We start from the raw sequence: 61335 nt of genomic DNA on the forward strand, positions 1-61335 counted from the left end.
AAGAATATTAGTAAGTAGTTATCCTATCGGAATGTTAGATAGATGTATCTACTCCAAGGACTCTTTTGTAAGATATGTATTTATTAGTCAGGAACAAATTTTTATGAGAGGCAGCTGTTTTTCACAAATCAAGCTCTCAACTTTGTGCCTAATATGTGCAGTTTTAAGATTAGGTTTTGGATCCTCCTCCCTTGATACATTTAAATCCTTTCAGCGTCACAGTTAGTCCATATAATTTCCTTATCCTAAAATAAGCAGAAAATAGACTGAAGGACACCTAGATAGTTTTATTTAATCTCCAGAGCTATCATCAGTTAAAATAAAAGCCCTAATACATTTTTTGCTTAAAGAGCTGCAATTTACATGACTGATAACTAGTACATGGTATTATAGAACAGGAGTGATTTTCAGGAAGGACTATATTTATACATGAAACAGAGAAGTGTAACCATTTCAACTGCTTTTTGTACCTTCAGTCAGTTTCTGGAGCTCACAGAAATGTATCACATGGTAGAGAAGAAGACAGAACACCACAAAATCAAGACCCAGGGAAATTATCTCTTTTGCTTTTTTTTTTTTTATGACCAATTAGATTTGATATAAAACATACTATATTAATGCCATTCATTGAATTACTCAGTCCCCTAAATTTATGCTCCCTGGGGTCGACCATACACACATCACAGGGCAAAGCCTCCCAATCCTGACAACTAAGAAATAGTGAAATCCTATCAAACATCTTTGTGAAACAACAGCTTCAAACCTTCACAGCATAAATGAAAAGGGAAACAGACCTTATTTCTACCACTATCTCCACTCTCCTCTTTCTCTTGTCAGTTACATGTTTTTTTCCTACCAAGACATGCATTATATAATTAGAACAAATTATATTTGGATACGTAAATTCTAAACATGAAGTTAATACTGCAACATGTCAGAGTAATGTCTTATTTCCCTAGGAAACATATATACATACACAAACATAAATAGAGAAAGAGTTTAAAGTAGTAGTAGGAGGAGGAGTAGAAGTAGTAGTAATAATAATAAATCCCAAACCATTTAGAAAAAACATTGTGAAATTATAGTTAAGATGAAATTAATGGGAATTTAGTCACTGTCTTTTTTGGAGTTGTTTGTAGGTTTCTACATTCAATCTTGTTGAACACAGGTAAAAATAAAAATCCTTGAAATCCAGCATTTTCTCAGTAGGTGAATGCATGGCCAGACTGGATATCAACACCACTTTATGGTATCTGTGGTCCCATTTTCTGGAGAGTCTTCCAGATCCAGAAAAATTAATTTTATTTAAGATGTTTTCATATGATCATTTTGTTTATGGAGGGAAGATTAGACTCCTTCTCTTCAAGGAAGTAACATTTCCTTAAACCTGCATTTATCACCTGTTGTTCCTACTAAACCAGCGTTCAGTATTGCACAAGCACAATAAAGGAGGCATTGAGCAATCTGAATTAACGTAACTTTTTTTTTTTTTTTTTTGGTGTTTTCCCAAAAGCATGAAAAAACTAGTGGGATTGAAAAGTTCTTTGTTACTCAATTATCCATGCTTGTTCCTCAGACCTGCTCAAGTGTGTGTTTTCTTGGTAAGTGCATAGGAGTTTGCCCTTGGCTTCTATGCAAAACTGCCCAGATCCAGTGTAGTCCTAGAACTGTATAGATGGCATAGATGGCTGCTAAACAGAGCAATACAAATACACTGGGTATTAAGTTTTTTACTTAGTTTTTAGGTCATTACAAATCAGTTTGGTTTAGTTTCTCTATGTGTTACTGGACACCACCCAGTAGTATGCAGTACACAGTTTAAATAAATAGAAATATAAATTCAGTGTTTTCCTTTTGTAAATTGCACACCAAATCCTAGTAAATTAATTTGGTCTGAGTGGAAAGAGAATAAGTATGTTGAAATAAATTCCCTGCCTGTAATTACATTTCAGCGCTTGAAAATTCAGCAGCTGGCTGATTTGTACGGAAAAATCATTCATCAGAGATGTTAGATAGACAGAGGCAGCCCTCCATTTATCTGTACACCACTTTCACACAACAAGCAACACAGAAAGCTTCCTCACCCTGCACGACCAATGGGTAAGGTGTCCAGGAGTAACCTGAACTTCAGTTTCCAGCCTTGTTGAACCTTTTAGCCTTTCTGAGAAGACATCACTAAGCCACATTGGTAAAGAACAATTTCTGTGGACGTGTCAAAAGAGCACTTATACAGAGTCACTAGGTAAATAGACAAATGATATTCTTATGCATTGCACCCTTAGCACTAACTTTAGGACAATTTTTCTTTTCTTCCTCATTGACCTCAGACATCCAGATCAGAAGTGGTTTTAATTCTCACAGGTGGTTTAAACTGGGAAGAGAACAGAGTTTGTGTTAAGCCTTTGAGGAAGTGAAAGTTGTTCCACTAAGCAAGGCAGAGAAAGACAAATGCCTCCTGGCTTTTTCCTGTGTGAGGAACTGCAAAAGCACTGGCCTTGTGTCCCACTAAATGCCAGCTCCAAAGTATCCAAAGGCACCACTGATCTAAACAAAATGAAACAAGCCTCTTTATATACCCTCATTTCTTCCTTGTAAGTATTTCCCTACAAAACTGTGTGCATCATTGCATCCTCAGGAAGACCTGCTGTCTGGAGTTCCTAGAATTTGTCCCTGTCTTATCTTTTCAGTAACACTGAGAAGAGCTGTCCCCTAAAGCTCCAGCCTTCCCCTCTGGATGTGCTTTCCTCAGCTATGCCCTGGAGCCAGGCTTTTCTTCTCTTTTCAGCAGTGCCTAGGTACCAAACCTCCAGCCTACATGCAAGGAGCAGTTCCTAAGCATTTGGTATGAGTCACTGGAAATCCTGCCTTTTCAGAATATGCTTCATTCCAAGCAATTGAAAAGTGGAAGAGGAGCGCCACAGCTTCAGCTTTCTACCGTCGTGGTAGTGAAGCTCATTTACATCACCCATAATCTGAACGGACTGAAGAAATTAATCTCATTGAAATGCAATGAAGGCTGCTAAATGTGCAAAATCTGTGGTAACAGTAGGGGTTAATGAAATGAAGTCTGTTTTAAAGATAGAGTAAACTTTCCGAGAGAGAAGGCTGGTTTAACCCTGAGCACGCTGCCCACCAAGGAACGTGGAACAGTTTATTCTCAGGGGTAGCTCCGGCCCCCGAGCTGGCTGTGCGCAGCCACCCAGCGTCCCCAAGACCTGTCCCAGCGCTGTTCGCCGGGCCGGCCTCACGCCCCAGGCGCTGCCGCAGCGCCGGGACCGCGCCCGCGCCCGCGGGGCCGCGGAGCGGGAGGGGCCGGGGCCGGGGCCGCCGAGCCCGCCTTGCTGAGGGGCGGCTCAGCGGGGGCCGCTCCCGGGCGGCTCCGCCGGCCGCCGCCGCGCCGGCTTCCCTCGGCTTTTCGCAGCACCTCCCTCGGCTGCCTCCGCCCCCCGTCCAGTGGCTGTCCCAGCTGTCGGGGCCGCCGGCGCGCCTGCTGTGCACAGTGCTGAGCGAGCGGCGCGGCGGGACGGACGGGACGGGACAGCACAGCACAGCACAGCACGGGACAGCACAGCACGGACGGGACGGGACGGACGGGACAGCACGGACGCGACGGGCGGCCGCCCGGCGCCAGGTGAGCGGCTGCGGGCATGCGGGAGCAGAGGCGGCGGGGCTCCCGAGAGCGGGAGGGACGGGCAGCGCGGCGGCTGCGGGGATGGGAATCGCCCTGAGCCGGGTGGAGGTGAGCGACTCCGCGGGGCCGGGCGGCGGAGGTGCGCGGCTCCCTTGGGATGGGCTTTCCCGCCGACTCTTCCCGGAGGGACGAGCGAGCTTAGGGCGGGGAGGTCCCGCGGGGGCGGCGGTGGTGGGTGGAGGAGCGCAGGTCGGGGAGCTCCGCGGCTCCCGCTTAGTCCCAGATCCTCCCCTGTGCTGGCCCTGCGGCTCTGGCCCGGCCCGGGGGCTGAGGGGAGGCGCCGCGGGCGGGCCCGGCCCGTTGGGGCTCGCGCCGGGCCGGTGCGGGGCGAGGCCGCCCTGAGGGGCTGCGGGCAGCGCGGCCCGGCTCCGTCCTGAGCGGCGCTCACCGGGTACCGCTCTCCGGGCTGCTGGTGGAAAGCTCCCCTTCAGCTTCCCAGCATGAAGTGCTTAATCAGTCAACGGCGAGAAACATTTAGTAACGTGTTGAAATTGACCTAAAAAGTGACTGATTTTTGTGGAGGAGTCGGTGGGGTTTGGATGCGGTCTAGACTAAGAGACAGGGTAATGTCCCGTTGGGACAGCATTGCTGGACCGGGTCGGCCTTGGCTCTCACACCCGTCTTCTGTGGGAACGGGCACAGAGAATATATTCAGCTTGAAAGTTTTCCCTCTTTTGCATACAACCTGCATCAATGAAGGTGATGTCTTCACAGTCACCTTTTGTGCACGATAATTATTTCGAGCCGGGGGGGGATGGTGTCTGGGGTTTTTGTCATGTTCACTGGCTAAGTGTACTGGAAGCGTCCTTTCTTGACTGAATTTATTTTTTACTTTGGAAATGTATAGGTTTCATCATTCATGGATAGTATTTGTGGCAATTCTGAACTCTGTTGTTTTACTGTGTTATTTTCTTGAATTGATTTATGTGGAAACAGGGATAAATGTTTGTAAACTAGTTCAAGACGTGCTTCTCCAGCACATTAAACGTGTGATTGCGCAAGCTGAGGCTGGTTTTGACTTCCATGAAATCACAGAATTGGTAAGGTTGGGAGGAACCACAGTGGGTCGTTTGTACCAACCTCCCTGCTCAAATCAGTTTGAGTCACGCTGGAGGTGTGTTGGAATGGGCTTCAACATGAGCCAAAATAGAATTTACAACCTCCAGATCTAAGAGATATCAATCCCAAAGCAAATTAGTTGTGTCTTCAGTTCTGTCATTTGTACTGAAAAAGCAAATCTGGTGTTATGTGTGCCTACTCAGAACACGTTCCTCCCTGTTGTTTGCTCAGAGTACATCATCACCAGAAGGGAACTGCACAAGCTGATATTGCTGTTCTTAGGCTTTTGACCTTAAGGGTATTCCCAAGTGGAAAGCAGACTTCTGTAACTGTTTCCATGGGGGAAACAAGCAAAATTTGTTCCTCTGCTAGGTGACCAGTAGTGTGTTTATTGAATTAAACTAAAGAACAAAAAAAACATGTCTTTGCTTAGGAGGATCTCCAAGTACATGTCTTCACTGAGGTAGCACACATAAAATTTAACGATGAATCCAAATCTCTGAAGTGGAATGTTGTGAAAGAAGATACAAGAAAGAAATTGCACATAAACAAAATTTGCTCAGATACAAATTGGGGCGACAAAATTTTCTAGTTACACTGTAAGACAATATTATGTCACTTCTACTATGGTACCAAGTGAGCTTAGTGCTATTGGTATCTTTATTAATATTACTTTAGTGTCTTAAGGTAGTTCTGTAGATCAAATGGAGTTTGTTGGCATGTTCTTTTTTCTTCAGCGCCTTCCAAATTTAATGTTAAACTTCTATTTCTAATACATCAACAGAAATTGGCTCAGACTAGGGCCAGTTGGAGAGAGATGAAGGACTAGATTCCCGTTCTCAAGTTAATTATTCCATTTACAGTTTTTGTGCTGTGAGTGCTCTTAGTCAGGTCTTCCACTAGTGACTGTAGAGTGCTGGCAGATTTAGAAAGTTTGGGAGTTCATGGGAGAATAACTCTTGTTAAATTTGAACAATTTTTAGTTCTTAATATGTAACATGATCACTGGCCTTGGCAAATGCAGTTTAGCTTTAAAACTGACCACTACACTTGAGTTTTATGTTTTCAATGGAATATTAGATTAGATTATTTGAAGGCCAAAGTAAGGGTAGCTCATCAAGTAATCTCATAGACTCCAACGTAAAAAATAGCATAAATAAGTCATGTTATTTGGCCTGAAATGTTAGCTTTGTGATAAATGGTAAGTCTACTAGTGGTTTTGTATATCTAGGTTCAGTTAAAAGCTTTGCTCTTTTCCAGATACAAGGATTTAGAGAATATATTAATTTGTTGGTAGGTGCTGCTCAGGTTGTGAACATAAATGGAGTTGATATTTTTGTCTGTTAGACACATGTTCATGATTATGAAGGTCTTACTCTTTCCAGTCATAAATTCCTGGTGGAGTTACACTTGGGAAAGGTTCTATAATTGCTCTATGAAAAAGGTGGTCTTGTATAACTATATGGTAATTAATAGGACTCAATTACTTGGGAGTTTTGCATTCCTTTTGTGACAAAATACCTTTGAAACTTATTGTTCAGGAAGGACAAAGGGTCTTTTGTAACTGACATTAAATCAAAGGCAAAAAAAATCCATATCAAACTCCTCTCTTCCTGAGTCACAGGGATTTGTCTTCAGCTGTGAGCTGAATAGTTTGTATGCCACAGGTATTCAGCCTGTGAGTGCTACCTACATCAGATTGAGGACAGCTTTATTGCAGGTGCCGTGCAGTGGAACTGATACAGGATTTTAGAAGTGTGTCTGGCACTTCAAGTCCCAAACTCAGCGTTTTCTGTCTTTTATTGATGAATTCTGTAGCACAGAAATATAAATACTGTTTGGCACAGCAGCTTCTGTAAGCTAATGCCTTATAAAAATGTGATTTTGTTATTCTGCTCTAGGTCCTCTTCTGCTGGCTGCTTCAATACAGCGTTCCTAACAAGTCATAGAAAAAGTACAGTTAGCGACATAATGAGCTTATTTTTGTGTATTTTAAAAGAAAACTGTAGAATGTCAGTTACACTAGATAAGACAGTAGGTAGAAAAGAAATACTTTATAAGTTCCTCAATCTACTTAATATACTTTTTCAATCTGTAGAATTCATAGAAAATTACTAAGAATTATCACAGTATTTCTGTTTAGTGAAATTTGCATGAGTACTTCAAATGATGCCTTAGTTACCAAAAAGAAAACCCCCCACAAATTAAGCACTACTTTATCATTTATGGTGTTCCTTAAAGGAATCATTGAGGAGTTAAGGTCTAAGAGATCCATCAGAAGGTTTGCTGGAAGTTGTCATGTTTGACAAGATGTGACACTTCTAGAAATGGTAGAATTAGAAAGACAAAGAGTAATGTGATTATGATAACTGTGGAAATGTTATTGTGAACACGTAACAAAACTTTTCTTTTACTGATACTTTTACTGGTCAAAATATTCTCTTAGGAAGTCCCTTTCTTTACAAAAAAAAAGGACTGTGCCTCTTTGCCTGGATTTATTAGATATTTGGGCATGCCTGATTGTGAATGCTGCTAAATTCCCTGTTTAAGTTCCAAGTTCCCAGGCAGACTTTGAATACTTCTGTTTCTTTTGCACCAAATCAGTTATGGACATAATCTGACTGAATGGGCTTCTGATGGGCTTCATCTTTTGAAGCGATTTTGTTCCTCCATTGTTTAATCATAGCATAGTCCATGTGTTCATATAAGTTAGATTAAAAATGCTTTACTTTTTCACCCTCATCTATGTATTGGCAAGTCAGCAATGTGGTGATGGTGGTTTATTTCTGAGAAGACAAATTACTTTTTTATAGAGTTGATGATAGTGGAAAAGGCCATGTGGAGTGTAGTTGTACAAAGTAATTTTTTTGAGCTGATACATTTGTGGGGTGCACACATGAATGGTTCAGAATTAAATAAACTTTTCTGGAGCTGCTTTCAAGTCATCTACTCAGCTATGTGATGACTTTCAAGTATTTATGAATGTTTGCTATTGACTAACTTGTTTCAGTTGTAGTAGTCTAACATGGGCAATGGTACACTCCCATTGAGCCCTGAGGAGGACAAGTGCTAAAGGAGGCCAGAATGCTGTCCTGGCATAACCCTGTTTCTTAGAATGTCTTAATAGATGTTCCCTAAATATTTACCCCATGTGAGACTGAAGTGCCAACATGACTGCATTTCCTTAGGTGTAGGGTAGTGGTGCCATATTCCAAATCAGAGTTTTAGTGGGACTTAGGAAGATGCTTGCTTCAGTGCAGACATCCTTCCAAACTGATGAGCTTTATCTCTGTGGTACAAACTGTTAGTTTTGGTCATTGGGCTGGTGACTGAAAGAGTCTGAGAGGCTGCTATAAACCACCCCCACCCTCCTCCTTCAAAAAAAACCTCCACCAAATACTGCGCTTCTTAGCTAGCAGAGAAATTTTAATGGCTCCAAGTGCAGGATCCAAGAGACCTGGTAAGTCCATGAAGTGAAGCTTAGGATGAAATCACAGTATAATTTCTTTTTTAGGGTGTTGCTATTCAAGCCAAGAGAGCTTGGACAAGAGAGCAGGGAAGAAAAGTGTAAACTGAGCAGAAACAATTATTTACTTTTTATTTTCCTTTACTTACAGTAAGATGAAACCTTCAGAACTTTCTTTTTTTTTTTTTTTTTGTAAAGTAGGAAAATTGAAAGCATGAGCTGGACAGTCTTCTTTTTGGCATGCCTGGTGCTCACCTGACTCCTCACAGCCTGCTTACATTGTTCACTGATACAAATATTTGAGGTTTAGAAAAGTCTTTGTCCTTCTCTCTTTCTCTCTCAATCAAGTCCTGTAGCTGAATACAAAGGTTTTTGAAAACTTTTTGTGTACTTTTTCGTGGTTATATCTCTATATACCCTTTCTCATGCTTTTATATGGCTCAAGGTGCACACATAGTGTTCTTTTAATCTTTTCTGATGTGCCAACCTTTGTGTGGTCTTCTACTCTGCAGAACACTTCCTGTTATTTCCTCCCTCCATTAAACCACTATACTTCCATACCCCAAAGTGTTAGGGAAAATGTAAACAACCTGTCTGAAGTTGAAATCATCAGACTTGTGGCAAACACAACTACTTTTATTGCATCTCTGTTTGTTGTGCTTCACCAGTACTTTGTAAACTCTTTTAAGAGGAAACCTGCTCAGGCATTGTCAGTGAAGGGCTCTTTAGTTTGCTCTGGAATTAATAGAGGGTGTGAGTAAAGCTGTGCTCCTGAGGGAATACACCATGCAGACAAGGATTTCCTGGACAGTGTAAAACTTTTATAAGAGTTAGAGAAAGGTCTCTTGCTCATCTCCCAGGTGACAGTTGGATATGAGGAGGTGAAACATTTCCAGTCTGGGTAAGAGGGAACAAAACCTGCTTGTAATTTCCCCCTGTCCTGTTTTTGCACTATATAGAGCACAAGTTGGTATATAAGAGAATTAAGTACCAAAAGTGCAGGTTTTTTTGGCCCTGAGGTCCATAATGGAGTGCCATCCAATACCATCTTCAACTCCTGAATCCACTTACACAGGCCTAAGTGATTAAGTTTGCACTTTTACATGAATCTAAAGGAAGATCTGTTAGCAGACCTTGGCTTGCACAGCTGGGCATTTATAAAATAAAATATGTTAAAAAGTTATTCTAGTGCCAGTATCCTGCAACAGTTGAAAGGCTAAACAAAGGAATGGATTTCTCAGAGAGTTCTTTCTCCAGTTCTCTGAAGAACTCAATCAACCAACTGTGAGTTTTGCAGATGACTGATGTCTGTGCTTAAGTGGCATGTTGCTCTCTGTAAGCCAACTTGTTAAAAATAAAATATTTAATATCTTTGAAAACAGTAATGATTTATGTCTGGAGGAAGGTCCTTGAACTTGAACATATTACCACTACAGTCTTAGAAAAAACTGGTGTTTTATATAAAGTGACTAAATGAATATGGTGACTATATAGAATACAGTTTTTACAGATGTGATTAAGAAATCATGAATTAATTACTGAAATTAATGAAAACCAAATTATTATCAGACAGTAATAACCCTATTACTGTCTTCTGGAAAAACACATAAAAACCCCCATGGAACAACATTTTGAACTCAGTGGTGCTACTTCTGCTGTTAAGTCAGTAAATTCTGTATATGCCAAGATTTACAGTGACACAATAGTTTCCAACATAAGTCCTCCCTATTACATCTAAGTTGCTTCAGCCAAAATTTAAAAATAACATGAAAACTTCACTGCATTTTGGTTCCAGTCTGGAAAATATAAGGAGTTGATGGAAGAAGTCTACAATTTTACATTCTGAAAGACATCAAGAAGTTTTCATACCTGGGCAGTTTGATGTGTTTCTCTTGCTTGTTTTAGCCTTTTGTCACCTGGTGTAGACTTGAATAAGGCAGAATATCACAGAAGAGCAGCCAGAAGCTTGCCATTCATTATTATCTTCCTCCTAAGCCGCAGCTTCTATAAATTTGGGCAATATTGTTATTGAAATCTACAGTCTTAGTAGGGGATGAATACAGAAGATTGAATGAGACCCAAAGACCATGGATGAAATAAGTGTGGCTTAAACAAAGCGGTTTGAGGTGCAGCAGCAGACAGCGTGCTTGGAATTAAATGAATGATGTTTTGGGCCATGATTTCCAACATAAGTTTCTGTAACCAGCTGTTTATGCATTGGCAGTGAGAACCTGCTCTGGCTCAACCCTAGCATAAAAGAACTAATTGTTTATTAAATGTTAAAGATTGCCAGTAAATATGTATTTTCAACAGGAATTATGAAATTTGGATGTGAAATTTTTCCAAAAGTGATGTAACAAAATATGTTACAGAACACAACTGCTGTATTTATGTTTTGCACTTTATTTGGCTTTAATCCTATGAAAATATATCTGCTGTACTGTAAGGCAAGCAGTTGTTGAAGGTAAGTGCTAAATGTCTTCATATGTCACCTATGGGTGCACACTTAGAAAGTAGTAAAGTGAAATAGCAGGGCATGAGCTAATTACTATTAATGACTGGAATTCAAACTCCTTTTTTATACCAACTTCCTGTCTTTGTTTCCACTAACCTCTGTAATTTGCAAAGAGTATGATATTAGTTCAGACCTGTGACATGTATAACACAACAGACAAACAAAAAAATTCCAGTTTTTCTAAGTATATTTGTTCATTTGTTTTAAGAAAAGCACTCTCAATTATAGTTTGACTTTCAAATTAATAAGATGGTGTGAAATGTTGTAAGACCTGGGTGCAAGGTTGTCATTGGTCAAAATAAGACACTCTTCATGGAGAGCAAACAGGACATAACTGATTTATGCCTGAGCCTTTAATTTCTATTTTCTGAATTTTCTTTTTTTTCTGCTGACCATAAAGGAATGTTTTATATTGTCATCTATTTCAGACACTTCGCTCTTTGTAAATAAAAACCACTTAGTTGTAACTGAGAAAGGGAAGCCAGCTGGTTACATCTTTACCTGAAGTCTGTGCACAGAATTCTTTCCCACACTTGGGTGGCTCAGTAACTGTTGTACTTAATTAGACTTGTTTGATATACATGTGAAAATTTTTCATCCTGCTGCAAAAACTATGCATAATTATGCTGGGCTCCCTGAGTCACACTATATTCATCTGTTATGAAGAAGAATACAAATATTCATTTGAACACATGAGCAAATTAATCACAAATGAAAAGAATCCCTTATGCCTAATTCTGTAATGTTCACAACTATAAATCTGCAATTACATTACTGTTCAGGATCATTAAGAATGAAGATTTAGGATTCTAATACAGAAAAGGGCTTAAATAATATTGAGAAGAACATAATGACCAAATATTTTGGAATGTGTCATATGATATTTATTTGAATAGATATGGTGAAATTGTATTTTATATCTTGCTTTTTTAATTAAAAAAGTAGCAAAGATAGCAGCGTATTTTTCTTTAGTAGTGTCTAAACAACTTTGTTGCAAAAATAAAGGAACACAAATGTTACTTTCCCAACTCTTTTAATTGTATATTTTATCTGAGCATTGGAACAAGTCTTGATCTAGTGTAGCTGTTCAAAGTCTTGCAAAAAGTCAGTTGAGCTGACCGTGTTAGTATTTCACTTTATATTCCTGTTATCTGGATTTTATTGCTTTGCCTGGGATCATTAATTTTCCTTCATAGCTTTGAAGAGTTTTGGAGTTCTTGATGTGACTGTGTTCAGTCAGCAAGAAGCTCTGACTCTGTCCCTACTTGTCTTTGCCAGGCCCATCTCTTGGAGTGAGTACAATGTCAAAAAACCCCACATGAGACAAAAACCTAAATGTACAGAAAGTGTTTATTACAGCCTTTTGTTTAAACACTGGGCAAATATTAGCAAAGCTCCCTCTGAAATGCCAGAGTTAAAGGAAGGTCCATTCAAACTCCTCAGGGCTACAGAGTGCTCAGGCAGGGCTGGAGTCAGTACCAGGAATTTCTTGGCTCCTGTACTCAAATTTAGGCTTTTGTAATGCACTTTTTATTTCTGGGGGTGGGACACTAACATCATTGTCTAATGAGCTCTGCCAAACAAAACAAAGGCATGCCTGGTGGTTCAGGAGTAAACCTCTGTCCTAGTCAGCTCATTTCGTGTGCATCTGTTTGCAGGGCTGAGGCTTGAGGAGAAAACAAAAGCCGGGAATGTGGGAGTGTTCTCAGTCAGTGTCACATGTGGCACAAAGCACGCAGCTTGCCTCAGTGCTCACCCGCATCAGTGGCTGCACTTGTGGGGGCACTGAGTACTTTTGGGCTCCATCCATTCACATTTCAACTCTTGGTGTCTAGGTGATAGAGAAAAGAGATGCTGGAAATTTTGTTTGTTTTGTTGTCTAAATACATCACTATGGATGGGTGGTTTAGTGTACAAAAGATTTCCCCATAAAATGTGTGAACAAATATGCAGCTTGGTTTTGCTTGGAAGTGACCTAATTTGAGACTAGACTGCAAAATGCAAGTAACTAAAGAAAGGAAACAGTTTTTGGATGAGCATCTCTTTAACCCTAGGAAAATTGCATTGTAAATGCACAGTCCTTGAAATTGTCAGATATATTTAAGCACAATGATTTTCATTATCAGGTTCTTAGGATAATTAATTTAATTCTGCTACTCAGGTTGCTGATGGAACAACTTTATTTATACACAATTTTTAGGCATTCAGAGAAGCAAGCTGAGGACAGGTTTGAACATGTTTCCTGGGGATCTTTAGAAAGCTAGCCCATCATTGACATTTCTGGCCTTTTTTTACTTGTTTTTGTTTGCACAGAAATGTGTATATTAGGTATGACTATTGTTTTAGCATATGATTTATTTTGTCAGCTTTTTTTATTTCTTAGAAGTATTGCATGTTGCAATTCTTGAAAACACTGGCAACAATGTTGCAGTGCTCTATTTTTAAAAAAAGCCATTGCTTTAGGTTTCTATGTTATGTTATTATATATTTATAATTTATTTGCACATATGTTTAATCAATTTTTAAAGTTTCAATTACCTAGCAACTTCACTGTTTCTTCGTTTAGTCCTGTGGCACTTTGCTGGCTGAGTTCAGCCCATAATAACCATTGTAAATTAATAAATGTTTACTATTTGTGTGAATCTTTCAAAAACATTACATTTTAACCCCAACCTTAAAAAAAATATAAAACTTCTGAAAGACACTTAGCAGTGCCTGAAAAGAAGGGAAGCTACTGCAATCTGACACAGCATGAGCAGAAGTGCAATGCAGTTTGTGAGCAGCGTGAGTGCTAACCAACGCACTTGCACATGCACCCAACTTGTGATGGCCAAGTTAAACTTCTGGTGTCAGACAGAATGCTCTGATCCACCCTAAAGCTGATACATGGAAAATATTCAATATGTAAACTTTACTGCTTTGCATGTCTCAATAATCAGCTACAGAATCACTTGCCACTATGTATCTAAACTTTTTTTGTATAAGAAAAAACTCTTGAATGTTTCTTCCAGCATGTAAAATATTCAGATGCACCTTTTTTAAAAAAGATCTTAAAAAATATTTCATAGAAGGGTATGTCTTATAACAGAAAGGTGGACAAACCAGGTTTTCATGATATTGTTCATGATCTTGCTGCCCACAGTGATTTATGGCTGTTAAAGTGTCACATGAGAGAATGTGTGGGTCGAGGACTGAAGAGATGCTTTCTTACATACTGAGATTAATAAAGCTTTTGGACAACCTTTCTATGATTGCTCTGTCAGCTTTTGTTTGGGTTTTATGTTGTGTACAAATCTTTTGGAGGGGTTTTGTTAATTTGTTTTTCAAATGCTGAAAGTCTTATTTGTGCAAGGAGTCATGGCTATGTTCTGATGTGTTTGTAGTCTTTGGAGAATTAGAGCTTGGATGGGTTTTCTTTGGTTTTTTTTTTTTTTCCCTCTCATCAAACATCTTTTTCTCTCTTAGTGTCTTGGCAATATACAGAGTATCTGGGTATTTCTGTGCAATATATACCCAATAGTATAACAGGGCTGAGAAGGTTTATGCTCATGTTGGAAACATGTTTTGTCATAATGTCCATACACCTACATGTTTTCTAGTCATTGTGGTTTATTTATTTATCTGTTTTTTCTAGAATGGTTGCCTGGGAAAAACAGCACTGCTGTGTTGGCAGAATACAGGATATTTTCTTGAGATTCAGGATTGTTCAAGCAGTCCTTTTACTTCAGTTGTTCTTGGCTACAGCAAGCAAAGGTAAGAGAATTTTTTCCTGATTGGTCTAGTGTTGGTATTCCAAATAAATACCATTAGACTTGATGAATAGGACTTTTGAATATATTCAACCAGGCAAGTTTTTGCCTCTTGAAAACAAGAGGAAAAACTGTCACTAACAAGAAATGAAACACTTGGTGCTTAGCATTTTGGATGCTTTGTATGTTTTCATAAAATATCATTGGTAGTAACTTCTTCTAGGCTGTGGATGAGGAGAGAACCAAAACACAATTTGTAATAACAAGACAAATTATTTTATTACTGGGGTTTTTTTGAGCTGGAAGTGTTGCTGTTTTCAGAACATGTTGTTAAATCTTTTACACTGCTCTTGCAAAAACACCACAAGATAATACAGAGTTGTATTGAGAGATGTTCTACACTCACACACGCCCTAAATACAGAGCTTTTCTGTATTTAGGGCGTGTGTGAGTGTAGAACATCTGCATTGATCTTCATTGTGGATCTGAATATGGCTAAGGAAAAGGTAGTAAGGCCCAAAACATGTAACAAAAATGAAGTATTTGAATGTGGCAGTTTATGCTCTTTATGTAACAGTAAATGAAAAATAAATTCATAAAGTTCTTGTGGAAAACTGACATGGTGATGCTTTTGTGTAAGGTTAAGTAGAATAAAGTGAGGTAAAATAATTTCTGTTTTTTCATGGCTGAAAAATGTCAGCTTTTTCTGTAAACTGATGGTTAGGTCTGTTACTGCTCTGGACCTCAGCTGATAAAGATAATAGTGCTTGTCATTCAAACAGCTTCCTTATGTCAATAATGTGTAGTGCATCTATCATGTTAATAATGTGCTTAGTGTATTAAAAAAATGTAACTGTTTTTCACTGTGTGCTTAATGGCTGGTTTCAGAACCTTCCTTCTGTGTCATGGCATGTTATTTTAGTCTAGGTCAGAACTTGCAGTTCTGATTTACTGCCTGATTTTTTTAAATTTAAGTGTGCCTGCTTAATGATGTTGTACAACCAATGAGGTTTTATGGTTTACAGACTAGACTCAGTTTGACTCCAATTCTCCAGATACAGTAACTTTTACAAAACATTTCTGTTGAGACAGAATCTGAGATTCAGGTGATAAACCTGCTGCTTAGATGGAGAGGTGTTAACCTCTTGTACTTCAAATAGTAAAAAGGACAGAGCTGCTCGGCAGATGGGCAGATGTCATAGAAGATTTTTTCCAGGGAAAAATTAACTGTATCTAAAGTTCTGAGGAAGTGAGCAAAGAGGGATTTCATTTTTCACCTTTGTATCACTTAAAGCTGTCACTAATGATCAAAGAAAGCTAAACTGACACAAGTGTGTTTATGTTTTCCCCTGTTTTATTGGGGTGTTTTTGTTTTAGGCTGTCAGCAGTTAGTAGTGTCAGCAGCATCTCTACTCAGTTCTTTCCTCATCTGAGATGTCAAAGTATGTTTGTGTTCTCCAAAAAATACGAAGAGGGAAGAACTTCCTGTGTTCTTTTTGATGCTCAGGATGCTGGATAAGGTGATGCTGTTTATCCCCAGCTAAACAAATAGAACTGTGAATGAAAAGCGGGGATGAAATTGATTTTGGGGAAACAGAACTTTAGCTTCAGATTTTTAAAATATTCAACAGAATCAGGTGACCCACATGTAGAAAGTTTAGTGTTTTAGGCTTTTTATAAAAAACAGTTATGAGCCCGAGATGGAACACGTGAGTACACCAGAGTCTTTTGACGTCATTTTAATGGACTGTAGCGAGCCAAACGTGTCACAGGTGGCAAACACTTGCAAGGAAGTTAATAACTACTGTTACTAGTTAAAAGCCAGATTGTGCAGACATATAAACTTGTGACTATTTTTATTCAAGAGAATGCCTGACTGTATTAATGCTCAGCTGTATACTGATCCAGAGGTTATTTGTAATAGAAGGAAAATAACACTGGTGCTCATGTACTGAGAGAATCTGCTCCTGGAGGTCTAATTCTTAATACCTACCTAATTCTTAGTACCTAATGGCTATCTCTTGTAAAGATAACAATTATCACTGTCTAAAACTGTTTAGAAAAACAGAAAGAGATGCATTTTGGGTTTATATTGTCATTCTCAGAAAATGAATTTTAAACATTTAGAAGCATGTGCATACATTTCAGGATTTCTTTTAGGGCTTAAGAGAACATGCTTGTTAAATACATGCTTTTAGCTTAAGTGAGGACAAAACCCCCAGGTTTTCTATCTCTTAGAGATAAGTATAGTAAGAAGAAAAAATTTTCATTTCTGAAAAGGCTTATGTGCCCAAATACAGCAAAAGACATTGAACAGTCAGCCCATGATTACTACTGAATGGAGTTTCCTTCACTCCAAATTGTGGTTGGGTTTTTTTTTTTTTAATTATTATCATTATTTATATTTTCCTTACTCTGGATTTTTCTTACTCTGGAGTTGTTTGAAGCATTCTTCCCATTATTCTTCCTTTTCTGTGCTGTAAAGGTGTGTTCGTGGCTACTTTTCTGAATTTGTTGCATTGTCTGCATGCAAAGAGACTCCAGGAATGCCCCTGTTAAAGCACAGGTAGTTCCAGCTCCTCGGTTCCATGGTCAAGGGTGGGTCACAGCCCACAACCACCATTGCTGGAGAAAGTCAGTGATGATTAACAGATCTTCTAAAGGCTTTACTGTAACGTCATCTCTTGCTTACAATGCATCCACCCACATGGCAAGGAGACTTATTCAAGATAATACTGATAATTAATTTCTAACATAATGCTGTACTGCACTGACTTGGAACAACAAAGTGTGTTTTCTGACTATGATTACAATTTCTTTTCTGCTTTTTCAGCATTCTTTCAGTAGATGAAGCATATCAAAATTTCCAGCCGTGCAACAATTCAGATAGTATTGGTACCCATTCTCTTAATTTTGACATCTCTATTTGGCACTTTTTTAATGACTGTTTAGAGCAAAATGGGCCAACTTTCCAGTTTCCAGAAGGGTAGACCTTTCTATGTAAACACTTTTGTTAGTTTAAATTAATTCTTCAGGCCTTGTATATTGATCAACAGCAGTCTTTTTGGATTATATAAAGCAGACCAGAAGAATCATCAGCAGATTGATGTCATTTTGCATAATTTCTCTTGGCTGTCTTACAACTGTTTTTCATCTACAAGTTTGTGTCTATTCTGGCTCCCTTGACAACTTTGAAGTCCCAATTCCCCTAAAGAATGTACTAGAAATTAGCTGCCCTTTAATCCACCATTTGCATATCAACACTGTTTTAATGCTTAACATGAAATCAAGCCTCTCTCAGAATTCATTCACTTCCCAAGCCAAGTCTGCTGATGATACTTCAAGTTTTGATTAGTGTTTTTGCTCAGGAATGGAATTCCAGTCTGTCAATTTGGATAGTTAACAGTAACATCACATTTTGAAGCTGTGTCAGGAAACTTCCCTTACCAGTCAATTTCTACTTAATAATGAAAGACTTGAGCAATTTTTTTATTTGGAAAGAATGTGTCCCCAGTATTGGCATGTAACTAGCTGGCTATTTCCTTTATAAAATCAGTTTCCTTATGACTGTCCATGCTGTCAGATGGACATCTGTTCTAATTTTACTTTAAAAAGGTAGGTATATTTGAGCCCCCATTTTGAAAAATCTCATATTCTGTGACACTTTCCCCTCCCATTCAGTCTTCCTCATTCAGCTTTTAAGTAATTTTAAAAAGTAGTTTTCCATACTGAGGTATTCTTAGCTGGGTATCCCAGATTTTGCCTTCAGACTCTGACAAGTGGCCAAACTGACTGAGTGAATTCATGCTGCAGGGTTAGGCAGGGAAGGCTTGCTGTTGGGTCAAGTGTGTCTTTCTTCTCCTTTGCCATTTAGAACAAATCTAAGTATTAACTCACCATTCAGAATCCACTGTCTGCTAGTTAGGATTTTTCATCTAATTGTGGCCTGTACCCAGAGAGTTTTTGTTTGGTCTATGGCCTTGCATAGCACTTCTGTCACATATTTGAACTTCAGGAATGATTCCAGGTTGTGAAAAATGCCTGCAAGCTTCTGCTAGTTTGCATCACAGAGAGACTCTCAGATCTATAGGATGCAACAAGAATAGGTATCAATGACTTTCCATGAAACTGGATTGACATATTTTCTATTTCAAATGTTTCCGGTAGGTTGTACCTATAAAGTTGCACTTGGAAGTTAGGAACTTTCTCCTTTTTTTTTTCCTTGTTGCTGTTGAAAAATAAATTTGAGATTTATTTTAAATATATATTAAATTTGAGAGCCTGTAGGTCGAGAGACAGAAAAGTTGTCAGAACTGGTCTGATGAAAGCTGGCACTCTGGTGCAATGAGAACATTACAGGAGAACTGGCTGTGATCCTGATGGCTAACTAGGACTATGAACATAACCTACCCTGGAAAAAAACCCTGATCCAAGTAGCCTGGAAGTTTTTCTTCTTACAGAGGAGCTAATGGAAAAGGCTTTTTCCTATGTTGGACAATCTTTTTCTGCTTTTTAACCCTGACCAACCATGATTAATCCCATACATCCTCAGGAGCGTTCATAAAAGCTCTGCATATATTGATAAATAATTACCTCCTTAAAGGTGTCAGTAGTGTGTTCTCTTGCACTGGCTGAACATCTGACAGGCTGTTTCATTTTTCTGTTGTTCCATCTCATGTTCCAAAGGAACTTTTTCTTATTTTGTTGCTGCTGTGTACACCATAAAGCAAGCAGCCATGATAATGATTATGCAATTGAAGTGTGCATCTTTCCACAAAATAAGAGTGATCTCCAAAGAGTTCACATCTACAACCACAAAAGTCTGTCCTTTCTTGTACTGGGACAATGAAAGAAATGAGGCACCTACAAGAATTGAGCAGTTACAATCAAGTTTCAGTGTTTGAGGCATTGTCTGGAACTACTCGTTTTATAGAGAAGGTGCCCGCTGGACCTGTTGTTTATGAACAGAGAGGGTTGATGGATGATGTGATGGTTGGAGGCCTCAGCAATGACAAAATTATTAGCTTTTGATTTTTGGAGACTTAAGGAGGGGACTCAGCAGAACTGCCACCTTGGACTTCTGGAAGGGAGACTTTGGCATGTTTAGGGGATTGGTTGATGGAGTCCTTTGGGAAGCAGCCCTGAAGGGCAAAGGAGTCCAGGAAGGCTGGACTTCTACTTCAGGAAGGAATTCTCCAAGGGGCAGAAACAGCTCAAAGCAGCAGAAGATAAGCCAGTGGGGAAGATGATCAGCCTAGCTGAACAGAGAGCTTTGGCTGGAACTCAGGAAAGAAGAGTTTATGACCTTTGGAAGAAGGGGCAGGAAACTCAGGAGGACTACAAGGATGCCTTAAGGTTAGGCAGTGAGAAAATCAGAAGGGCCAAAACACAAGTAAAATTGAATCTGGCTACTGCCATAAAAACAAAAAATATTTGTATAAATACTTTAACAAGAAAATGGCGAAGCAGAATCTCCAGCCTTTATTGGGTTAAAGGGGAAATGTGGTGACAAAGGGTGAGGAAAAGGCTGGTGTACTTCATGCTTTCTTTGCCTTAGTCTCAGAGTGCCCAGCCCCTTGAGCTGGAAGACAGGGATGAGGAGCAGAATGAAGCCTCAGTTGTATGAGGTTCAACAGGGCCAAGTGCCAGGTCCTGTGCTTGGGTCACAGCAACCCCCTGCAGTACTACAGGCTTGGGGAAGAGTGGCTGGAAAACTGCATTACAGAAAAGGATCTGGAGGTGTTGATCAACAGCTGCTGAACATGAGCCAGTGTGTGCCAGGTAGCCAAGAAGGCCAATGGCATCCTGGCCTGGATCAGCAATAGTGTGGCCAGCATGACCAGGGCAGTGACTGTCCCAGTACTTGGCACTGGTATCCCTGGTATCCCAAATCCTGTGTTCAGTTTTGGGCCCCTCATTTCAAGAAAGACATTGAGGTGCTGGAGCATGTTCAGAGGAGGGCAATGGAGATGGTGAAGATTCTGGAGTACAAATCCTGTGAGGAGCAACTGAGGGACTTGGGATTGCTTAGCCTGGAGAAAAGAAGGCTCATGGGAGACTCTTATTGCTCCCTACCTTAAGGGAGGTTATAGCCAAATGGGGGTCTGTCTCTTCTCTGAAGTAACCAGCAATAGGACAAGAGGAAGTGGCCTCAGGTTGTACCAGGGGAGGTTTAGATTGGATACTAGGAAACATTTCTTTATGGAAAGGGTTGCTAAGCATTGAGCCATGGTGCAGAGGGAAGATGTTGAGTCACCATCCCTGGAGGTGCTTAAAAGATGTGTAGAAGTGGCACCTGGGGACATGGTTTGGTGGTGGACATGGCAGCGCTGGGTTGACAGTTGGATTGGATGATGTTGGAAGTCTTTTCCAGCCTAAATGATTCTGTGATTCTACATGGTCATCCTTGTTCTTGTGCATAAGTTTTACTTCAAAGTTTTTGTGGGCAGCTAGGATTTATTGACTGCCTCCAAATTTGTCACTTCCCTACCACAAAAATAAATCTAAAGGAGTGGGTTACAAGATCATTTCTTAATGTGTTGTTTTGAAAAGTCCTAGGAAAATGCCTAGAAACAATACTATATGGAAGAATAACTTTTATATAAAGGATCTTTTTTAAGACCTAAAGGTTTTACAAATCGCCTTTTCTTTATTTAGATCAGGAGGATTTCCTAGGGCGGTACAAAGCCGTCTTTAAGACTGCGTGTGAAGATCCTTGGAGTATGTCACCAAGAATTTCTCTGCATTCCTTGAGAGAATTCCTTGTCTGTGTGCACCTCAAGCTGTATTCCTCTAACAATCCATGGACAGCATATGTATATGCTGAAAAAACTCTTCACACCAATCTCTCTGCAAATAAGTTTGATCTTGGACTTACAGGAGATCGTGGGAAATTGAAGATATGGTTGTTCGGAAAACAAATAAGCACATCAACAAAGCTTCATAAAAACACTTGGAACCAAATATGTATCCAGTGGAAAAGTGACAATGAGGAGGTGAAGTTATTCATAAATGGAACTGTAAAATTACACAAGAAACTAAATGGGAAATTTTCTTTGCCTGCAAGAGGCCAGTTCTTACTTGGCTGTTCAAAGCTGCAGGGTACAGCTGCAGCACCTCGCCAGGGCATGACTGGGGAGCTGTACCTGTTCAGAATGTGGGACAAGGCAAATATAACACAATCTGAGGACTGCCAGGACAGTGGTGTTATACGCTGGAGAAAGGAGGATTGGATCTATAACACAACAGTAGAAGAGGATAACTCTTTGCAATGTGGTAAGTCCCCCTGCACTGCTTTTGAAATAGTAATTCAGTCAAAAGTTGATCTAAGTGTGTCTAGCATTTCTCTTCCAGATTTTACAAAGCCTCAGTCTATTAATAATTTCTAAAATCAAAATCAAATTCTTGATGAGATCATGTGAGGACCTGCTGCTTTCACTAGTGTTTATCCAAACAAAAAAGTATGGCATCAGTCCTTTAAAGCCTTTCAACTTGCTTCAACTTTTCTGTCTATCAACCATTTGTGTAATATGAGAGCAGGATGCATGCAACTAAAACTCCTTGGAGTACTGGGGCATGTATCAATTTCATCTTAAAATAATTAATTTACACGTTTTCTGTTCAGGGAATAAATACAGAGGAAAGCATTGCTGGTTCTCATTCTACACATTTGTTAGGACAAAACTTCAATGAAGGCAACTTTTCAGTGCTTCAACTGGCACATTACACCATCTTCTGCTGGTAGGGTCTACATCTGCAAAAAATTACAGGAGGATCCAATTTCTTTATCACTATCAGTAATGTCTCCTTTATTAAAATGACCAAATGGTTTCTCACACATTTCTCAAATTTTCCTTCTTCCCTGAAAAAGAACCATAAAATCCTTTGAATCAAACCAATCCAAGATTTTATTTTCAGAGAAACTGAGTTCAAGCAGGAGAATAATCCTGTTTTTAGCTTTTGCTATCATATCTGTTGGTAAAAAACACAAACTTGAATCAAGCTTTGATGGAATACAATTTATAAATCATAGGAAATTGTATTATCCCTTAAGAGATTTTAATATAGCATCAGTGATTCAGTTTAAATGTGACACCAGTCTTAATCTTCATCACCTTTATCCTTAAAAAATGTACCTGTTTATTTCATGCAGATTCAAAAAAAGATCTTTTATCTATGTAATTTATAACCACTGCCTGATTCAAAGTGTCCTAGTAAGGACAGTAAAATAATGTGACCAGATTTCTTTTTCTGGGAGAGAAACAAATCTGTCCAACAAACCAGGACTCATGGAGAAGGCTGCTAGCAGTGGTTTGTAATGAATGAAATGCCTTTGCTAGCCTTGATGCTGTAGCTGGGAGCACATCCTCTTTGTTGAGTTGTGTGACTTGGGAAAGGAGCTGAAGAAAGGATCTTTCTTTTACTTATGTCTGGCTGTGCTTGAGGGAACACAGTCCTAAGGCTGAAAGGAGGAACATTCTGTCTACCAGGCATACAAAGGAAGTCTGAGAGAGGTTTGTCTGTCTGGACAGTGGGGAAAATCTCAGTCAGAGTGGAGCTTCTGATTGTCTTTTACCGATGCACAGAAGGGACAAACTCCTTGTTTTCTCTTCCAGCAATTTCTGCCCTGAATATTGAGCATCCTTGACCATCACAGGGCAGCTTGATGAGGCAGTGCCCATCTCCATCCCTGATTAATGATTTTAGAATTCATGATTTAGTGGTTTGTAGAAGAATCCTTTGTCTACCTGCAAGAGCTCTCCTAGTGATTGTGTAAGATACATGGTGTCCAAAGCTTTGCTGCTTAGCCAGATTTAATAACTATGCTGACAGAAGTTTGTTTCAGTATAGAGATCATCTCTACTGCCAGATGTAAGTTAACTCCTCTGGATAACTTGGGACATTAACAGCTTTTCAAAGAGATGCTTGCTGGAATTTTTTTACAGTTTATTTGCCTCCCTTCCATAATAGATGCATTTTAGCTGATTACTCCCCCAAGTCATCCTGTGAAAAACATATATTCAGCAAATACCAGTCAATAGATAACAAAGCTTTTACAGTAGAAATGTCTAAAAGTCTGTGTCAGCTGTTTTTAATTGACGCTGCTACTACTCTTACAATCTGATTTCTTTCAGTAAGTTCCTCTAAGCACCTGTGTAAAATTACTTGATTTGAGAAACTTCTCTGTTTTGTGTTAAAGCAGAAGGACTTTAAGTAGTAAGTCTGCAGAAGGATCTAATTTTACATCTGCAAGGAACGTAAGTGGCAAAGGGCTAAAGTTTAGGAAAGTCCTCTGTAGGCACAAAAGGTCAAAAGGAAGTGGTGCATTACAGTCATAATTGTGCCGCAGGACAAGTTTCACAAATTCTTTTTGTGACCTGGTTGGCATTTTGTGCCTACATAAAACAATTATTTGTAAAATGTTCTGTCAAAGGCTACTGTAATTTCCTTGATTTCTTCTTTGCTTAACCACTCAAAGCCTTTGTGCAGTGTAAGCCATTGTCTAATTGGTGTCTCATCAGCAGTGACCCATTCCATTAATAAGTCTCGATTTACTTAGCATCAATTTTCCTGCCTTTGTTTTTGTTGACTCTTCTGATTCTTTTACTTTAGGTTTTATAATTTATTTGAGTGAAAATTTTCAAATTACCAAAAATTTATTAATTTTTTTAAACTATTTGAGGTCTAATAAGGATCAAAATCCTGATTGTGGTAAGATTCACACACATGCTTAGCATTTAAGAGTATGCTTAACTTTAACCAAGTAGCTGACTGCCCAGAAGTGGCTGGGATTACCTTTGCAGTAGCTCCATATTTTATGCATCTGAAGATTTGCAAGAAAGGACATAACTGACTGCTTCCCACTTTGTGATGAGGCTGATCACATTTTTTGGACTAATGGTTCTCAATAGTGAACTTTTATATCTGAGTTCAAGATGAGATTCTGGCTCCTTCCAGTGACAGAATCTTCTGGCTCTCTGCTCGGTGTGGGCACTGCACGCTGAGCAGGTGTAAGTGCTGCAGGCAGGGCCAGAGAGGGAAGGAGGTCGTGCACTTGGTGTGTCACTGGCCTTCCACGTACATTCTTCATGTTCCTTTGATAATTCCCCTCTTGCTAAGAGTCAGAAGTACCATAACAGTTGTGATATAGAGAGAACAGTGCAGGTTGAATGTCTCTCACTTTACAGATCACCTCCTGGTATTTAAAAATGCCTAAGTGAAGAAAGATGTACTTACTATTCCATATTCTAACCTTGGAAAATTTCATATTGTTCCCTGATGAATGATTCCTCTGTAGCTACATACTTTAATGTGGACAATGATATCACTCTGTATAATCCAAGAAAAAAGTCTACTAAGTAATCTAAAGTTTGGGGTAATTTAAGAGAACAAACACACAAGAAAATAAATGAGTTTCAAGTGCTCAATCCTTGAAAATAAACTCTAATCACCTGTAAGTACCAGCTCTTCTGTTTTCATTTTTACGTATAATATTTTTAAGTTGCCTTTAATAGTAACTTCACAGTGAAATGCACTGTTTAAACATTAATCATTTCAGTTATACATTAAACAGTAACTTTCTTTATCCAAATACAAATATCCAAACTGTCATGCTGTGCATTTATGCAAGGAGCACAGGTATGATGGGCTATCTTTACCAAATTTCAATGAATAAATAAAATAGATGATCTGCGACATAACTGTAAATAGTGTCACTGCTGTCTCATTGTGATATTGGTGCTGTAACTTTTAGCCTGTTGCTTTTGGTTGCTTTTTATCCTAATTAAAAATCAGTGGGTATATTGTGGCATTTTTGATTTCTCTAAACTGTCCAAACTTCAAGATTAAGATGTTGCCTTCTCTTTTTCACATACTCTTTTGACTTTCAATATTGCTGAGCCTGCTATAGGTGTTGCTGGAGGGGGTTTCCACACTTCTGGGTACAGAGCAATTTAATGCTGATGGCAGAAATGGGAACTGACCAGTGCCCTGCCCGCTGTGACTATTTTGCTTCTGCATTCTCAAGGAAGAGAAAAACTTCAGTTTGGGCTTTTGTTCTAGTTTGCAGATGTGGAGAGTGGAAGGTAGGTATTAGGCTCATGCAATCCCATTTAAAGATTTCCCAACTGTGTGCCGATCTGATGACAGGATCACCGTTCCTGGAAGGGAGGGTGGAGTGTCAGGACTACACCCTTAGGGAAGAAGAGGAAATGCAGCTGTCCCTCATCCAGTCTGCATCCCAGTCTCTTGGGTACCAAACCTTGGGCTGTATTATCACGTTTACTGAGTGGATCATGAAAGCAGAAGATGAAAAGGCAAATTATTTGCTCCAATGCCATTTTTTCCTCCTAGAACTGTAAGGACAGAATACTAAAGAAACCTTGAAGGAAACCTAGAAGCTCTTGAAGGAAATGTGATGGGAAAAAATACCTAACTCTGGAGTGCCTTTTTGATGAGTCATGTGCCACTTTTCTTTGTACATATTAACAGAATGCATGTTTGACCTTCCCTTTCTTTGCTCTCATTCCCTCCTTCTCTTGTGATACCAAACAAAGTGATTTTTTGGAAATCAGCCTTCCAGAGAAGTGGTAAATTGATTCACCTCAGTATCTAATGTACAGCTTTCCACAAACAGATAAAAGCTTTATTTATAACTTAATTTCTTATAAGCAGTGAAACATCAAAGCTGAGTTAAAAATACTGAGCCCAAATTTTCTATTAAGGATACTAAAATGAACTGGCCCAAGTGACTGAGCCTGATGTGAAAAAGTTCTGGCATTTGTTTCTGTCTAGTGGCCAGTGATAATTCGTCCTTTCTTCCATGGTGCCACCTCAGGGGGTCAGAGCAGATACAAGGTGTCACGAAGGACACCAAAACATAAAACTAAGATTGCACTTAAGTTTTATCCTATGAATTTATATCCAATGTGCCTCAAAATCTACCTTGCATAGAAAGTCAAGTAGGCTGAAGTTTCCAGTGTACAACTAACTAACAACTGTAAACTTGTGGAGGTTTTTTATGTGTTATTGTTATTAATGCCTTGTGTGACAGAATGGTTCATTTGGCAGAACATTTATTCGGCTGAAAGACTTGTCAAATGTTAAAAGGACCCAATCTCTTCATGGAAAATATGGATTTAATTTGAACAGGAGAATTGAATGTCATATTTTCAGCGCCTGTTTCTGCAAGTAATTGGGTTTTAGAACAGCACCCTTTTGAAATTTTGCTGTTTAAGCTACCCAGTTTTGTTCATGAGCAAGTCTTGTAAAATGCATTAGTGCTGGGCATCTTCATTTCTCTGAATGCAAACAGAGTGCAGTGGCTGCTGCACAGTCCTGGTAACTGCTGTAAAAACAGGTTAACTGGTGCCTGTAAAAATGTCTAGCAGAGGATCTGTATAGACTTAGAAATTGCAATGTGGAACTGACATTTTAAGTCTTAAATGCTTGTAACTACATAACCCAGAAAGTGATACTAGATATCTATATAGATATTTGGAACTAAAAGATTGGCTTTGGCCTTTCTGGTGGGAATTCTTCATGCAAATCAATTCTGCTGACTGACTCAGTTGAATTTTTGGTGAAAAAACTTTCAGCACTGTAAGTGTGCTTTAATTTCTTATTTAGAAAATTGGCATTTATAAATTTTCTTGTATTTTTATTTTTATGTGTAAGTCAAAACTGATCTTAGCAGCAATATACAGTCATGGTTGTCTCATGTCATTCTGTGGTGACAGCCAAGTGCTGTGGCTTCAGGAGACCAAATTACATAGCCACCAAGGTGTCCCTTGGGATTCTTCCATTTGCTGTTATCTGTTTGTGAGAGGTGAACATAGTCAAGACTACTTGTTCTTTGAACAAAGAGGCCAGGGTACTAATACAAACTGTTTTCATCTCTGGCATGCTTTTCAATTAATATAAGTAAAATTTTAGTCACTCTCCTCTAGGCCCTACACATATAAGTCCGGGAATGTATGTTTCTCTGCCAGGAATGCTGTTGTGCCACTATGGATTGGCAGGGCTGTTGCTGCTCCTTAGTGTTCAGTGCCCGTTTGGTGTCTGGAGCTGCCCCTGCATTCTCTCCCACGTTTCCTGAGGCAGAGGCCAGCTGGCACAGCCTTCACTCTGCCCCTCCTCATCGGTGGCACAGGCTGGGCAGGGGGAGACTCCAGTTCACTAAATTTCAGACCCTTTCTCCTCCAAAGAAAGCCCAATAGTTGCTTGCCCAGTCTTGGGCTTGCTCAAAGGATGCTTTCTGCAAAGATTTAAAGGAGATAATGAAGTGTTAGGTGGAACAGCATTAGTCAGCAGCAGCACTATTCCCTTGAGACAGGCGGACAGGGAACTGCTGCCAGTACTGTCGTTCTTGCACCAAATTGTTATCAGCAGCCAGGTTCCAGCTGCTTCTCACTTCTCCACCCTGGAAAAACTGAACTGCTTCTTACAGACTGGGTTGCCCAAAGACAGGTGAATCAGAAACGGTGTTGCAATTCCAAAAAATTTAAGAAAGGGTATACTGCTTATAAGTTAGATTAAAGATAGATTGAAGAAAAGGACCAGTTTCGATTATCACACTTGGAGATAGAACACTGTACCCCTTTCATGCTTTAAGGGCTGTGCCCTGTGCCTGAGCTACTGAGCAAATGATACACTTTGAGTCACAGTGCTTTTGCTGTAAGCACCAGAACCATCTGTCCCATCTTGATCACTGTGTTACAGAGCCTCCTTCTGCCTTTCTTTCCCTTTCACTGAATTCATTTTTCAATGAATTCTGCTTTGCTTGGTGAAACAGCTTCAGCAGGACATGTGGAGACCATTCCACCCTAAAAGATCCAGTAGCCTGAGAATTAAAAGCTGTCATGCATAGGAATGCTGTAAGCACAAGGCTATTTTTTCAGACAGGGCCAGGTACTGATCTCTCTCAGAGCTACATCAGCTTGCACACCTAACCTTAAGTACTGGTAGTAGGTTTGGTCTCCTGCCAGTCTGGAGCTGCTGAAGTTACACTGCTTCCCACTGTCAGGTGAAGTCACTGGGAAATGAAGGTTGCCACAATTTTTGCAGCTGTGGTGAGAGCTGTTAAACCAGTTTCATACCTGTGGAACACAGATGGGATTCCCAGGTCGTGGCTTAGCTTGCTATTTGTGTCAGAACAGTACAAAGTGATATGGAGACAGTAAAGGACTTGCTGCTTTTGTTTCTAATGATGCATGTTAGTAACAGAATCGGTGCTTATCTCATTTAATCAAGTTGCCTTTTCCCTCAAAAAGAAACCAAACATTCCTTGTGGGGGCCTGTTCTATCTACCTTGCAACAAAAGCAAGGAGTAACACTGTCTATTTAATTACTGTTTGAATCTTTAGGAGTGTTTTCTATTAGGGAAAAGGTAGTTAAGTATTATTACAATGTGTAATCCTTTGTTTTGGAACAGGATATGTTAGTTATATTGATTTGGTGATCCTAAACTAACAGTGTTGCAAATAAAATCCATAAAGCAAATAAATGGAAGTTTCATATATATAAGGATTTTCATGCTCTTATCAATAGTAAACAACCTAAGGGCAATAAATTTTCTGTTAGCTTGTAACTAACACATCTTGAGTTACTTTACTTTCATTTTTACATGCCAACTTTAGGGATATTTTGGATTGAACTCTAATCCTTCTCTAAATAAATCTATTCACTTTTTTTTCTTGTTCTTAACAAAGGAGGAGGGTTAACAAATAAATTTATGTAGAAGTCTTTCCTCCTTCCTCCTTTCTGTATGCTAAGGTGATTCTGATTAAAGACTTGGTTAATGACCTTGATAAGTCCGTACCCAAGCCTTGACAAGTCTCATACTCATGGATAATTTCTGGCAACTGTAGGCATATGACTGTTGTGCTGTAAGAGAAGTCATGGTTAGACATAAAAAAGTGCCTCTCAGATGATGCATGCCATCATCAGTTGCTGCATTTGCCAGCTCTATGTTCATGGCTTGTGTTTAGCTTGTTTTACTCCCTGTGCTGCTAGATGTGCTATTAAAAAAAGCATTTGGCATTTTTACAGCTCACTGTCATTTTACTGACTTGCAAAACCAAATTGTTAATGAACAATTTTTGTACCTACCTCAGGGTACTACTTATATTCTCAAAAATTCACAAGGTGGTTGAAGGGATATGGAAGATGCAAAAGACACCTTGTATACAGCAGGACTGTCTCCACTGACTCCACAAGAGTTTGTGAGAAGTCTTAAAGTTAGATTCCTTGTACAGATTTTATTTTTTAAATGGGTAGAAGAAGCAGTGTGGTGGTGTTTGCTCTGAGGCTGCATATTCAGGTGGGTTCCTTTTGAGAATTTAATTTCCTTAAGAGCTTTTTTTGGAGATAAGGGCTTTTGCACTGATTAAGACAGGACTCATAACAGGTACTTTTGGAGATAGAATTTACTGACTTTTGGAGATAGAATTTACTTTCTGTGGTAGCAAAATCAGATTGCCCACCTGTGGAAGGATACTTGCTTCTCAAACCAGAAGTTCAGTCAATTATCTTTATTCACACAATTCTACCTGAAAAAGTTATTTACTATTTGAACAATACTGAATAGTTTTATCTGACCACTGGTTCAGTTCTGCATATTAAACTTGGTATTGTCTTGGTGTTGTGTTAGGGGTCTTCCCCAAGCCTACAGTAGGTGCTAAGAAAATAATTTTATAGAATCTGTAATTTGCAATCACTTGACAATGTTAAAGTAACAACACTTGTACATAAGAGCTCTAGAACACTTACCTTACAGGAATATGTGAATATGTTTTTTATCTGGACTTACTATATAATGAGAAGTCCTAATTTTCTGAAAAAGTACAATAAAAATTAGGGTTATATCTAGATTTTCATGAGTTATCAAGTTCACACAGTTCTAGTTGTGAAAAAGAGCAATTTTACTTCTCTGTAGGCAGAATCCTGGTTGTCTCAAAAGAGATGTTTGATGTAACTTTGTTTTATCTTTACTGAAGGAGTTTAAATTCAGTAGGTTGATATGTATAAAGGTGTGAATTTTTACTTATACTTTAACCTAATCATTATGTATTATTTTACTAAGAATTTTGCTTCTCTGTCTCTTTCTTCTGCATAAGAAAATTTCTACCCAGGATGTAAATTAACTAAAACTAAGTTTCATGGAAAACTCCTAAAAAATTGTAGTGCAATTAATTCAATTTCCATGTATTCATCCTGCCATGTTTTTTAGAGTTGCTGCTTTTAGCTTCATGCACTGTATGACATTCAACAAAATTGAACTGACTTTTTTCATCTTGTCAAGTTCTCACGTTGTCTCTGACTTCAGGCCATTGGTCCCAGTATCCCAGCACTGTGGTAGCCAGGCAGCAATCTGCTTACCTGGCTGCAGCTGTCTGCTTTGTGCATCTCACACCTTGCTCAGCAATAGGGACTGGTTAGTTTCTGTCTCATTTATGATTTCTGTCATTTGCTTCTCCTGCTCTTATGAACAGGCTGCCTCTTCTGAGTTGTCTTCCTACATCACCTCCAGAGGATCTTCTTCCTCCTTCCCTAACTGGGTCATCCTCCACTTCCATAGCTCCCCCTAGACTGTTATGGTTAGGGCTGTATCTCTGATTCTGCTGCAGCATCCATTTGTTTTTCCTTCCATCCAGAGATCCTATTGCCCCTTCCAGAGTGTGGGACACAGGCCTGGTATGTGTATGCCAGGACCCAACACAGTGCCTAAAGTCCCTGTCTTTGGTGTAAGCAAGACATCCCTCCTGCAAGTGGTCTTCCTTCTCACCAGGAATCCTTGGCTGTTTGGGTGCAAACTCCCATGCCATCAGAGGTGAATACTGCTCTAGCACCTGCCCAAATTGTCCTGCATACCTTGCTCCCTAGGAATTTGTTCCCTCGGGGCACTTTCCTGTGTGTCATCTCCAAGTGATTTGTTACTGGAGGTCCCACAGAGATTTCAGTTGCATGACTAGATTCAGAGTTTGAGGATGGTTGTGTTGACTGCAGGTGCAAGTGCACCAGCACTGACCACTGATGGCAGAAGGAAGGTGTCAGTATCTGAGGGCATTAGCAGTGGTGGAGGTAATCTACAGCAACATGGACAGCAGGGATGACTCCAAGGATCTGGGGAGTGCCAGTTGCACGTGGGCTGTGTGGCACAGTTTAGTGCCCACCAGTGTGATGGGCAGTGATGGCAGTGATGGACTTGCCAGATATCAAGGCATTACCTGTGGAGAAACTGTCCCACCTACTCCTGCAATTTGGAGAGAACCTCTCTCTTCTTCTGCTACCCTCTGTGCTTAGTGTCCCACTGAGTTCAGTGACTTGAGAGGAGCTTTTCTTCCTCCTTGCCCAGACAGGGTCTCACCTATTAAAGGTGCTGAAATAGGTAACAGTGCATTAAGTGTAGGTGATGCTGTGTTGCTACTTCTTTTTCAAGGTCCAGAATGGTGTTTTGAGCAGTGACAGGCTGCAGGGAATATTTGGAGCTGTCTGCCACTTCTCCTCCACCACAGGAATCACATAGCCCTTGCCTTGGTGGCAGGTTCCCTGCAGTGGTGTGGTTTAATTGATCTGCTCCTCACTTATAGCCCAGCCACTATCTTTATTCCAGGGAGGCTTTAGTCACTTGGCTCACTTGATGACATCATGTTTCACATTCATGAGTGTCATGGCTTCAAGTGTCACATCCACCCCTTGGATCAAACAAGAGTTGATGGATCAAGAACCCATCTGTGTGTTGCATCTCTCCCTGGGTGTCCCTGGGGACATGTTTGGTGGGCCCATTGAGCTGGAAATAGCCCACCTTTTCATCCCAGCCCCCATCCACCTGAGCTGCTTCCTTTCTGGCAGCCTGATCTTTCACTGTGTAGATGCTCTTTGGTGGTGCAACTTTGGGCACATGAGTATTTATATATGATGTGCATGCACATCATGATGTTACATTTTTAGCCGATGCTATTTTAGTCCTCTTCATCTTCACTCAAGCAAATGTGCTCAATAGGCTTCTGAAGACACTGGCAATGGAAGTGGCAAAGCTTATGGCCTGATCTGTATCTTCCATAAGTATAAAAAAAGTTGAGCTGAGGAAAAAACTGAACTCAAAAGTGTTCAACTTCCAGCTTTCAAAAAGTCTTGACACATATTTCTCAATGGATGCAAAGTAGTTTTGCAAACCATTTTGAAATGAGGTGAATACCACATCTAAAATGGTTGTGTTTTAAAAAGTTTGTGTATGCATGTGTACAAATACATACAAAATCTTCTGCTCCTAAAAAATTCTTCTTATTTTGCAGTTGAAACTACTGCTACACTGCCTAGCAGAAGAATGACAGGTATGTTGGGGTTCTGTGGGATTTTACCCCATTGTTCTTCTGTTTTGGAAAGTGTAGAGTACGATTGCTGCTGCTGATACTTTTTAATTCTTGGAAATCGTTAAGCATATGCAAACATTAGCAAATTAATATTCCATATCATCCTTGTGTCTTCTTAGCTAATTTTGTGGTGAAAATAGCATCAGTAATTTTCCAGAGAAAATGAAAATGAAGTCACTGAGATGATTCTGATTCTCCCTTCATTACAGAAATTGTATTCACATTTATCCTTTGTAAAGAAGCTATTACCAGTTTTCAGTAAGGCAAGCAAAATAGTTTTACTGGAGCAATGAATTCACGAATGTTTAGCATTTCAGAAAATTCTTGTTTTCTATTTTTAATTTTAAAAAATCTAGTTTTCTTCAGGGACTTCTGGTATCTCTGATATAAGTCTTCTGCAGCAGTAGGAAAAGCTTAACAGTAAAATTTGTGTACTGTAAGTAACATATAAGATGACTTTTGGCCTTTGAGAGATGTTGAAACACCTTAAATATATTTTTAAATAGTGCTTCATGTTTGCATCCAGCTGTTCTTTAGATTATATTTCTGTGATAACTGTGACCTGTAACTTGACTTGTCTCTGACAGTATCAAAAACCACCCAGTGACTGAAAAGGACAACTTTAAAGTTGCTATGTGAACAAGATATCAAATTTCCTAATTTCTTTTTGATCAAAATACTGACTGTAACAATATAAAAATCTGATAGCTAGTGTTTGTTATATAAATAGTTGGCTGGTTCCTGTTCAAATCAGAGATTCAAACTTGAAATTAATTAGTTGGGTTTTTTTTATCACTGCTTTTTGCAGGATAGAAAAGAGAATCCATATGAATGGGATAAATTTTAAGTGGCAAGTCTCATTGTTATTATAAAAAGTCTGAGAATAGTTCTTCATACCCAGCTAGAGCCATCTTGCTGTGTATGTTTATTCCCATTCCCAGAATTAGCAAGACACTCAGGATAAGCCTGTGGCTTTCAGGCTAGTGTGGCACATATCTTGGGTCTTTAACATCATACAGTTGTGGTTTGGCAACATTATACAAATTAAACTGTCCAGTATTTCCCAAAAAAAATTAAAAATGTCCTGCATCGAATTCTGTTTGAGTGCATAAAATTGTGAGGTTTTTTTTTAACCGGAGATTGTTTCATCTGCCTTTTTTGACAACCTGGAAGTGTTGTTGTGAAAGAGCAGGTGTTGCCCTCTTCTGGTGAATGCAGTAAACTTTTGATAATATAAGAAAAGCCTGCTGAGGATGATAATGTATGTGTCTGAAACTTCATAATGGTCTTTTTTTTTTTTATCTGATATAAAATTCACAGATTCTGAAGAATCAGCTGCAACAACAAGTTTTGGTAAGAAAATCAGGACTTTACTGATTTTTCCAATTTTTGTTATACCCTCTTAGGTAAATGAAATCTGCTTTTATTTGAGGTAGCGCAGAAAGGTTGTGATGAAATAGAGTTCCAAAATTAAAATATTTTCATTTTAAATTACTTGTTTTGTTCTACATTGTAATGAAGGTAGGATCAAACAGTGAAGAGTTTGCAGAGATGGCAGAGGAGGAACACTGCAGTGAGACCTCCTTTACATCTCCTCTCACCCTAGCAGGTGGCATTTCATGCAGTGCATTACACTACACACACACCAGAGGCTCTAACAACTTCTGGAACCAGAGGTGATAAGCATCATCTATGAAAGCATTTTAAAAAATTAAGAATGAGATGCACAGAAATAACCTGTGTGAAAGCCAGTTCCTTTCTTGCTTAATGTATACTGACATAGAGTTAGTGCTCTGGATAAAAGAAATAATACACATGCAAACACACATAATCTTGTTATTTTACAGATATAGTCTCTCTTTGGGAATGATTTGTCTTTAACAACTGCATCACATTCAATATTTGTGTGGTATACACTAGGCCAAGTAATACAGGTGAAACCAGCACTTAGTTTTCATTCTGCTCATATTTTGACTACTTGTTAGTTGCCTCAGAAAAGTTCTTCTTTTGTTGTGGATCTCCTCTGGTCCATTTAAAAAAATCATTAAGTTGTCGTATTGAAGCGATATAAAGTGGTCTTCTAACCCCTTTGTATTCCTGTGCTGACACCTAAAATATTCTGACTAAGCACAGCCCTTTAAATTTTCATCTATTGTCGTAATTTGATTTATTTTTTTTTCTCCTTTTGATGCAGCTGAAAAAAGCTTTGCATCATTACTTTATTTATCTATGGTTATTGACAAAACCAGGTTTTTGGAGACACTGTTTGCCAAACCCAGTGAGTCATCTCTGCTTATGAATGTTGTGAGTTCATGCAGGAAAAGGTACTTGAGGTTAAGCAGTTATTGCAGTTGGATATGCAGAAATTCATCTGCATCTTCTGAAAGAATGAAACCAGTAAAAGGAATTTATTTGAGGAAAATTTTATTCCCAGCTGGCTGTATTCAGATACCCAGATTATTTGAATGAACATGAACATTATTTCAATTATTAGTATTGAAATAATGTGAACACTCCTAACAAGCTTTGCAGTTGTTCTTAAGACAAAATTTAGATGAATAATATTCAGTTTCTGTTCAAATCTTGCAGACTTGATCTTTTTTCTCAAAAATTCATAGAAGTAGAATACTTTCTTAGAGCAATTTTTTCTTCTTTTTTCCCCTTGAATTCTCTATTGTTACTTTTATCATCTATCCTATTAATTCTTCAGACAAGATATTATTAATGTTTCTCTTATTTAGACTTTGCTGGATTTAGGCTTTTGGGCTTTTCTTGTTTTATTTTTTAATAGATTTTACTGTTCTGAATTCCTCTATTTCAGATATGTCTTCAGAGGAGACTACACAAAGTACAGGTGAGAATTTGCATGAAGAGAGTAAGATTTCAAGGCAGGTGTTAGTTGCATTCATGTTTGTTGCTTTTTTTGTTGTTATTTTTTTAGTAACTAGGATTTGTTTATTCCACATTATTTTCTTTCATGTTTTTAAAATTTGTATTTATCTGCAATTTCTATTTTAAGTCTGCGTGATTACAGCTGAGGTGCATTTAACTGAGTTGTAAACCTTTCTTTTTCATTCAAAATATTGTATTGCTTACCAAAACCCAAACAGGGCAGATCATTCCTTGAAGACACTTACATATGTACTTGGAAGGAGTTGTTAAATAGGATCAGAAAAGACTCAATCAGAAGAACTTGTTACCCCTTCCTTTCCTGATTTTCCTATTTGAAACAAGGAGTAGTTTCATTCCATATCCATATGAGTTCCTCCATGCATTTATAGCACCTGGACATCCTGCTGTTCTTCATTGTTGATTGAAAACCACATTTTTAGAACAGGATTCCTCCTATGCTGAAGTGCCCATGTAGAATAGGATAAATAGGAATCACCTTAAAAGCAACACTTTCTCCTCTGAACAACTGGGTGCCAGGAGTCACTGGCTCGGATGGGGATACAAACACTTAATTGGGTGGGTCTTACTCCACTTGCTGCTTTTGCATTTCCCTCACTGAAAGTAACTTCATTTTCTTAAAAAATGTCAGGTGTTTACACCTTTCCTGGAAAGACAGAGTCTGAAATAGAAATAAGAGTTTGTTTTTGTGATATGTATATATGTATTGCATGGGTTTTTTTAAAGTTAAAATGTGAAAAACTCTTGACTTTTTTTTTTTTTTTTTGGTAACAGAAGCCCTTACAACAACAGATTATTACTACTCCACCATCACACCAGGTAGGATTCATCTGTCACCACTGATCCACTGATAACATTTTTGTGCATCTCAGTCTCAAATTTTAAGTGTGTGTGAATTCAGGAAGTTTGCTCCCAAATGTTTTTAGTATGCTTTTTACTTGGTATTGTGGTTTGTCATGTTAACAGTCTGCCTTACCTCACATTAATGTCTGGTTGAAGGCAGTGTTTGTGCCTCTTCTAAATGGCTGCATATAGAAGAGTTTGGTTATTTTCTAAGTCAGAGCAGTAGTTTACCACAAAAATGTAAGAATCACAATCTCAGGGACCATGCTTGCTTAAAAAAATCTTCCTGCCTTTTAGGAGATTGGTGCAAACTGAATACAGTCATGGTATTTGACCTCAGGGCAGGCCCAGTAGGACTAGGAATAGACTGAATGTTATTTTTTAATTATCCACATAGAAGCTCAGTAGCCCCACTTACAGTGGGTTTGCCCTGAGTTAATGCAAGTGGAAGAAGAACTGCCTTGGAGCCTTAATGGCAAAGATAATTTGACTGTGTGAACATGACTTGCAGAAACATTGCAGCTGTGTTATCTGATGCTTTCAGGGGACTGGAAGCCTTAGTGATCTTTGATCAGTGTTTTATCCTCCACACTGCTAATCTATTTTTGTGCATTTTGGTGGCATGCAGAGATCTTAAGACTGGGGGTCACACAAATGGGTACTTTGTATGGAAAAAGGAGCTGATGTCAATAATTTGTGGCATTTTCAGATTTTGTGTTGGGTTTTTATAAGGTGTTATCTGTGTAGTAAATAATTTTGACAATTTTTTATATTGACATTTGATTGTTGTTTATCAGTTATTTATGAGCACTTTACTTTTTAAGGATTGTTTAAAAAAAGCAGTATACAAGTCTTGTAACTATTTCACTGCCAACGAAATGGAAATCAAATTTAGGATCATAGAATTGTTAAGGTTGGAAAATACCTCTGAGATAATCAAGTACAACCATTAAATTTATTTGATTCTAAACTGCTGTGTGAATTTTTTTTTCTGACAATTTGAATATTGCCACCAGCTTACAGTCTGTAACCTCTGGTGGCTTATTTATTGATAGTGATAAAAGCAGCAAACTTTTGCAGTCAAATGTTTGCAACACAGGGAGGGTGAAAAAATTCCCTTCTCATTTGGTACTAACTAATGATAACAGCAGAAAAAATAGAATTTGGGTTTTTTTTTCTGTTAATGGAGGCCAGTCCATCTGCTTAAGTGAGAGAAGTTGTTTTAATGAACAAGTGTAGGTGTTTTGTCTTGGATGCAAATATCTTTCCAGTGCTTTATTTTGAAATTATACAACAGAGTGGTCTGTTTACAGTACCCTAATTTAGGATCAGTGTTATTTCTCAGCAGTGTAGGTTGTATTAAAAATATGGAAAATATGGAGCAGCCAAAAGTAACTAAATGAAGGCATGTTCTGCTAGATAAGAGTGTACATGGTTGCTGTCATCATAGCTTGAATTCCATCAGGTAGAGCAGTTTTAGCTTTGTGCTATCATATGAAGCCATTGTAGGGGCCTCAGAAGCAGATAAAGCTGTCTAGTGATTGAATTATGTGATAATTAAAGAGCTTATTAATTTTATGCTGGTTTCCATTTCTATTTAAATTTTTTTTAAAAAAATTGTGACCCCTTGCATATAAGTCTTCTGTCAAAACTGTTGCAGAAAATTATTCAACATTAATTAATCAAAGACAGAATATTTCTGAATACTAAGTCTTGGAAAATGTCATGGTAAGTGCTTAGAGAGTTGAAGCCTAGAAAATATGTCAAGTACTTCCAGAAAATAAATTTCAAACACTGGAATGATTGTAAATACTTATATTGAATTATATTGTGTGATTATATTTAGGTTTAAGTTTTTTAATCAGTAGTTGTTTGTTTCTTTCCCCCAACAAATCTATAGCAGGAGAAACCATTGTATGCAACATAACACGTGCCTGTAATTATTCAGGTTAGTGGTTTTCTTTTCTGTTTTTTTACATAAAATATTATCCAACTATTTTATACACTGAGTAATGAAGCAATGTTTACTTGCCATGTAAAAGCTAGTTCTGTAATAAATTTCCTTGTAAATTTAGAGAGATTTTATATTAATTCAAAAAATATTAAAGGTGGGGAGATTAAGAAGTGTTTAGACTGTTGTACTCTTGATCTTTGGTTTCTCATCAATAGCACACCATTGCACATAAGAATGTGAAAAAAAATCCAAGAAACAAGTAAGCTAAGGAGATCTATTTATAGTAATATGAAGTGCAGTTTTTATGTTTTGGGAAAAGATTACCTGGAAGGAATATATGGAAAATAATGAAGCTGTTGGACTAGTTCATTTGTTGAAATAGGTGAAAAGATGGAGGAAAATTTGCAAAAGTAGATAAGCTAGTGCAAGTGTTCTTATTTCTCTTGTATCGAAACACAAGACAGTAAGTTTTGCAATTCTCAAAAAATTTTACATTGTGTGTTTTAGCATTGATTTCCTAACTTTTTTACTTTTGATTTTAGTTTTCTATGTGGGCAAGGTGAAACTTCGGGCAAGTGAAGAAAGTAATGCATCACTAAATGTAGAAATAGTAAGTATACTTTCTTTTAAAACTTTATGGTAAGGAAGGTTGAAGTGAATTTCTTTGTCTACACTTTAAATAAGTAGTATGATTCTTGCTGTGTTTGCAGTACAAGATACTATTTGCAGTGAATGGAACAGCTCTGTTTTAAACAGCTGCTTTGCAGCAAAAAGGACCTGTATTCTCTACATAGCCACTGAAAGAAGGGAGAAGCCCTGGGTAATCTCAAGAATATACATTTAGACACACAAGATCTTCCTCTGGAGATTACTTTAGGTACTTGCCTTTGGAAAATGAGCATCACTAGATGGCAACTATTTGGGTACAATTAAAGTTGGATTATATCCTTGAATAATTCATACTGAGATTTTCATATGGCTGTGGCTTTTTGTGTACTTTTTCAATTATGCTTTTGCATGATCATTCTGGTTTTTGGCTTGTGGTTACTGAGTTAATAATTTTGCAATAGGCTTATGTGACATGAGTGTGTCCATTTATACAACACAAGAGAGGTTTAAGATGACAGTGTCATGCATGGCAAGGACCATATAGATGACCCAGTATCAAGGTAATACTATGAGGATGAGAATTTTTAGTTGGTACAGATGGAAACTGAGGGGAGGAAAAACGAAGGACCTTGTGTCTTTATCCTACACATCCCTGTCTGCCCTCAGCCTGAGGTTTCACATGCCAATCCCTGAAAGCATGAGAGCACTCAGCAATGTTAGCACAGAGAAGAGCTGCTGCACATGGAGCATCAGGTTTGGGCAGGGATATGCCCCTGGCAAAAGCCACCTCTACATTCTGTTGTGTTTCAGTGGTGATAATGCCTACTGGAACTGGCCTGGCATGGCAACATTACACCTACAGCTTCTGGTAAAACTGGTTCCATCTCTTGAAACTCTTGCTTTTTAGAAGAATATTTCTTAGGGGAAGTCAATGCCATGTATGTTAGATGATGTTTTTCCTCATGGCCCTTTCTGTTTGCACAAAATGTAAAAATAACCAGGAATGCTTAATCCCTATAAGAATACAAAGAATACATCTATAGAAAGGGCTCTTAGGTAAACCTCAGTGTATCCCCAGACCCTAATGCTAGGTCTTACTTGTTTAGCTCAGTTTTATCATGTCTTTCACTACAGTTCTTGACTTCTCACTGCCAGTATTCTGTCATCTGTTATTTATGTCATTTATGAAGCTTGCCCCGTTGTTGCACTTAGAGTTAGAAAATCCATTCAGTGTCTGGAGTAAGCTGTCTTTGTTGCAAACTAAGCCAAACTCCTTTTTCCAGCATAAGACATGAGGAGTTTACTGTCCTTTTGTCCCTATCTTTCACAAAGATTTTGGGGTGTGATCTATACTAGATCAACAATTCCTTCAATAAATTGTGACAACAATGTCGTGGTAAATACTTGTTGCAGTGTATTCATGAGAAAACATGCTTCTTATCTTTGTAATTTCAGCCTATTAAAATGTGTGAAATGAACAATTTTCTTTTAAGGCTAAAAATTACTGGTTGTACTTAGCTGTGGGATCTTTTTTCCTAACAGATTAATAACATAACCACCCACAATCAACTAAAAAAATTCATTGAAATTCCAGCACATACCCCACAAGAACTGAGGTGAGTAATTCTGAATAAGAATTGAAATCTTTATTATATTTGAAAAAGATGAAGTGAGACCTTCCATGTGTTGAGTGGGCTTTGTGTTATTCCTGCACACTAAAAATTTCACAAGTTCTAAGTTCTTGCTCTTTAACATAAAGTTCATACTGGTTAGAATACTCTTAATTAGTTTATGTACCACTGGAGTTTCTTTTAAAAAATGGTGCACCAAATGTTTGTTATAATTTAAGGATTCAGTTTATCTAGAAGGAAATGATGAAGAGAACTTTCGTAGCTGCATGTTCTTTAATAAATATTCTTGAAGTCATATCTGTGGTTTTATTTTGGTATCATTTTTTCTTTCCCAGTCTTTTTAAGGAGAGGTTTGAATGAGTGAATATTTCCCAAACTTACCCTGAAAACCAAAAGATGTGGTTGGCCAAGAAATTTTGTTTATAGAAGAAATCTGTATTTCTTACTCATTCTATTTCTGTGGTTTTGAGTATAAATTTAGAATTGTGTTCCAAGTAATGCTTGGCAAAAGGCAACATTAAGATTTATCTTCTGCTCTTTTAAATAACCTTTACAATGGGTTGATGTTCAAATGTGATGACAGAGGTTTAAATTTGGTTTGTGTAGTGACTAATAAAAGCCAGCTCTTAAAATGTTTAATGCTGGAGGTTTTACAGTAGTACAACTGCCTGACTTTAAAAAATCATTGATTAACTGGAAAAATGTTTTTTTCTCTGTAATTGTTTTTTAAATTAAATTGTTGTAATTGTTTTTAGAAACATAACTAAAAATCCTCCCTAACAGTAATATTTTATTTTAAAGCATTTCAGAGTTCAACAAAACCTTGCAAGCAGTAAGTGAGGTAAGATTATTGATTGTTGTTACTCTCTGGAAAACTTTTTTCCAACTTACTTCTGATAAAGCATCAGTCCTGATTTCTCCTTATAAACCTTTTTTTTTTCTGTTTTCATTTGTCATTACAGTCCTCTGTTATGGAATGCAGTGCAGAAAACCAGAGGTTTGTTTTTAAATTTTTAAAGAAAAAATATTTAAAAGCTCATATATCGTCTTGTGATATGTGAAGTATGCATAGCTCTTTAGCAGAAGAAAACGACAAACTCTCTAGGAAGTTCAGAAGTTCAAGAAACAGGCTGGAGAAATATGTATAGGTTAACAAAGAAATTCTCATTTCTGATTATTGTCCTGGCATTAGTGATTTTGAAAAAGCCTTTTAGAATTTGCTGGTTTCATTTAACCCAAATGTGTTGCTTCTCATTAGTCTTCTGCTGAAGCTCAGGCTTCCCTGCCATATTTCTTCTGCATCTTGATATTACCTGAGTCATGTAACTGAGAGCATCAGGGTTCCAGAACCTGTGAATGCACTGCAACCTTTATGAGGGATTTACTTGAGGCATCCCAAGTTGCTGTTCTTCAGCTTGGGGAACCAACCATCCTTGGGGTAGGGGGAGCCTGAGGAAATAAACAATTCAGAGTCTGGAAACCATGGATGATCAGAATGGCAAAGCTGCTCCAGAGAGGTGATCCTAGAAACCCTAAAAAGTAGATGATATCTCAGTTTAATTGCTACTCACCATTAGATCATTCTTTAAAATTATCAGCTTGGAAACGCTGTATTCTAAAACAAAATGAAACTTGATTTCCCCAAATACTTGAATCTGGACTTTATTTTCCTGGATTAGGATGAAAGAAAAGTCCAAAACCCTCAAATAAAATAGAAAGTAGTCAGATCACCCCTTCATGGGATATACTGGCAGTTGCTAGAGTAATCTTTTAATTCTTATGAGCTGGAAAGAAACCATTTCATTCATCTCTATGTTTGCATTTGCTGAATATAAAAGATTTCATGGAGGTTCCCTAGTTTAGGCAGGGCTTCAAGTCCTCGAACTAGTTGTAAAGATGGAGTTACATGCTGGAATGGGTCACTGAAGTTCTCTCTAAAGTCAAGAGAGAATGCTGGCTTCCTCTGCTGGTGAAGCTTTCATAAACACTGGCATATTTACACCAACAGCGGAGATTACATTGTTATCCTTACAAAATTATCAACTCTTTAATGACCAACACTGATCAGGAAGGACTCCATTTAAGAACTGACACAGTAGAGAGAAGGGACAATAAGTGCCATAAAATGATTCTTGTGCTTTTAATCAGCCTGGCATAGTGGTTTATGTGCATTAATAATGTGCCCAAACCTGACAGAGCCTAGGAATAATGTGCTTTCACACTTAGCATTTGTACTAATATGCTTTAATTTAGCATTTGGTGTTACTTCTGTTAGAAAGATGAGGCAGCTCTGCTTCTTGAGTCTTAGGCTTTTTTTTTCTCTTTTAGTACACATTGCAATTTCATAATGAAGCTGGCTGAGAGAGAGAATATAAGCAGTTTAACACAAAAAGCAAAAATAAGTCAACTTGGTAAGTTGTGCTTTAAATACAGTCTCATCACAATTTTATGTAAAGACGTGGTCTTCAAGTAGCTAAAAAGACAAGACAGTTACCATTGGATCAAAATATTTTTGGTTTTGAGCAATATAAATGCATAAAAATGGAGCCTTCTGATTTTTGGGGGTGTATGTGATAGAAATAACTTTTTAAAACATTGTAGTATAAAATTGCCAGCTACTTTAATAGAGCATACTTTGAAAGGATTAGGTGTAAATTAAGATGAGAACATAAATGTCTTGCTGAAATGACAATCTCAATTGAAAGGGTTGTTAAGTAGCCAACCTTTGTTAGTGATATTGTGACAGGATGGAGTACTGGCTCATACCATTTGTCTCTGTTTCAAAAGCTGTTGTGTTGCATTTTGGTTTGTTTAAAATTAAAAAAAAAAAAAAAGAGAAATCTGAACTTGTCAGGCATTGAACAAAAATCTGGCAGTATGGCAATATTCTGACTGGTCAAGAGTTCTGTTGTTTTGCAAAACTAATTTGAGAACAAACTTCAAAATAAATTATGCAGTATTTTTTATACTATTGTTTAAAGACATTATACACATGGTTAAATATTTTACTTAATGGTATTAGCAGTTGTTATGCTTAAGGATAATGCTTCTTTGTCATCTCAGATCAGTGCTGCTGTTCATCACTGAAGTACTGTTCCTTGACTGCTGAAGAACTACGAATGTAGTAAGTATAAATACAAAATTTGATTTGCTTATTTCCTAAATTTCCTAATACATGGCTAGAGTCAACTTCCATGCTTCAGTGTAATAGTCAGAAAGGACTCCACAAGAAAAAGCTGACGGGCATTTTCCAGTGTAACTCCTTCCTCTTTCCAGCCTCTTTCCCTTCCCTCCCTTCTTGTCCCTTTTTTTATTTTTTTCTGTGATGCATCTAGCTTTTGTGTTCAACAACAGCTCACCCTCAGAGCAGGCAGCAAAGGCAGTAGTAGTATTTGTTTATAGACTTGCTAGTTAACAACTACAGCAATAGAGAATGTAAGAACCTTCTAAGTATTAGAGCATGAAACATCCAATCTGATTGATTTTGAAATATACATTATTATTAGTACGTCCATACAATTTTTATATATATTCCTCTATTATAACTTGTTTTCTTTAAAATAGAAAAAATGGTAAACTTAACCTGGATTTTTGTACCTTTTTTTCTTTTACAGTACTATACAAGTGCCACCTCATTTTATATGGGTTCCTTCCCCTCATTCTCCTTCTCTCCCTAAAAAGACTTTCCTCAAATCTAATTCTTTTATTTCCCCCACTATGCTTTCTGCTAAACAAAGCTCCACACTTAGACCACTGATCCCACCATACACAGAAATTTATTTTTCTGGAACTCTTTCCACATCTCCCCTTACAAGCCCTCTCTCTGAAAACTCTATGCCTTCCACCAGTGTTACCACTGCACGCTCCTCTTCCGAGTCTCTTGCTCAGCCTACCATGCCAACTTTTTCTTCTACAACTTCCAACAAATCCATCACTGTTCCCATACCTGCAACAAAATCTATCACTAATACTGCTTTCTCAATTAAATCTGATGCCTCACACCTAAACAAGACTGTTACAATACTTTCTCCTTCTGTAGGTTACACTAAACATCCTTCTCTTTCTTCTTCTAAGCCTCACAAACTTGCAATTTTAAATCGCCCCTTTGAGGCAATCACCGATTCTGTTGCACAAATTCCCCCTGCTTCAAACCAACCTATATCAGCTCACAAAAATGTCAGTACAGTACCTATTGTTCCCCTTACTCCTTTCACAATATCTTTGACCCCTACTGCTAGTCCTGTCAACCGTTCTGTCTCAGCTTCTCGTCCTCATTCTACTGCTGACGTCCATGGGAACACAGGTAAATATGAAAAGTAAATAATTATTTTTGTTTGAATGCCATATAGTGTTGATATGCTGGAAGGTAAGAAGGCTCTACAGAGGGATCTGGACAGGCTGGATTGATGGGCTGAGGCCAACTGTATGAAAGGCTCAACAAGGCCAAGTTCTGGGTCCTGCACTTGGGTCACAGCAACCCTGGGGAAGAGTCCAGGCTTGGGGAGTAGTGTCTGAAAGCTGCCCCAAGGAAAAGGACCTGGTAGTGCTGGCTGACAGTGGCTGAGCATGAGCCAGGTGTGCCCAGAAGGCCGAGAATGCCAGTGGCATCCTGGCCTGTGTCAGCAATAGTGTGACCAGGGCAGTGTTTGTCCTCTGTAGTCAGCCCTGGTGAGGCCACACCTCACACCTCGTGTCCATTTCTGGACCCCTCACTACAAGAAGGACATTGAGGTGCTGGAGTGAGTCCAGAGAAGGGCAAGGGAGCTGGAAAAGGGCCTGGAGGAGTCTCAGAATTGGCCTTATTGTACAACTCCCTGAAAGGAGATTGTAGCCAGCTGGGGGTCAGCCTCTTCTCCCAGGCAACCAGTGACAGGGTAGGAGTCAATGGCCACAAGCTGTGTCATGGAGGTTGTTGGACATCAGGAAGAATTTCTTCTCTGGAAGGGTTGTTAAGCATTGGAATGGGCTGCCCAGGGATGTGGTGGAGTCACCATCACTGGAGATGTTCAAGAAACAACTGGAATAGCACTCAGTGCTGTGATCTAGTTTACAAGGTGATGTTTAGTCAGAGGCTGGACTTGATCTTAGAGGTCTTTTTCAACCTAAATGGTTCTGTGATTCTGTTCTGTGTGAAAACCCTGAGACAACTTTCACTTGATGTAGTTTAAAATAACTTCTGATGCCTTTGGACATGGTGAGTGATAGCTCACCCTACTGCTCACCCTACACTGTTGTTTGTAACTGTCATAGGTAGGTACAGTGCTCAATTCCCATTAGAACAAATGTCTTTTGGACAGAAAAAATTAAGTCAGAGAGCAAGGTAGATTTTTTTTTAAAAACTAACCTAATATTTAAAATACTGTACAGTAATGTTGGATCGTCCTTAAAATATTGTTATTGACTGGGCATATTCTTAGGGGCTATGTATTTTCTTATGAAAATTCTACACAAGCTTCTTTTCAAATTGCTGACACTATGTTGATTTTACTCTACATTGAGGCATTCAGTGGCTAAAAATTCAAAATAATAGGTTATTTAATATATTAAATATATTTAATATGTTAATGGTCTGATATGAGGAACTTTGAAATCAATAGAACATTAATTTCATGTTGTCAGTTTGAAATCTTGCTTTATGTTTTCATGAGATTTAAATTACCACTGTCTGCAAAGTAGCTGACAGGGAGAAATTACGTGACTTGTTGAGAACCCTTTTGAGTAGTGATACAATTTTTTAATCAAGAGAACTATTTAATTTTTCTGCTTCTCCAAGCTTACATCATTTGTTGAACACAATGTTTAACTTTTATTTGTCACAGGAAAAACCCTTTCAGCTACCACAAATATAACTTCTGTGCACACCACCATTAGTATCGCCACAGCTGAGCAAATCGTGTCCAAAATAGAAAATGATTTAGCAGCTGGAAAAATAGAGCCAAAAGATGTAGAAAGGATGGTTGGTGAGGTGAGCACTATCCTCACTGCTTCTCAGCCATTGCCACCACGAATTTCTAACAGGTAAATAATTTGACAATAGATTACAGGAGTGTTGTATTACTGTCTTGAAAAATTGGCTTCAGCAAGTTTCACTTTTTCATAATCACAATTCAGAAGAATATTTCTTGTTCTTTTATGTAGTTATTCAAAATGGAAGGACTATCATTGTAATGTTACCAGCTTTACTATAATATAATGCCATGGAAAATGCTGGGGTATTTTTGTTGACACCATAATAAGTGATCATTTTGCATTATACTCAGATTACTGCTCCATAATCATAACCTGCTTGAGAATTTTGGATGTATGTGCTTGGTAATACTAAGTCTGCTTTTTCTTAACAGAATTATAAAGCTGGTGGACTATATTGGCTTAAAACTAAACTTATCAACATCATCTGCTAAATTTGTCTCCCCTTCCTTGGCTCTGGCAGTTGTCCAAACCAACAGAATCCGCTCCAACGAAATGTCTTTTGCTGTCCAGGAGTCAGCTGATCTCCAGGTTACAAAATACTTACAATACCTACAAATTGTCAAACATTTATTTTAAAGTGTTTACGGTTTTATATTTATAGGAATATGTGTTTGTCAGTGTCAGGATCTTTAGTTCATGTTAGTTTCAGACTTTTTTTAAGCCCTTCCAGTTTTTCCTTTAATTTTCAACTGTGTAAATAGGTGTAAAAGAGAGCCGACTTAGCAGAAACTGGCAGAACTAATAAGTTGTTGGAGAGGGTACAGCTAGAACACCAGAATGGACAAAGTGCTTGGCAGAATAACTTTGCCTCAAGCCCCCTGAATTATGAATCATTTATTCAACCACCATGACAGTGCTGAAATTTGTCAAGGAGTGTTGCCAGATGGCTTCATCTGTTAGAAGGAAATAATTGTAGAGGGCTCCAGAAAAGAACTATTATGTATGTTGCTTGGATAATGATGCTCAGAACATTTGTCACTAATGGCATCTCACCAAGAAAGAAGTGCTTAGAAAGTTTGGTTGGATCCCCTTTATCTCATTCAAAACCTCCCTCCTGACAGAGAAAATAATGGACAATACCAGCCTTGGAGGCTTAAGCAAGGAGAGATGGAAAGTTTTGGACCAATTTTGACACATTCTGCCTCCTCAGAGAAGAAAATAGCTTAATGTATCGTAAGCCATATGTAGTACTGGAACTTTTCTGTGTTACTGAAAATTATATAAATGTTTAAGATTTGAGTTCTTTTCTATTTCTTAGCAATATATATAGTGCATGAATGTGAGATGATTAGGAGATGCTAGTGCTGACATACAGATATTTGCTAAGGAATGATTTTTTATTTCATGGCATTGGCAATGAAACACTGAGAATTTTCAATAAGTATCATCTACCTCAAACTAGAGCAACAGGAGTGCTTTTGTGGAATTGACTCAGGATTTCTTTGATGGTTGTCTACACTAGTGATCTCCAAAGTGGGGTTGGAGTACCCCAGGGTGTGCACACGACAGTCCAGTGCAGTGCAGGAAAATGCATTTATATTTATATTTTATAATAAATAAAAAAATACATTTTTAGAAGTATTTTTTAATCTCCTTAATTTTTAAAAAAATATTTTATAACTTACATAATATGTTAGTAAAGTAATTCATATATGTAACTTATGGATAGGTATATACTGGTGTTCATGCTCAAAAATTTTTAGGGGATGCATGATCAACAACATTTAGAGTGAGCTGGTCTAAGCAGATGAGTTAAATCACATTGTTAGGGCACTTTGGGGAGTTCACACTGTTACTCTAATTACAGCCATTCTTTCAATACTCAGAGAATTTCTTTCTGCAGTACTACTAATGTTTCCCATCTCCCAGGAACTCTGAGGTGATAATATTTGTATGTAAAGGACTAATGTACAACAGGAATGTTCAGAGATTCTGTACTAAACAAAGCTCCCTGGCCTGTAAGCACAGTAAATAAAATGTGCAGCACATAAAATGGGTGAAAGTTCAGATCTCTTTTTGTACAGTATAAGATCACTGAGCTCTTGAGGTACCTGAATTGTAGCTTATCCAGTTTACTTTTGTAATTTTTGCCAGATGATCAAAAAGTTAGGGTTTATGTTCTTATCTAAGAATATAAACTTAACCTCCTGAACATAGAAATGTATTGACAAATAATGGCTGTTTTCACTTTTTCTGAATTCTGACATACTCCCTACAGGGTATAAAAATTCTTTGCAGGCTTTCATGCTGTTGATCTCCCTACACAATTACAGCTACACAGAGTTTTTGCTCCTCACCTTTTCCAGATCAATACAAAACATAACACAGAGTGGTGTGTTATGTCCCTGTAGGGAAATTGTTAAAGCCAGATTATTTTCAGTGGTAGGCAGACCTGAAATGGCATCCTTTTCAGTCCTATAAGTGCTAATTATGCATTGGAGTGGGAGAGGAATGAGAGCAGCAGTGAGTTTGTGACATTAATTAATGAGGTATTCATTTTGAAGTTTTAAACTGAAAATAAGTCATAACTTATTTATTTGGAGACTGAAACAAAGCATAATCCTGGTGTTTATTTTTCAGATCTCTCTAGGAGTTCAGCCAATTCAGAATTTAAATAATCTTGGATCAATTACACTTCCTCCATCATTGCTGAAAAATGTACGCACTGAAGAATTGGACTTGGCTTCTAGAATTATATTCAACTTCTTTAAAAAGACCACTGTGTTCCAGGTATTTTTTTTTCCCACTATTCATAAGGATTTTAAATTCAAGCTTAGAGCAAAATATGAATAAAACGTATTTTAAAACTTCTGACTTAAAAAATAATTACTTTTGTCCAGTGCTTGCTCCACATTCTAGTATTCTAATGTCCAGTGCTGCATTCTAGTATTATTTCCTTTAAGATTTTAAAGTCTGGAGTTTTTTTCTCATTCCAGGATCTGTCCTTGAAGAATGCATCTTTAATCAGCAGTGTTATATCATCAAGTGTTGCTAACCTCACTATTAGTAACTTAACAACAAATGTTACTGTCATTTTGCAGAATATCAAGCCTAATCAGGTAAAATTTCCATTTTGGCAGACTTAAAGTACAGTTTTGTTGCCTTTACTGAAGTTGTTGTAGTGGAAACATTGACTAAGAATACAGGTCAGCTTGTTCTGCTTTACTAGTGTGGACATTTCATCTCCACCCAGACATTAAAAATCACTCCTGTTTGCTTATTTGCCACTGGTATAAATTTTGGTTCTCAAGTAGTGTAAGGTAATTTTGCTCTATCACAAATTCATTCCACTTTTATCTTTCTTACTTCCTCTTCTGTTTTATTCTATATAAGCTCTTAGAGGGAACACTGAAAGTGTGGGTTGCTGTGGTAGATGCTGTAGTCATGACATTTGTGGGTGTTGTATGGCCAGAAAATAATATGAATCTGTTTTCTTAGGGGAACTGAAACACAGGATTGTATCATCAGGAAGTATTAGCATTCATACACACCATCTATTTCTGAAAGGAGCATCAAGGATTAAAGTCTTCTATCTCATATCTTAAGAGAATTTTAAATATTCAATTATTATAAACTGAAGAATGTGGGGATTCCACTAATTCACCTGAAGCTTTTTCAGGAGCTGGCTTAGTGGTGTCTTTACTTGTTTTGACATAATAATAAGTTTTGAGATATAACTGTAGAAGTATTAGTATTTATAGCAATATAGTGTACTGCTGCTGGTATTTATAGAATTTGCATGTGTGCGAGGAAATCTATGTGTAAATGTTTAACATTGTGATAGTAGGAAGTGATCAAATACTTGCAAATGAAAAGGTTTTTCCTTTTCTGTGTGATCATGACTTCAAAAGTTACAAAGTCTGGAAAGAAGAGAAATCCCAAGAATTTGTATGGTGTGGGAAGACATTGAAAGAGCATTCAAGAGGTTCTACTTAGGAACAGAATCTTTGCATGAGCACAAGAGCTAGCTCCTGTCTGGTGACTTCAAATCTGTTCAGCATATTTTTGCACGCAGTTTTTAATCCTTTTATGCACCTAAATTTATTTCATGTTCACACAGAAGAGGCATATTTGCTGTATACAGTGTTTAGTCTTCCCTGAATTTTGTAGATCATTCATAAATCATTTGATCCTAAACTCACAGTTTAGTAACTTGTTTTTTTTCTTGTTTATACTCCTAAACAGGATAATTCAACAGTTAGATGTGTTTTTTGGGACTTCAATAAAAATGGTAAGTACTTGAGATCTCCCAAGATGCTATGCTCTTTTAGCTATTTTAATTCATGTTAATATAATTGAAACCTTTTTTGAATAACAAAGATGCTTTTTTTAACAGGTGGACATGGAGGCTGGTCATACGAAGGCTGCACAGTCAAAGAAAGTAGAGTAAATGAAACAGTCTGTTCATGCAACCATCTCACAAGTTTTGCAGTTTTGATGGTAATTATTTTAAGAATTATGCAATCTTACCCTTGTTCAAGAACACATTTAACCTTGAGTTGTCTTAAGCAAGTGAAGACCCAATAAGCCCATACAAGCTAATAAATAATACTCAGGTTCTATTCACTTTAGTGTTACTACAGGTAGCCATGCATTTAGGCACATGCTTAAACTCCTTATTGAATGGGAGTCCATGGGTTCCACTGGAGGAAAAAAAATTCTTTAAGTGCTGCAGTGCAGGCAGCTGTTTATACTGTAAATAAAATTTAGGAAATCAAATTTAAAACAGATTTTTAATCAAATGGGGTTTCACAATTAGGGTCATAGAATTATAAAATAATATCTCAAGTTGGAAGGTACCCATAAGGATCACAGAGTCCCACCTCCCTGCTCTTTACAAGACTAGATTGGCTTTTTGTTTCATCTAACCTTTTATAAGAGCCATGATGAAAGGAGTGGAGTCCTTTATTTGTAAGTGTAGAGGGAAAGGTGTGTTTTGATTTTTAAAATTTTTCTTTATATTTTTCCATTAAATAAACCTGTTCTCTGAAAATAACTTCTGTTTCTGTTTTAGGACTTGTATGGAAATACTCCTCTGGATCCCACACAAGAATTGGTACTGACTTTTATATCGTATATAGGATGTGGCCTCTCTGCAATTTTTCTTTCTGTTACTCTTGTGACCTACATAGCCTTTGAGTAAGTACCCATTCGGCTGAGCCCCCATTATTCTTCAATTGTGATTGTTTGTAGTCTCCACTGAGAAATCCTTTTCAATAGTTATGGATTCTGTCTCCACAAATAATGCACAGATTTGGCCAGTTCACCAGGAAGATGTTGATTCTGTCTTCAGAAATTTTTATCTCATCAACAGGTGAATTGTCATGATGCTATAGGCAGTAAGAATTGAAGTACCACTCTGAAGTATTTTATAATGGATTATCATAATAGAAGTGTGAAGGAATGTATTTAAGATACAATACACAAAAAAGCAGTACAGAATTTTAGCATTTTTAAAAGCATTTGTATTCTTTCTTTATTCTCTCATTATTCTAATACTGGAACTTGCCTCTATCAAGGCTTTAGATGCCCAGTCAAAAGCTTGATCTAGTTTAGCAATAAAGACAGAATCTATTGGGTTTGGGTAGCAATGTAACAAGAAATCCAACATAAAATGGAAAAAAATAATCATGGTACTAAGCACTTTGACTCCAAGATTGTTTGTATTTATGTAACCTTCTCTAAAAAACTTTATATATACAGACTGTTAATTAGGAAGTATGTTGTAAATTTTTCTCTCCATGTATAAATGCAACACATGCAGCATTGTATATGAATGAAAATTTGGTTTTTTTCCCTTGGCATTTGTGAAAGCCAAGGACTGCAAGAGAGGGAGTAAGCCAGGAATCCATGGACAGCTGATGTCATCCCATGAATGTTCTTTTCTTTTTTTTTTTTTTTAGGAAAATTCGGAGAGACTACCCCTCCAAAATACTTATTCAGCTGTGTGCTGCATTACTTCTACTCAACTTAGTTTTTCTGCTTGACTCATGGATTGCACTGTATGATACACGAGGCCTATGCATTGCAGTTGCAGTATTTCTTCACTATTTCCTCTTGGTTTCCTTTACCTGGATGGGCCTAGAAGCTTTCCACATGTATCTGGCCCTTGTGAAAGTCTTTAACACCTATGTACGGAAATACATTCTTAAATTTTGTCTTGTTGGTTGGGGTATGTATCTTTTTTTTCCCTTTTTTATGCTAAATAGATAATTCTTCTTATCAAGTATTTCAGTGAATGTGATACAGGTCAAAAATTAAAATTAGGCAATCATTAAATGTTACGTGTTCCACCTTTTGGAGGCGTAGAGTGCCCCCAGCTGCAAAACTGAAGTTTCTGCAATTCAAAGTGATAATGAATTTTCCTTAGAACCAATTTTGAATGTGCATGCTTCCATTATTTTGAGAATAAATGCCAATAAGTAGATCTATTTCTGGAATAGCACTGTTGCTAACAAAAAGTAGCAAAACCAGATCTAACTGGATAGAGGATGAAGAGATTCTGGGCCTGATTTTCATCTCCTATTTGTTTCTTAAAACATATGTAAGAATGAAAATAGGTTGTGCTGTAAAAGATATTTTGAAGCACTTTGAAGACTAATGGTATTTGTTGGTTTATTCAGAAAGTTTTGGAGCTGGCTGTGACAGACTCCTCTTGTTTCTTTGCAAGTTGTGCTCCTAAGCAGTTTGAATGCTGCAATTTTTCAGACAGCTAGTAGTCAGCAGAATTCAACTGCCAAATTTCAGAAACAATATGTAGATTTTGTAGCAAAATGTAATAATTTCAAGTCCTCGTAATACTGTCTCTGTTAGGATTTTAATGTATGTGTTTTCTCATAATCTTTTAGGGTTACCAGCAATAGTTGTGTCCATTGTGTTGGCAGTATCACCAGATAATTATGGTCTTATAACCACAGGAAAGGTTTCCATAAACGGACCTGATGAATTGTGAGTGAAAGGGAGGAGCTCTGGGGGCGGTGAGGGTGGGGAGTGGAGGGAGGTCCTACAAATTGCTTTTCTTTAAAGTAAAGGGGGGGAAAGGCAAGAAAGCAATTGTAGTGCTTTGAAATAGTACAACTCTACAGTATCTCATGTTTTAGGGTTATTGCCTTTATGACGGCTCATATCCTTTGGCCAAAATCCCAGACTTCTTTTGTAAAAGGCAAAAATGCTTTTCATGCAAGAAACTACAAGTTTGTCTCATGTTTATTTTACTTAGTTTCTGTTTCTGCTAATGGTTGACAGACTGCTCTTCTGTTCTAGCTGCTGGATCAAAAATAGAATTGTCTTCTATATTACTGCTGTGGGATACTTCTGCCTGATATTCCTGATCAATATCAGCATGTTCATTGTTGTGCTGATCCAGCTCTGTCGTATCAAAAAGAAAAAACAACTCGGTGCTCAAAGGAAAACCAGTATCCAAGACCTTAGGAGCGTTGCTGGCCTCACATTCTTGTTGGGAATTACTTGGGGGTTTGCTTTCTTCACAGTAAATGAGGTATTTACTTACCTCTTTACTATTTTCAACACTTTGCAAGGTAAGTTTGTCCTCTGCATTACATCTCCCTGTCTATAATATAACAAACCAAACATTTTGAAACATCATTTTCTTGATTCAGCAATAAAAATTTAAATTTGATATGTGCAGTAGCATGTTAATTGTATTAGAGATGAGATGATACTGCTTTACAGTAACCTTAAGTTGCAGTTTTGTTATGATAAGGTACAGAAAAACTAGATACTATTTATATAGGTATGGTATAAATATTGTCATTTAAAAAGTGTATGCAAAACAGATATTCCTGGAAGTGGCTGTGTTTCCACTAACAAACAGATGAATTTTGAATACTCAGTTACTTTAAGTGTTCATGTTATAATGTAGTTCATGTAGTGAAAAGAGTAGCATTTCTTCAGTTCCCCTAAGGCTTCTGGGGGAGGTTGGACATTCAGCAAAGGCTCATTGAGACATGCAAGGCTGAAACATTTGAAAATTAGTGACCCAACTCTTAAGTATGGCCTATAGAGTACTTAAGAATATATGAGAAGTAGGTATGAAAACATAAAGTTTTGCAATGGTGGGTGCTGCTGGACATATCCAAAAGCAGAGATGCCACATTGACTTTTATATAAACAGGAGGGATTGTAGCTGTCCTCCAATATACCTGAATTGTCCTTCTGAAGTTTGGATCCAAACTTCTGCTTAAATGGCACTTAGATGACTGATTGGATGGTTTCCCAGAGAGACTAAAGCAGTGAAAATTGCTGTTCAGTGTATACATACACTTTCCCGTATTTGCTGTGTTGACTTACTATTATTTACTATTCATTCTAAACCTAATGCAACTGTTTCCCATTGCAGATTGGAAACTGTGTAAAGATTGAGTGCCACTTTCCCTTACAGAGGGGCAATTGTGATGAACTTTTAAGCAGGGGAAGTTGGATGCCCCCCTGTGTCAGTTAGTAGCAAATGAGAAGTAGACAAAGACACTGTAAGGTGGCACTGGTAGGGGATGGGATGGGCACCATCCCTTCTAGTAAATGTTTGAAATTGTAGTAAAGGAGGTACCATTTATTATTATTTTAGATATGAGTTATTTTCTTTGGATGAGTGCTCAAAATTTTCTAGCATTGGTGGTAACAGGTTAGCTGCTAGTAAAAGATGTAACAGTGTCACACAATGTGCTAGAAAAGCTTCTTAGTCTGAGAGCGTGGTATCACACCCTCTCTTTGACATTGCTTTGAATTCTTTTTCAAAAGCATTAAGCATATTTCAAGATCAATAGATTTTTTCCCTTTTTATTTGATAAAAGGAAACTTTATGCCCTTAGTGCATTTTGTTGTATTTGTTGTTTTTTCTATTGTGTGTATGATTCCTCTAATCTATGTAAGGAAAAAGTGCTCTGCAACGTTCAGAGTTGTAAACTTTTTCAGAAAAGAAAGGTGTCGTTACTTTTTATTAGAAATGTAAAAGAAATTAAAGAAAACCAAAACATTGTTCATTAGGAAGTAGTAAAAGTGAATTCTGCAACAATCTTTTATGTTATTGTTTTGCAGGGTTCTTCATTTTCATCTTCTATTGTGTAACAAAGGAGAATGTCCGTAAACAGTGGAGAAGATATCTTTGTTGTGGGAAATTCAGGCTGGCTGAAAACTCTGGTAAATATTAATTTTTTTTTAGCTTCCCAATTCTTATATTTAGTGTTAAGTTCCTGGTATTTTGTAATAATTACAAAAAAAAACCAAAACCACAAAAAACCTCCCCAAAAAACCAATTGATCATGTTGCTGCAGTTGCAGTTCTAGTTTATTATATAAGATACAGTAAACCTCCAAAATTATACTTTTTGAAGGTGGTAGCTGATGCAGCACTTGCATGTTTACATGCTGCTGCCTTAAGCTGCTAACTGCTAAGAGATGACCTCTTCCACTGCAGGGTAAAGGCATGTCTTTGCAGAAGACTTTTGGTCAGTTAGAAACGGTAAGATTTGTTCCAGCTTGTGGGTCAGCCATAGTTTTACCTGTTATTTCCACAAAAACAAAGGGAAGCATGGTTTAAACCAAAAAAGACAGGAATTACTTTATGCTATTTTGTTACTAAGTAGTTGTCCTCTTGTAAAGCTATGTATTTTTCTACACTTAAAGAATCAACTGCACTTCAGTTATTTTTCTGATGTGGTCTGCAGTTGCAAAACTATGACAGTTGGCTGCTTGTATTTTAAAAAGGGACTAGAGAAAAGGAACTAGATTTAAATAATTTTAAACATCAAGACTCATTAAATTCTTACAATATAATTCTGTCTAGAATACTGTAAGAAGCGTGTAAATCCTTGGTTTTGTATCAATTCAGTTGCATTATTAACTATATTTTTATATAGTGCTTGTGTGAGTTGTATTATTTCCTATTTTAGACTGGAGTAGAACTGCTACAAATGGTTTAAAGAAGCAGACTGTAAATCAAGGAGTATCCAGTTCTTCCAACTCCTTACAATCAAACAGTAACTCCACTAACTCTACAACACTGCTAATGAATAACGATTATTCAGTCCATGCAAATGGAAATGGTAAGTATAATGCAAAATAGTATATCTTCAGAAGTAAAATTCTCCATCCTTCCTGTTCTAACTTTGTACTGTCCTCTGCACTGCTGCCCTCTGCTCTTCCTGAGGAGTTGAAATGCAGTAGCACTGCACTCAGTTTCACTTGCAATTTGCTGTAGCTTGTCTGTTGAGAAAGCTAAATATGAATCACCATTGAAAATACTTATTATAAACTGACTTTTTTCAGTGAACATAATCTAGTTCTTCACACTCTTACAGGGCACGTGTCATGGTGCTGATATGAACTCTCAGTAAAGACAATTAATTTTTCAAACAGAAAAATAACTTATAAATCTCTAATGTATAAAACCCTAAGTCAAGCAAAACTCAGAAGACATTACTCCTGTGTGCCTGAGGTATTTTTCCCAACTGATCAAGAGCTGAGGCTAAGTCATGTCATCAACTAGAATGTTTATTATGAAGTTGTTGAACATGCTTGGAGAGGCTGTGTTGTCCTCATTTCTTGGCCTATGCTGTCAGAAGACAGCACATAATCAATAAGATTCTATCAGCAGATAACTTCTCAGATATACGGAGTAAAATAATTTGTATGTTTTTTAGAGGTTACTGTTCCTTTGAGTGTAACTCATATTACTCATACTGTTCCTTTGAGTGTAACTGCATATTGCAAAGAAATCACAACACTTGAGGAGATGGCATTTGGACATGCCCTGTACGCTTTCTAAATTGAAGTTGGGTTTTTTTTTCACATCCCTTTGTAAAAATCTCCCTGTTTGGATACCACATAATGCAATAATTAGCATAATTTTTATCTAACAGATCAGTTGAAAACCAGCATCCAGTGACACTATCATTAGACACAAAGTGAGGCAATATTTTTAGGTATAAGTATTTCCTTTAAAAGAGAGAAGTTTTCAGGTACAAAAGCCTGCATGTCTTGTAGGGCTCTTTTTTCCCTGCTATGTTAATTGCTCTGATGAGGGAAGCCATCTCTCCCTGCAACATCTGACATGCTTACACCTAGCTACAAAAGCATTTTGACTGCTTTTCTCAACAGAAAGAAAGAGCAGAAATGTTCTATTGAACTTGTTTGTTGTAGCAACCGAATGAATGAGCCTGTTGCAGCTTTCTGGAAAAAGTTTTGTTCTTTTGGGTATTTTGGAATGAGATGCTAAATTGATGATCTAAACCATTGAGAGATGCCAATTCTGTTGGCTGTGCTCCAATTCTGTCCTACTATATTCACATAATCAGACCTTTCCAGTGTGTCTGTTTGTCCTGTGCCAAAAGCTTCTTAGACAAAAGCAGCTGAAAGAACTTTAATAAAACCTTGTTCCTGTGCACTTACAAACATGGATGTTTCTGGTGACCCACCAAATTTCCTATTTTATTGTCTATTTTGAATGCTGTGAACCTTGTACCACATCCTCCATTCATATCAAGAGGGTTGTATGATACCTTGCCTGCATAGTTTGACTAAATAATTCTTTGTACGAAGAGGCTAAACCTATAACCAAACTGGATAGCTCCCAGCAAAGCTCTTGGAGGCAATTCCTTACACCTAATCTTCCAAACATGGGGCAGTTGTATCTCAGAAGAGCTGGGCTAATGCCTCCAAGAGGTATTAGGCTGCTGTTAGATAGGAACATGGGACCTAATAATTTACTGCACCTGATTGCTCTCCTCTCAAAGCTGGAACTTGAAAATAACATTGCAACATTTCATTTTAAAAAGTGACTTCCAAAACCAAAACCATTCTAGAAATCAAGACCTATGTCATAAATATACCAAGCTGTAAAGACTTTATTGTTTTAGCTTCACTGCTTCTACTGAAATGCTATTCCAGATTTAGGACTGAATGACTTACTGTGGTAAGTTTGGGATGTCTGTATAGCCTGTGACTTTGCTTTCCTACTGGACTTCATTTTTTAATGGCATTCTAATATTGCCTTATTTTCAGTTTTTCTCTTGCAGATTTGCATATTTCAGAAATTACAGTTAGGTATCACATGGCTGAACTTGCAGATTTTCTCAATGAGGAACACAAACCACCCTTCAGAATTTGTTCACAGAAAAGCCTTATTTTCTTCTCTGCTTTTGCCCTAGGATTAGGGCACAGCTATTTTGAACACTCCTAAGATAAAACAGTGTTAGTTAGGCAGGCAGGGGGTTAAACAACAATCACAGTTTTAGCAAGTATGGTTATTTTCTATCATTTCAACCTTTTTCTTATTTAAATTCATGAACGAAGCTCTTCTGCTTTTCTTACCCTGTCTGCATTTGTGCCTGTTTAAGTGATGGCTGACTGTTTAAATTAATAACTAAATTTTTTAAAAGTCCAAACTGAAGTGTTTACACAAATACTTAGAATAAAAAACCACAAATTCTCATTAAAAATATTTAGAATGTGATACATAGGGGCAGAAGATTTATCCAGTGAACTAAATATTTGTGGAGCATTTCAGGAAAAGGCTTCAGTCAGCAATGGTATTAGATGTGTTCATTGTGGATTCACCTAAATGGGTAAGATTCTCTGCAGTCTAAGTATGGTTTTGATCTGTGATCAGACCTAGGCCTTATTCTGGTTGTCCTTCAGAAGTAAATGCTGTAAGTTGAATTCCTTGTACTCTCTTCTTTCAGATGCACGGCACATCTGAGACACCTTTAAAACTTAACTCATTAAAGCAAATCATTAAAATGAGGAGTGTTTTGCATCTTATCTAGTGATACTTATTCCAAGTCAAGTCTACATTTTGAGAATTGTGACCTTCATTGCTTAAAATATTGAATCCTTGTGCATAAATGTATTAACATCTCTCAAATATCAGGATTTCACACAGGAAAAGAAATGTATACAAAATACTTACCAAAAATACACATTTTAAAATTGTTGCAAGGATAAAATGAGAGTGTATGAACTCCCTATAGTGACTAAAAAAAGCATGGGAGGCTTGATTCTGAACCTTTCTGATAAGGAATGCCCTTTTTTGTTTCAACAGGCCATCTTTCCAGTGAGAAGAATGGTGTTTGTTTCACTGTACAGAATGGTGATGTGTGTCTCCATGACTTTTCAGGCAAACAACTTGTATTCCAAGACAAGGATGATACTGGCAGCCAAGAAAGCCAAATCTCACTCAGAAGGACTTCAAAGAGAGGAAGCCTAAGTTCTATGGAGAAAATGTGATTTCCTTTTAAACAGCACATTGTTTTACAGTGTGAAGTAGAGTTTTACTTTAGCAGTTTTACATAATGTGAGCAGACCAAGGACTGGTTTTATTTAATATATGGTACTGGAACTTCAAGGCAGCCATGCAATGGATTGACAAGGACAATTATTAAAAAAAAAAAAAAAAAGAAAAGAAAAGGAACCTATCATTTTGACAAGGTCTTGGATGTCGGATTACAGCTGGCACACTTCCATTTTTTTTCTTCTTCAGAGTGGGGTTTCTTGAGGGGTTTTTTAACATTTAAACAAAAGTTTTATTTAGACTTTTTTCATTACAATTAAGTTTATGTGGATATAATGCTTTGTAGTACTGTATAAATGTAGAAAGTTACAACTTGTGTATACAAACGATGTTAACTTTAAAACTGTTAGCTACACTGTCTTCAACTTTTTGTACGTTTTAGTAGCAAACTCTGCAGTCATGTACATAAGCAGAAAATATCAACCTTTAAGCATCTCAATGATACTTTTATATTTATTTCTTGTAATATAAATTTAAATATACCTATGTATAGAAAAATAATTGGTATTCTGTTTGTAACTTTTATTGTGAGTTTGCATTTTTCTTTAGTTAATTATCTTTGACATAGAATGCTACAAAACTTAGTTTGTCCAGTAAGTGAATCACTTACAGTAGTTTGAATATATTCACTAGATGCAGAACTGTAAATACCAAACACAATCAGTCTTCAACCTTTAGCTACCTTTTAGTACACCATAGAGGGATAGAAATTGGGTATAATTCAAGTAGAGTGCCATGAATGGAGCATTAAATAAAGTAGTCAGTAGGTTATTATGTACAGCTAATCTGTGTTGGTGGCTTGAGTGAAGTCATCAGTTTTTGCCATTGATTTCACCAGGGTCAGTATTTATATTGAGTGGTGAGACACTGCCTTTTTCATTTGCAATGATGGAAGTTGAGAAGTTTGGGGGGGGGAGGGGAGGCAAGTTGAAGAAGAAATAGAAATAATAAATGACAGCTGCTATATTTAGTAGCTGAGAAATTGTTTGTTTCATTGCATGGCTGTTTTTTAAGGGGCAGCTCTTGAGCTATTCTAATGAGTATTTCTGCTTAAACTTTGCCTTGCAGTTGGCAAACCAAATACTGAGGCACTAGCTCAGTAATTGCTGAAGCAAAATTGCATTCCTCTTGTGATATTTACTGGGAAAAAAAAGAATTTTGGCTCTTCATGTAAAACAGCTGAAAGTCCATACAACATTGTAAAGATTCCTGAACAGAAATTGGCCTAAGCCCTGGTCTTACCTCTTCTTCCTCACACACAT

General features: G+C 37.7%; 1 protein-coding gene across 1 annotated transcript; it reads left to right on the forward strand.

Annotated features, from left to right (window-relative positions):
* The first annotated feature begins 3510 nt into the window (after window positions 1–3510).
* Window positions 3511–60295, forward strand: ADGRG2 (adhesion G protein-coupled receptor G2). The gene is made up of 28 exons (XM_064707330.1): window positions 3511–3631; window positions 14366–14484; window positions 21138–21755; window positions 32774–32812; window positions 34172–34204; window positions 35673–35705; window positions 36536–36580; window positions 38505–38552; window positions 39101–39168; window positions 40710–40783; window positions 41600–41639; window positions 41761–41795; window positions 43127–43209; window positions 43862–43922; window positions 44413–45101; window positions 46618–46816; window positions 47140–47296; window positions 49349–49498; window positions 49705–49827; window positions 50954–50999; window positions 51105–51208; window positions 51783–51907; window positions 52672–52940; window positions 53617–53716; window positions 54032–54306; window positions 55823–55924; window positions 56676–56828; window positions 59825–60295. Exons 2-28 carry the CDS (start codon window positions 14367–14369, stop codon window positions 60007–60009), a joined length of 3972 nt encoding a protein of 1323 aa, XP_064563400.1. The 5' UTR covers window positions 3511–3631; window position 14366; the 3' UTR covers window positions 60010–60295.
* The last annotated feature ends 1040 nt before the right edge of the window (window positions 60296–61335 follow it).

Source organism: Zonotrichia leucophrys, chromosome 1, assembly GCF_028769735.1.
Source record: "Zonotrichia leucophrys gambelii isolate GWCS_2022_RI chromosome 1, RI_Zleu_2.0, whole genome shotgun sequence".
NCBI lineage: Eukaryota > Metazoa > Chordata > Aves > Passeriformes > Passerellidae > Zonotrichia > Zonotrichia leucophrys.

Bases quoted from the DNA above. Each gene is read 5' to 3' on its own strand.
- ADGRG2 (XM_064707330.1), top strand. From the start codon at position 14,367: ATGGTTGCCTGGGAAAAACAGCACTGCTGTGTTGGCAGAATACAGGAT. The intron at 54,307-55,822 runs GTAAGTTTGTCC...ATTGTTTTGCAG, and splicing joins TATTTTCAACACTTTGCAAG to GGTTCTTCATTTTCATCTTC. The intron at 55,925-56,675 runs GTAAATATTAAT...TTCCTATTTTAG, and splicing joins CAGGCTGGCTGAAAACTCTG to ACTGGAGTAGAACTGCTACA.